The sequence below is a fragment of the Myodes glareolus genome, chromosome X (genome assembly GCF_982192425.1).
Source record: "Myodes glareolus chromosome X, mMyoGla1.1, whole genome shotgun sequence".
NCBI lineage: Eukaryota > Metazoa > Chordata > Mammalia > Rodentia > Cricetidae > Myodes > Myodes glareolus.
Window position 1 is genome coordinate 68,161,006 of NC_142053.1, and position 72,089 is coordinate 68,233,094.

General features: G+C 36.5%; 2 pseudogenes; both read left to right on the forward strand.

Annotated features, from left to right (window-relative positions):
* The first annotated feature begins 7,415 nt into the window (after window positions 1-7,415).
* LOC125389249 (elongation factor 1-alpha 1 pseudogene) lies at window positions 7,416-9,277 on the forward strand (annotated as a pseudogene).
* Window positions 9,278-33,713: 24,436 nt separating this feature from the next.
* On the forward strand, window positions 33,714-34,424 carry LOC125389248 (hsc70-interacting protein pseudogene; annotated as a pseudogene).
* Window positions 34,425-72,089: the final 37,665 nt, after the last annotated feature.

The following is a 72,089-nucleotide window of genomic DNA, read 5'->3' on the forward strand; positions in this document are numbered from 1 at the left end:
CCAGGATTTATTTCCCTGAACCAATATAGGAGCTCACTCATGTCTGTAACTTCAGTTCCAGGGTTCCTGATATCCTCACACAGATATATGTGCAGGAAAATACCAATGTACATAAAATATTAATAAATATAAAAACTTTTGCTTTAGATTAAGAATCTAGAGAAGAAACACTAAAAAAGAAAAGAATAAAAGATAAGGATCAGAAAAGTTAGATAGTTTTAACAGTTAGAGGTAAAACATTTGAGTTAGAGAAATATGTCACAGGTCTCAATGGCAGGTATGAGATGTTTTTCTTGAATGTTCTGCAATCTGTATGTTCAGGATGTGCAATGTTTAATTGGCTTCTTCAGTCTATGCCAGCAACCTATATTTGGAGTAACTCAGTCACATGATGCTGCAAATGTTCTCTACCAGTGTCTCACTGTCTCTGTCTCTGCCACTCTTTCTCTCTCATGTTTTTCTCTATTAGATTGTACTAAGGTTTTATTATATTTCTTTCATTTATATTTTTATTCTCACTGGACTGTTTGTGTTATAATCCATTGAGGATATCTATTAACGAGTGATTAGTTAAAAGAAGAACAATCATGTACAAACAGAAAAGAAAACAATGTGCACAAAGACATGGAAATACTTGAACATCAGTTACATGTAAGTAGTACTAAGGTGCAGGTGGTTTCAGGAGGAAGAAAAAAAGAAGATAAAGTAAATAAGACAGATGGAGAAAGAAAATTTGAGTAAAGAGCAGTGTGTTTTCTTAGATGCTTCACTAAGCATCAAGGATGCTTGTAAATAGAAAAAATAAGGAATAAAGAATGAAATATTAAGTAATGGAAAAATACTAACCTTATTTGGGAAGATTAAGATGAAATAAGAGGAAAAACACAGTGTTAAAATCCTTGATAATATTGTGATATGCATCCAAATTGAAAAGGAAATGAAATTGTTGATGTTTGCAAATGGCATAAATGAAAGAAAACACTAAAAATGACAGAACTGATAGAATCAATCAATTCGGTATAGTTACAGGTTGAAAAATGCAAAAAAGTAAATTCTGGAAACTTTTTCGCATTTTTCAGCCTGTAACTATACCGAATTGAAGGAGGGAGAACATGAGCAAGGAAATCAGGACCGTGAGGGGTGCGTGCACCCACTGAGACGATAGGACAGATCTAATGGGAGATCACCAAGGCCAGTTGGAATGGGACTGATGGAGCATGTGATCAAACCGGACTCTCTGAATGTGGCTGACGGTGGAGACTGACTGAAAAGCCAAGGACAATGGCGCTGGACTTTGATTCTATTGCATGGAAGGGCTTTGTGGGAGCCTTATCTGTTTGGGTGCTCACCTTCCTGGACCTGGGGGAAATGGGGAGGACCTTGGACTTCCCATAGGGTAGGGAACCCTGACTTTTCTTTGGCCTGGAGAAGAAGTGGGGGAGGAAAGGGGAGGGAAGTGAGAGGAGGTAGAAATTTTTAATAAAAAAAATTAAAATTAAAAAAATGATCTTAAAGAGAAATTAGGCAGTTAATACCAATTACAATAACATTAAGACAATACTAATAGTATATTTAACCCTGTAGGCAAAATTTGTTTGAATTGAAAACTATAAATTAATTAAAATAAAAATTCACAAATAAATGGAAAACTAATTCTTGTATATGCGTTGGAAGAATTGTTATTATTCTATCCATAGCAATTAAAATTTATTAAATAAATGAAGAACTACTTTTCAAATTTTGCACAGTACTACAATAGACCCTGACTAGTCAATACAAATTTAAGGAAAGAAAAATGCTGAAAACATTCTGCTTAATGAATTTAAAATACATTAAAAAGTTATAGTAATCAGTATAGTAGGTTAATGACATAAAGACAGATGTATAAAATGCTGATAGCAAGTAGGAAATCCAGAAATAAGTGTACTCAAGATGGTCAGAGTATCTCTGCCTAGCTTGTGGAGAATAGTCAACATAAAATTTACATAATCTCAGCAAAAAAAGGTTAGGAAAGTAAATATTTGCATAAAAGAAGAGAATATTGTGTTGGCTTATACATACATAAAAACCAACTCTAAAGGAAATAAACACATCACCATAATATAAAATAAAATCTGTCAAGCTCCTAGAAGAAAGTATGACAAGGAGATTATTTTAAGATATTTGAGAAATTAAAATTAAACATTTAATGGTCACATTTAACATTGGCTAATTATTTGATCAGGCATTTCTGCAGAGAAAAAGCATGAATTTTCAAAAGGTAAAAGAAAAAAATTGGCCTAATTATAAATTTTAATTTACATTAAAATACTGCTTATCAGTTTGTTCTTTTAAAATAAATATTTATTTACTTTTTTACTTAATTGATCATCACGACTCAATATTTTAGTAGCTATTATTAGCATGTATTTGTGGGCTTTTCTTAATCACGACCTCTTTATGCAATCACATTGTTAAGGTTTCACTGGTGAAGATTTTCCATCATTTCTAGGAGAAACAATTTCTCAGGAAATTTTCTAATCTTTTGAAACGTATACTCTTTTCTCTTATTCTTCTATAATGCTCCTTAAGCAATAGATGCATGTGTCATGTTATAGATGTATCCACTGAACGTGATCACCACATAATCAGTTGTTCTCTGAATTTATAACATTTGTGTTTTTTTGTAATAGTCTTTTCCTCTCAGAAAGAAAAATTTCTTGAGGGATTTAATGGAGGAAAAGAAAGAGAAAACTGATGTATTTATATTATAAATTTTAAAATAAAAATAGCCTTAAAGAAATTCTAGAAATTTTTGAGGATAGATACAATCAATTTAGCAACATATTATAGAGTATAAGTATTAGACTTTTGGGACTATTTGGAGTCCTGGCCTCCAGCTTCTTTCCCCCACTAGTGGCTTTTACTTGGCCTTCTGATTTGAGCTACTGAAAGCTGTGTCCAGCTCTGCTTCCTGAGCACGTGTTGCCTTGGCCTTCTTTGAGGATCAGGGAATGAGGTTTGCACCTGTTTGCCTACCTGACTGTGGTGGGCATGTAAGCCTCCATGGTGAAATTCAATAAATGGCTTCTTTTACCAGTGATTAGAGGTGTGCCTCTGTCTGTGCTGTCTGTGTGAATCTTGGTGTGTTTCAATCTCCAATCCCTTGCCCTGTTCACAAAATGTATGGTGGCTCTTAGAGAACAGATGTGCATCGTACGCCACATCAGACCACATGACATATGTTTGAATATGGTTTCTCTTAATCAGATATATTGATATATGTGATAAATATACCTAAACACTGCTGTCTATTAATGAGGAGTTTAAGTTATTTTCTTTAAAATACCTATTTGAAAGAGTAAAAAATGTTGGTAAAAGTTTTGGAAATGAAAATCTTTTCTAATATCCCATCTTAAAATATTGTTTTTTTTATTTTTGAATAAGGGCTTGAGATATAGGTCAGTCATAGAGACATTACACAGCACACATTAGATCTTTTCCTTATTTGAAATAAGAAATGCCAAATTGAGCTTTAAACTAGGATGAATTGGACTGAAAGTCACAAATACTTGCATATTCTATATTCTTCCTTAAAAAATTCATGGGTAGTTATCACAATTTATTGATTTTTATGAATCTTTATTTTAGCATATCCAATGATTTGGCAATTAAGCTGTTTATTTTTCTAAATTATGTGTCTCCATTCTATTTATTTGTTACTAATACCATTCTACCATAGAAAACAATGGAAAACAATATTTCTTTGTGTTCATAATTATCTACAATGAAAATCAAATTATGTGGTCAACCTCTGTACCATAATGATTGGTGTGAGCCAAATAAAGTATAAAGTCAGAGGTAAAACAATTTAGCTAGACTATTTTATACCTCAATTCTACTTAGTAAATAATTTTCTTGAATTCATCTACATTCTGAATTTTCCATCCTGAATTATTATACATTCATTGGAATTTTTAAATGCCACTACATATCTGTGCTATAGTCTAGAGTAGGTCAGTCACAGCCAACTGAGACAGTACAAATTCTCTCTATATATTTCTCTTTCTCTCTCTCCCCTCTCTCCTCTCTTATGTGTTTGTCTTTAAGTTGATAACATACTGTGTGAAGAAATTTATTCTATCTTAACATTCCAATGTATAATCTACTGTATAATTTTAATGACAGAGAGAATTGATATATACTTTTATGCCATTTAAAATGGAAAGATCTTTTTATGTATTTTATTTTTAGATATTAAGTTCTTATAGATTAATTATTATACCACATAAACATTCTGACAAAATTCTCTGTCGTCTTAGCATCTATTCACTCCTTGATTTAGTTATTTGAGAAAGAATCTCATTAGCCAATATTATTATAACTGGAGGGATTTAAGATTATGCAAAAATTTTGTATATATTAGTAATTTTGAGGATATAGAAATACTGAGGATGTCGAATATTCTCAATAAACTGAAAAAAAGAGACATTGATACAGGAAGATGAGGATAATATTATTACTTTTACCTATAAATATTAGTCATTCTGCTATAAAATTTAAGTCCAATTATCATTATTTCCTCTTCTTCCTCATGGGATTTCTTTAAAACTTAGTTTCAAAGAAAGGACTCTCTAGTGAAGAACCTGAGGGATGTTCCAAGCACTAGTTGATATCATTATCATTTTGTTATTTACATGTATTATTCATTCAAGGATATTTGTTGACTGGAAGAATAATTTAGCCTTTTATAGTGTACAAAACAGTATAATTTTTAAAAGTCATTTAATGAAATTGGGATGCATAAATCAATAATTTATAATTTTTTCCTCTATAACATTTCATAAATTTTCAAGAGGGGAGATAGGTACGAATACTGGTTTTGACTTAGGACCAGGTGCTAACCATCACCTTTTGTTTAGAAGATTCTAGGTGCTGCTGCTGGTCCATGTCAGATACTCACAGATGAGGCCATTTCTGCCTACTTAGGTAAAAGGAGTTAATGGCTCTAAAGCATTTTTAATGTCTCGTCTATCTTGTCCTTGCCTTCCATGCCCTGTTCTTTGTCTCCTCCCATAAAAACTTTAGTTCAGTATTTTAGAGATGGGAAAAGGAAACGTGAAGGTACAAAAGCTCAAGTTCCATGACTTTCCACTTCAAATCACAGACTGCAATGAGGTCTCCTCAGGAATCCCGGCCCTTGTCTTCCTAAACAGGATGATGGTAGCTGCTCGGCTTCATGGTTTCTTTGATCCCACATAAATTTTTATTATAAAATCTTCAACCAGCAAGTGATGGAATCAGATACAGAGATATACAGAGAAGCATTGGGCAAAGTTACTGTAGACCAACCCAAGAGAGGGAGGAACAATAATATGAGCAAAGGGATCAAGATAAATATAATGATACTCATAGAAACAGCTGAATTGAGCTAGAGAGATCTCAAAGACTCTGTATTGATAGTAGGAGAACCTGCACAGGACAAAAATAGGCCCACTAAATGTGGGGGACAGTTGTAATGCTTGTGATATCTGTGGGGCCAATGACAGTGCGACCAAGATTTATCCCTAGTGCTTTAACTGGATTCTAGGATCACATTGTTTTTGGAGGGATATATTGCTCAACCTATATATGGGAAGAAATTCTTAGTCTTGCCTCAAAGTGAAGTGGCAGACATTGCAGACTCCCCATGGGAAGCTATACACTTTCTGAGAAGTGAATGAGGGGTGGGGTAGAGGGAAAGATGAAGCAGGTGGAGTAGAGGGAATGAGAATGGAAATAGTTATATAAAATTAGAAAAAATTATATTAAAGAAATTCTTAAAATTTTTGTATGTATTAGTAATTTTGAAGATGGAGAAATTCTGAGGATATAAAATATTCTCAATAAACAGAAAAACAGACACAGAAACAGGAAAATGAAGATAATATTATTATTTTACCTATAAATATCAGTCATCCTGCTATAAAATTTAATCCCAATTATCATTATTTCCTCTTGATCGTCATTGAATTTCTTTAAAACTTAGTTGCAAAGAAAGGAAACACTAGTTAAGAACCTGAAGGATGTTTTAAGCACTAGTTGATAACATTATCATTTTGTTATTTACATATATTGTTCATTCAAGGATATTTGTTGACTGAAAGAGCTATTTAGCCTTTTATAGTGTATAAAACAGTATAATTTTTAAAAAAATGAATGGAATTTCTTTAATGGACATATAATAAACGAAAACTTTCTTCACTCTTACTTTTTGGTAATGAAGAAATATGAAAATATAGCTTTAGATTATGGAAAATCCAACTATCTCTGAAATTACTAATGTGAGAGAGCAGGGCACCAAATTGGATTTAAAGGAATATTTTGTCTCATATAACTATATCTTAAAAGCATGAATAAAATATTGCTTGTAGGTAGTCCTAAAAATTACCTTTATATATCTAAATATTTTTGAAAAGGCAATATTTATATGCAGAATCAGTAAAAATATAGGTATATTCTATGGTTATTGTAATAAACAACTATGTGCATCAACAAGTTCATTTTGCTCTCTTCTGCAACAACTACTTAAAATTGAGTTACACATATATGTGGAAAAATGGTAACCAATTATTTAGAAAGGTAATTATATAATGGTAAAAAGTAATTGTTCTAGTACTACAAGTGTCCTTTAATTAGTAGCTTGTGATAGGTCATAAAAAATAGCTTGCTGCTTGTAATCAACTATATCTTCTTCAGTTTCTTTTTAATTGAAATATGTTCGATTTCTTTCCAATAATGTTGAGTTAATATCTAGTGAGAAAGACTTCCTAACAAGTATTTGATAACTTTGTTTACATTTATCCTACAAACACAGAAAGCAGAAATCTAAGTTCTACAGCCATTTCATGTTTAATTTATATGTTCTTTAAATGCAAGTCATACTATTTTTTTCTTAAGACAACGGCAATGAGAAAACTGATTCTTCATTTATGTGTGCTTGAGTGCACAATGGGAGACTCACTAAAGATTTCATCAGATGCTTTATTTTAAGTGTTATTTCTCTTCTCCACACTTATGCCTGCAGAAAATTTATTTTATGTGTTATACTCTTGTCAAGTTCTTGACTTCTTACAAGAAAATATTTTCCCAATTTCTGTTATAACATTTTGAAACTTTTCTTGTAATTTACTTTTGAGCCTGAAATCATTGTTGTTTTAAGCGTGTACTACCTTTTTATGTGTTTTGATTTGGTCCCTCCAAATTGACCATGCAGGTTTTGAGATGTATAGAAAACTGACTGGTACAAATAGCCACCTATTTGATTTCTTCTTTCATAAGAGCAGAAATACATTGTCTTTGAAATAGAAATAATCAGCTGAATTTATTTCTCAAATTTGCCTCTTTATTTTTAAAGTAACTACCCCTCTGAAAACCACCACTAATTCAAAGCCAAAATGGGGAAGGAAAAGATTCATATCAATATCTTCATCATTAAACATATAGATTCGGACAAGTCCATCACAACTGGCCACCTGATCTACAAATGTGTTGTTATCAACAACTGAACATTTGAAAAATTTGAATAGAAGGCTGCCAAGATGGGTAAAGGCTCCTTCAAGTATATCTGGGTCTTGGACAAATTACAGCTTATAGCATGAAAGCCTGCTGTTTGGGGTTTCTGCCCTGCTTAGTTCCAACAGCCAGTAAGCCCCCAAAAAGTCAGAGAGAGATCTCCATATGTTATAAAACTGATTGTCCCATTAGCTCAGGCTTCTTCTTAAACCATTATTCTTATCTATATTAGCTACATGACTTGGTACCTTTTTCAGTGGGGCAGATCACATCCTGCTTCTTCGGTGATCTGGGCAGGAATGAGGAGAGAGCTTCCTTCTTCCCAGAATACTCCTGTTCTCATTGCCCCACTTCTTCTTCCTGTCTGGTTGACCCATCCATGCTGCCTGCCTAGCCAATCAGCATTTATTTAAACCATGATTGACAGAATACAGACAATTCTTCCACACTAAAGCTGAGTGTGAGCATGGTATCACTATTGACATCTCCCTGTGTAAATTTGAGACCAGCAAATACTATGTCACTATCATTGATGCTCGAGGACACAGAGATTTATCAAAAGCATGGTTGCAAGCACATCTCAGGTGACTATTCTGTCCTGATTGTTGCTAGGTATATTCAAAACAGGTTGACCCCTGAGCATGCCTTTCTGACTTATACCTTTGGTGTGAAACAACTAATTGTTCATGTCAACAGAATGGATTCCACTGAGGCACCCCACAACAGAAGAGATATGAGGAAATTGGTAGGAAGTTAGCACCTACATTAAGAAAATTGGCTACAGCCTGGACACTGCAGCATTTGTGACATTTTCTGTTTGCAATGATGACAACATACTGGAGCCAAGAGCTAATATGAGTTCATTCAATGGATGGAGAGTAATGAGCAGCAAAGATAGCAATGCCAGTGGGTCCACCCTGCTGGAAGTTTTGGATTGTATCCTGCCACTAATCTGTCCAACTGACAAGTCTCTGTGACTGCCCCTCCAGGGTGTCTATAAAATTGGTGGTATTGGAACTGTCTCTGTGGGCCAAATGGGGATAGGTGGTTTAAAACCTGGAATGGTGGTTACCTTTACTCCAGTCAATGTCATAAAAGAAGTAAAGTCTGTTGAAATGGACCATGAACCCTTGAGTGAAGCACTTTCTGGGGACAATGTGGGCTTCATTGTAAAGCATGTGTCTGTCAAAGATGTTAGAGGTGGCAAACTTGCTAGTGACAGCATAAATGACCCACCAATGGAAGGTGCTGACTTCAATGCTCAGGTGATTATCCTGAAAAATCCAGGCCAAATTAGTATTGGCTATGCTCCTGTACTAGATTGTCACACAGCTCACATAGCAAACAAGTTTGCTGAGCTTAAAGAAAAGATTGATTGTTATTCTGGCAAGAAGCTGAAATATGGCCCTAAATTTTGAAATCTGGTTATGCAGCCATTATTGATATTATTCCTGTCAAGCCTATGTATGTTTAGAGCTTTTTTGACTATCATCCACTGGGTCATTTTGCTGTTTGTGACAGGAGACAGACAAGTGCCATCAAAGCTGTGGACAAGAAGTCTTGTGGAGCTGGCAAAATCACCAATTCTGACCAAAAAGCTCAGAAAGTTAAATGTATAATATCCCTATTACCTGTCATGCCAGTCTTAACCAGTGGTTGGAAGAATGATCTCAGAACTGTTTCTCTCAATTGGCCATTTAAGTTTAATAGTAAAAGACTGGTTAATGATAAAAATGCATTGTAAAACATTTAAGAATAGGAGAATGTTTTTGGACCTACTTTTGTCTGTGTGTGGCAGTTTTAAGTTATTTGTTTTCAAAATCAGTACTTTTTATTGGAAACATCTTAACAAAAATTTACCACAGAATTTTGACACTCATTAAAACAAGAATAATGAGAAAAACATCTGAATTGTATTAGTTCCTATATAATAGATTTGTAATTGCACCTCAACGTGAACTATCATATTAATGCTGAATGATCTTGACAGGCAAAATGGAAATAGTGTGTGCTGTTAGTTACTTTTCTATTGCTGTGAAGATACACCATAACCAAGGCAACTCATAAAAGAAACAATTTAATTTGGGTCTTAATTGTAGTTTCTGAGAATGAGCCTCTCAAAATGGTCATGGTTATTATGGCAGCCAGCAGATAGGTGCAATGCCGAGAGCATTCTTAGCTGATTGTTCCCATCTTGTCCACAAGTTGGAGGCAGAAGGAGAGTGATAAAAGAATGGTATAAACTTTTGTCTTAAAGACCACCCTCAGTGATATACCATTTCTAAAAGGCCATACCTCCTAATCTTTCCTAAATATTTACTAATTGTCAACCAAACATTTAAATACATTAGTCGTAAAAGAAACCTTTATTTGAACAACAACAAGAATGCAATAACACTTTGAGCAAAAACAAGAATACAGAATCAAGATGATTATAAAATGCATTTATATCAAGTTCACCTATTTGTCAATGAATTTTTTAAAGTTTGTGTTATTTATTAATTTTTTAAGATTTTGTTTATTCTTATTTTATGCATATGAATGATCTTCCTGAATATATGTGCACCACATAAATTTATAGTACCCATAGCGACTTGACTATAGCATCAAATTTCATGAAATTGAATTTACAAATATTTATGTACTACCATGTTGATGCTGAGAACTGAATCTTGTTTTCTGCAAGAAAATTGGCTGCTGAGAAAGCTTTCCAACCACATTTTAAAATTTTTTTGTTCTTCATGCATATGTGTCTGTCTACATTTATTTAATTGCAAAAGGTGCATGCAGAATCTCAGTCTTCTGTAAAACAGATGACACATTAACTACTTTAATATTTCTCTAGGCCCTGACAGGCAGTATTTTATATGAGAGGTGTGCTCCAAATGAAATTAAAGTCCAATATTGAATTAATCAGTATGTATTCCCTAAAAACTTATGCAAGATTAAGGCATAACTTCCCATATTTATACAATATGGTTAAAGTTATTGGACAACAGAGACCATTTTACTGCTGCATCATATTCAGTATAATTTAAGTTGATTGTCACAAAAGCCACCTTTTACAGTTATGATTCCCATAGATCTCATTTTCATAAACTCCAAAGAAGGGAATGCCAGGATGAAAAAAAAAGATGTTTATAAGAAAAATATGTTTAGTATGAATGAAAAATTTATGTAGTGAATGAATCTACTTACAGCAATATTAAAAGCAGAGTGTATTTAGAAGTTCCAATGTTAAAATTTAAAAGTTACCAATACTGGTGGTTAAATATAAAAATAGCAGCATAGTTCTCATACTAATATTTCTTCTCTGGCATTATGTCAAAACAAAATCTGATGGGAAACATTAAGGTCTATAAAATTCGTATGGTTAATAATTCCATTAGATGATATACTGATCTGTGGTAGTGTAATTTCTTAGGCAATGTAAGATTTCATAGAATTTTCTAATAAAAGCTTCATAAAAAATATTATAGCATACTGTGATAACACAATTATAACATAAAATTTTCTCTTTCAGAAGAATTCACACATTACATTGCAAAATATCTATCTAGCAAAGTCTTTATCAGTTTTTCTAGTCATCATTATTTTGAACCAATGATTTTTGTATATGACATTATATATATATATATATATATACATACACATTATAAATATGCTGTTCTTATTTAAATGAATAATGAAGATATTTGATCCAATTTAACATATCTCAGAACAGAGAGGTGACACATTTGTTTAGAGCACATACTGCTTTTGCAGAGGACCTGAATTCAGTTTCCAAAAGCCATGATAGGTGACCTGCAACTGATTATAGGATCTACCTTCTGGCCTCTGAGGTTTTCTGAAATCATGTGAATATACTCACAAAGAGACACATGAACACATACTTATGATTAAATAAAGATATACCTTCTTTAAAAATCTAATATTTTATTCATGAAGATCATATAATATGCTGATTATATTTTGAGAATAGATTTAAGTAGGAGTATCTTATTCTTGGTGTTGCTTAAATTGAAGTATAACATAATCAATCAAATATAAATTTTAACAAAATTTACTACATAATTTAGGATTAACTGATTTTTAGTTTTCAATAAAAAAATCCTGAGAAAATTAGAGATTGTCTTTAATTTAAAAATAGAGAGGTGGAATGGTCTGAAAACACATTGTTTTCACAGCTTTAAGCTTTCTAGTAAAAGAACAGGAAACTAGAAATGGCAGTTGTTGGAGGCATAGAAAAACATATGAGTCTCTTTTTCTATCAATTCAATTGTTTACCTTTTTATCTCAGTTCTCCCCCTTCAGAGTCATATTTAGAAAATTATGTTAATAAAGAGAGACAAATGAAAGGTTTTCCTCAGTTTGCTTAATTCAATGTCCTGATAATAATATAATCTTGTATGGTAACAAATATATTTTGGTGCACACAAATAAAAATTGCCTATTACATTTAACCTCGGAGAGATGACATCCAAACAGGAAATATTTTTCTTATATTCAAGTGTCAAGTATTGTAAAAAGATTCATCAAGAACTATAAGGGAGCTAAAAGATAGGTTTCTAATTTTCAATGGAGGAAGGCTCATAAAAGATTACCATTTGAGATGCTCTTGACCAAGTAGATAAGAGTATAGGAGATGGGGAAAAATAATGACATTTCAACAAAACTAAAACTATAAAGGCAGTATATCACTAAATGTGTAGAAAAAATAATAAACAGTCTAAATTTACTTAAACCTAGATAACACATGATGATGTATTGACACAGACAGTATGGGGGTTTCATGTACTGACATATTGATTTGCAATTCATTTTATTAGTACATTGAAGATTTTTTTGGATCACATGTGTCATGTAACTTAATATGACAAAACTAATGTTCTGTGTAAAGTAAAAATCAAGGAAGGTGAGAAATGGATTTCAAACTACTATAAGTAAATATACAGCTGTAGTTTACTTTTATATACAGCGAAGTATCTTCAAAAGACCAAATTGTATTGTAGAGTTTTCTATATTTAGGAAAAAGTATTGTGTTTTTCACCATTTTCTTTTACTTCTTATATTGAATCAGAGAATTTATACAAGTAAAAATACATAATTGAAACAATTCATGTTAAATGATCAACATTCTTAGCCATCAGAGAAACACAAATCAAATCAACTCTGAAATTCCATGTCATTTAAGGTTGGCTAACTTTCTGCCTTATAATTTTGCTGAAATTGCAGATGTTATTGACTTACTCGCTTTCTTTATTTACTAAAGTATGCTTTTGTCACTGGGCCGTAAATATAAAAATCCCATCACTTGTTCATGTTGATTCTCCAGATATATTTTCAAGTCTTGTATACTTTTAGTCCATAGGAAATTTTTATAAATCCATGTCTTTTCAAAGTGAATCATTTATGTACCATGTATGAAGGTGCCCTTCTTTCTGAAGGTGAAAGAAAAATAATACTGTTACAGAGTTTATTTTTGAATTGTAGTACATCTGGCCATTGTATCTACCTCTCATATCTATCTCCTATTTTCTAGTTCTCCCAACATTTTCATTTTACTTACACACTATTAAATTTCCCTACTTCTTTAACACCAGTCTCTTTCAACATCAGTTTTGCAGCATGCTCACTTCTTTAATATATAAGTTAAGTTATAGAAGTATAATGCTTACATATTAAAAAAACAACTGGCTGGACAAATAAAGTAAAACTAAGTTGTTTTAGGAATGCCAGTGTATTTACAGAGAATTTACTGTGGCAAGCAGTTAGAGGTAAATGAAATATACCATAATACTTAATACATAATAGTAGCACTTAATAAAATGCTAAGTAATCAGGAGGAAAAATAATAAAAGGCATTTCTGTCATAATATAAATAGCCAAACAGCACATTTTAATGAAAATGGTGTTGATTATTATATTATGCTAATTTTCCTATTGTATAAAGGATATGACAATCCTAGAAAATACAAATGTACACATACTTTCATCGACTTAAATTTACATAGAGAAGAAGCAGGGATGTAAAACTAATTAAAACAGCTACATATTGCAATGTGAAATACTAAGATGGAGATGTAAAAGTAATCATAGAAAATTAGTAATCCTGCAAACAGTTCCATTATATGAGTAAAGTTGGACCATCAAAAAGAAAAATCAATGAGCAAGGGAAACACATTTACTAGCAGAAAGATTTTCTTCATCTACATATACCTTGGATATTCATGCACTTTTTCCTATGCTTTTGAACTGCTATGGACAAGGACTTTTAATCTCTCCTAATTTTTTTTTTTTTAGTTTCTGAATTAACATTTAACCACAAGCAAAACATGTACATGAACCATCTGTTCCTTTTCTTTATTGCACACATAGCATTTGGAATAAAGACTCTGGTGATGAGCTGCGCTGCTCTTTCTATGATGGTTTTGTCATTCTTGGAGGAATCTTTGTGAGCCATCTCACCACATTAAGATAGTTGCACATCAACAGAATGTCCAGTTCCTTGATGTACATACCCAGATCTTTGAAATCACTACCCAGCATGCCAAAAATGAGCATTTACCCCTGTAAGAGATGTTGAACATTGGAATTTAGCCATTGAATCCTCTCTGTAGCTGGTTGTTGATATCTCTGGGAGTCTGAAAGTTATGTTTAATTTTAATATATAATTCTGACATGTTGTTGGTGCCTTTTTTGACATTCTTTGGCTTCATCAGAGCCTAGAGGGTAGTTATTCAGAGGGCAGAAATAATGTAGGTAACTGATATAAGCCACATCTCAGGAAGCAATTAGGAAGAAGGAAGGTGCTACAACTTTTGACTAATACACGCAGAGACACAAACACACTATGTATTTATGTATATGTATATGCATATATATAAGTATATATACACATACATAGATATTCATTTATTTTTATAGATTATTTAAATTTTTCTCATTAGGGTTAAGCAAACAACAAGGATTCATGGCTTCAGTATGACAGTCATATGGCTTTATAACTTCAATGACAGTGAAAGACTGAAAGTGAGTAAGATTTCAAATATATTTATATATATATATATATGTAATATCAGATTTGTATTATGTGAATATAATGTCAATTCAAAAATTATTAAACACAATTAATAATTAATAATTTATAAACATTTTACCACCTCTTAATGGATCTTAAATTATAGAGCAAATTTTGTGGTGTTAGTCTCCAGGATTTATGAAAAATTTACTGTGTAATGTCAGATACTTAATACACTTCATCTTGCAAGTCATACAGCTCTTCAACATCAACATAAGTTTGCTTTTGTAGTATGAAATCCAGTAGGAAAATAAATGGGTGTGATTGCATTCCAATAAAATCTTATTTACAAGAAGAGAGAGCAAATCAAAACTGACCGTTAGTCTGTAATTTACTAATTTCTGTTCTCAATAGCTAACACTTTGGTGATAAGTTTTTGATACTAAATAACAGAACTTTAATGGTAAGAGATAAGAAAAATGGCCTAATTATCATCATCATTAGCAGATGGAATATAAAATCTCGGTGAAAATATTCTGAGTTACTTAATTGAATCTATTAGACACCGTTGCCATGTAAAAGAAGTGATGGAAGATGCTTTCTACATAGTCCTCATGTGTTTTAGTTTAATTTCTGTTGTTGTTATAAAATATCATCACAAAAAACAAAGTGGGAAGAGGATTTTATTTTTTTAGTTTATTATTCCAGGTTAGATAAAGTCCACTAATGTGGGGAAATCAGGCAGAAACTTTAAATATCTAGTCACATCATACCAGCAGTCAAGAGCAGAGAGAAATTGTTTTAAGATGCTGCTTGTTTGTTCCCAGCTGCTCAGCCCCAAAATATTTGCACAGAAACCATATTATTCACAATTCTTTTTGACCAATAGCTTAAACGTATATCTGGCCAACTCATACCTTAAGTTAACCCACCTCCATTAATTTGTGTATTGAAGCTTAAATGGTTGAGGCTTACAAGCTAATGTTCCGATGTCTGTCTCTTGTAGAGCTACATGGCTTCTCCTGTGTCAGCCTTCATTCTCCCAGAATTCAGTTTAGTTTTCTCTGCATAGCTAAATTCTGCCTTGCTATAGGACAAAACAGTTTCTTTATTTAATAACCAATGGTATTCACAGCATAGAGTTTAGTTTACCCCACTTCTCTGTTCTGCCATATGCAGGACAAAAAGACAGTTTCTCTACTCATTAACCAATAGAAATACTACATATACAGAAGGACTTCCTTCATCACCTCCTATTTTCTGTTTAAATAAAAAAGGTTTTAACTTTAACATAGGAGTTACATATAATAAAACAGGTATCAAGTAAGAATTAAAGTTATAATATTTATATATACATTATCTTTTATCATAACTGAGGAGGACTATAATTATACCTATTTTTTAATTCTATCAAAGACTCCAGAAGGATATAATATTCCACCAAAGACTCCAGAAGGATTAAATATTCCATCAAAGACACCAGAAGGATATAATATTACCTACATAAACAGAAAGTGCATTGTAAGCAATTTCCAAAGCTGTAGAATTGACAGAGATATTTTGCTGCCTAGACAGTCACCCAAAGTACTGTTGGGGATTCTGTAAAGCAAAGGACACAGTCAATAAGACAAAAAAGCAACCTACTAAATGGAAAAAAAAACTTCACTCATCCCACATCAAACAAAGGACTGAGCTCCAAAATATATAAAGAACTCAAGATATTAGAGATTAAAATTCTAAATAACCCAATTAAAAAGTGATGTACTGAACTAAACATAGAATTCTCAACAGAAAAATTTCAAATTGCCAAAAGATACTTAAGGACATGTTCAACTTCCCTGGCTGGATGTTGGAGGGTCACCTATCTATGTGTTACTTTCATTGGTTAATAAAGAAACTGCTTTGTCTATTGATAGGAGAGCAGTTAAGATAGGTGGAGTAGAAAGAACAGGATGCTGGGAGAAAGAAGTAGAGTAAAGCAGATGCCATACTTCTCCTGCCCAAGATGGATGTGGGTTAGAATCATCCTGGTAAGCCACGACCTGGTGGTGATATATATTGATTATTAGAAATGGGTTAATTAATATGTGAGAGTTAGCCAAGAAGTGGCTAGAAGTAATGGGCCAGACAGTGTTTAAATGAATACAGTTTCTGTGCAATTATTTCAGGCATAAACCATCCAGGTGACGGGATGGGGGCCGCTGCAACCTTTTACAATACTGGCTATCAGGGAAATGCAAATCAAAACAACTCTGAGATATCATCTTACTCCAGTAAGAATGGCTAAAATCAGAAATAACAATGATAACCTATTCTAGATAGGATGTGGATTAAGGGGAACACACATCCATTGCTGGTGGGAATGAAAACTTGTGCAACCACTTTGGAAATCAATGTGGCAGTTTCTCAGAAAATTGGGAGTCAACATACCACAGGATTCAGCAATACCACTCTTGTGAATATACCCAAGAGATGCCCAATCATACTAAAAAGCTTTTGTTCAACTATGTTGATAGCAGCATTGTTTATAATAGCCAGAACCTGGAAACAAACTATCTGCCTCTCAATGGAAGAATTGATAAAGAATATGTGGCAATATACACATTAGAGTACTACTCAGTGATAAAAATCAGTAACAATTTGACATTTGCATGCAAATGGATGGAAACAGAAAACACTATACTGAATGAGATAAACCAGAACACCCTCCCCCAAAAGCAAATATGTTATGTACTTACTCACTAGTGGACTCTAGCCATAAACAAAGAACATTGAGCCTATAGTTTACAGACCTAGAGAACCACAAAGAAAAACATAAATAGATCATCCTGGAAATTGGAAACAGACAAGATTGCTGGGCAAAAGTTGGGAGCATGGGAGTGTGGGGGTTGAGGAAGGGGAGAGGAGGAGAAAGAAGGAAGAAGGGAAGGTTTGGGGAGAGCTTGGGAGAGTGGGAGGGTTGAGATGGAGGAAGGGCATATATAGGAGCAGGGAAGAAGAGAGTTTAATTAAGGGAGCCATTTTAGGGTTTGCAAGAGACGTAGCTCTTGAAGGGATCACAAGTGTCCACGGCGATGTCCCTAGCTAGGTCCTTGGGCAGCAGAGAAAAGGGTGCCTGAACTGGCCTTGTCCCATAGTCACACTGATAAATATTTCAAGTATCACCATAGAACCTTTGTCCAGTGATGGATGGAGACAGAGACAGAGATCCACATCAGAGCTCTGGACTGAGCTCCCAATGTCCAGTTGAAGAGAAGAAGGAGGGAGAAGATGAACAAGGAAGTCAGGACGACTATGAGGTGTTGGTCCACCGATTAAGACAATGTGGCTAATCTAATAGGAACTCACCAAATCCAGATGGACTGGGAATGAACAAGCATGTGATCAAACTAAACTCTGAATGTGGCTGACAATGGGGCTGACTGAGAAACCATTGATAATGGCACTAGGACTTTTTTTTACTGCATATACTGGCTTTTTTGGACCCTAGTCTGTTTGGATGCACACCTTCCTAAACCTGGATATAGGTGGAGTGGACTTGGAATTTCCACAGGGCAGGGTACCCTGCTCTCTCTTAAGACTGGAGGAGAGAGAGTGGAGGGGGAGTGGTGGATCAGGAGGGGAGTGGAAAGAGTGAGGGAGTGGAACTTTTTGAATGAAAAAGTAAAAGAAAAATTCAAAGGAAAAACCATAATATATATAATCGAGGTTTTCTATGTATTTTCCATCTTTATGTGGTTTATTTTTCTTTATTCCTTTAATCCGACTCTCTGTACTCTGTCTATTTAAGTACTTTATTTAAAAGAAACAATTTACTTATTTTTATCTCTCTATACACCTTTTCTTCCCTCTACCAAGCTTACAAACATGTTTAAAATACATATTGTCTTGTTTAGGGGTCTTTTATGTCTGAATTTGTCCTATGTGTATCTGAAATTATTTTCTGTCCAGTAGTGCTTCTTAAAATGCTAATTATCATCGCTAGAACTAAGGCTGATTTGTGTGAGTCACAGTTTGTGCTGGCAGCATGGTCAGAAAGCCACTGTTTCAAAAAAAATCTGGCTTTTTTTCTGTTACCACTGAATCAGAAAAATTTCTCTTAATGTAGCTGCAACATGCTGCCTGAAAGTAGAGACCATCCAGGAAATAAATGCAGGTAAACTTTGTTTTTTAGTGTCCAGAATTCTTCTCAGGACGTCTTAGGTTTTATGTGGATTTAGCTAGCACACATTGGTGATGTGGGATTCCCCTCTGTATGCTTTGAATACCATTAGCGATTGAATAAAGAAACGACTTTGTCCTATACCAAGACAGTACTTAGCTAGGTGGGGAAAACAAAACTGAATGCTGGGAGAAAGAAGGAAAAGTCAGAAAAAGCCATGTAGAACTGCCAGAGACAGATGCCACAACTAGACCCAGTAAGCCATATTGCTTCATGTTGATACACAGATTAATGGAGATGGGTTAATTTAAGATATAAATGTGTGTGTGTATATCTTATATGTATAAGTTAGCCAGAAATATGCTTAAGTTACTTGCCAAACAGTACTTCAAATAACGTGGTTTCTGTGTTATTATTTCAGAGCTGAATAACCATTAACAAACAAGGGGCCTCTTAAAACAAGAAATGAATAGACAAACACTTCCTTGTGTTGGTGAAGGTCCTGCTTATTTTTCCTGACTGCCTGGCTAGCTTAGCCCTGAAATAACCACACAGAAATTGTATTAATTAAAACACTGCTTGGCCCACTAGCTCTAGATTCTTATTTTCTAAATCTTGTATCTTAATTTAACTCATTTCTATTAATCTGTGAATTGTCACGTGGCAGTGGCTTACTGACAAAGCATGTCTATGTCTGGTAGCTGATCTATGACATCCCCTGGCTCTGCTTTCTTCATCCCATAATTCGGTTCCATCTTCTCAGTCTACCTTAGTTCTGTCCAATGAGGCCAAGGCTGTTTCTTTATTCATTAGCCAATGCAAGCAACACATAGATAGAAGGACCTCCTACACCATTTTCCCTTTTCTGTTTAAACAAAAAGGAAGGCTTTAACTTAATAAAATTCTAGCAGGAATTAGAGTTGTTATATTTATATCTACTTTATCATTTATTATGACAAAGGAAGACTATAACTATAACTATAAATTCTTCAACTCCATTAAATTCTAAAAGAAGGATATAATATTACTTAAGTAATAAAGAAATACATTATAAACAATTTCCAAAATTCTGAATTGACAGAGACATCTCACTGCCTGGATAGTCACCCAAAGTTCTTCGGTACCATTGGGGCATCCATCTTCAGTCTACAGGCCCATTTTATCCAGCAGACTTTTTCATGAAGTAGGAAATTTCAGAGATGTTTCAGTCACTTTCTTTTGTATCCTGCAGAATGTCTAGCAGACTCTTTCATGAAGCAGGAACCCTGAAGGATCATCTCACCTTTAGGCAAGTTTAGTAGTTATTTCACTATAGGTCCTGCATGTCCAGTTATGCTGTCCAGGCAAGAGCAGTTTCTTCTTCAAATGGCTAACCAGCTCCATAAAGAGCCTCTTTAATGTCCATCTTCTTCTTGAAGTAGCTTGTACTGCCAGGATAAGATGTGTCTCACTGCCAGGAAAAGTCTTAAGTTCTTAAACATTTTAAATGTTATATTCTGAAGGTCTCAGAAAGATTTGAAGAATACCTAATATCCCTAAATAACTGAAATATATCTAGAAAATCTAACATGATTACAAGCTTGATAATTGTCTATTAACCTATATTTCTTAGTTATATATTACATTTAAAAATGAGCTTCACAAACACAATACCTTAATCAAGATCAGAAATACATATACATATAAAAAATAGACCTTAAATTTGTATCAATAAACCAAGATCTACACCAAAGCAAATTTTTCATCTCTATAGCATATCCCCCTTTAAATGTAAAGGAACATTTTTAAACAATATTTGGGAATATGCATGCAGCTTTGTCCATATTGCTTCTTGCTCTTTGGAGGTGCAGTTAATTATATCTTTCATGGTGTATCCTGTGTTCTAGGTTCATCTCAGTCAGCAGTTGGGTGAAGTAATTTTTTGAAGGTGCTCATGGCAAGATTTCAGGGGCAGTGGTCCATGAAATGATATTTGCCTTGATGCAATCCACAGATTCTCATCTTCTGTGAAAACAAAAGAGAAACCTCTTCCCCAAGCAACACATTTTAGACCCAAATTCTGAGGTCAAGATAACTTTATAATACACATGTTGGTCTAGCTTAGCAGCCCATACAATGGAATGCCTCTCAGTACTTAGCTCATTCGCAGCCAAAAAATTTAACAAAAACACAATAATATGTATAATCCAGACTCACTGAATATTCTCCATCTTTATGTGGCTTATTTTTTACTCCTTTTTATCTGTGATTATCTGTACTCTGTCTCTTTAATGACTTTAATGCTTTTAAGCATTGGCTTTATTTTATAACTCTCTAACCTTTTTATTCTCTCTTCCAAGCCTACATACATTTATCTAACATTATGACTCATTTAGAGTCATGGCCTGGAAATATCTCTGTGTATAGAAAGAAGAACCTCCTACACCATCCTTGCTTGATCTCAGCTTGATTTCTCCATTGATATATAGTTCAGAACAGCCTTAACTAGGAAACAGTGCTAGTCCCAGTATGTTTCATTTTTCCACATCAATTTGTTTAATTAAGACAATCTTCCATAGACAAGATCACAGGCATGCCCAGGTATTCTAAATTGTATCAAGTTATCAATTAAAAGCTGTAAGCAGAGTTTTCTGTCTAAACCACCAATCAGTTCTGACCCAGTAACTGTTCCCCAAATAATCACACAGAGTCTTAATATTATGATGGATGAGGGTTATCTGTCTATTGTGTTATTTTCATTGGTCAATAAAGAGACTGCCTTGGCCCCTTGATAGGACAGAAAATTAGGTAGGCGGAGAAAACAGAACAGAATACTGGGAAGAGGGCTATGAGGCAGACGCCATGGAGCCAGCCACCAGATCAGACATGCTGAATCTTTCCCTGTAAGCCACACCTCGTGGTGTGATACAGATTATTAGAAATGGGTTAATATCAAGATGTGAGAGTTAGTCAGTAACTAACTCTCTAGAGATAATGGGCCAGGCAGTGCTTAAATGAATACAATTTGTGTGTTGTTATTTTCGGGGCTAAGATAGCCGTGCGGAAGCCGGGCAGGATGAAAAGCAGGCCTGCCCGCAGCCCCTCACAACAATATTAGGTACAAACTAACAGCTTTTATCATAGTCTTGCTTTTAACTATCTCTTATTACTTAAATTACCCCATTTTTATTCATCTATGTTCTGACCTATGGTTCATTTGCCTCATGTTGTAAGAGCATGGCAGGCTGCATTTGGCAGCCCAGCTAGCTTATATCCGAAATAATTACAAAAAAAACTCTATTCATTTAGATACTCTCTTGCCCATTAGTTCTAACCTCTTATTGATTAACTCTTACATATTTCTTTAACCCATCTCCAATAATGTGTATCACCACTTGACTGTGGCTTACCTGCATGAGTCTAACCAGCATCCATCTCAGAGAGGAGAAGACAGCCATGGTGTCTGCCACACTGACTTATTTCTCCCAGCATTCTGTTCTGTTTATCATGCCCATCTAAGGGCTGTCCTATCAAACTTCCAAGGCAGTTTTCTTTATTCAACAAATGAAAGCAACACATAGAAATAAGACACTCCAACACCAACTTTATCTTTGTACTTTCCACCTGCCTTGCCATCAGAAATTAATTTTTATTAGCAAGGAGAGCATCATATCTTCTCACTAACAGAAGAATTATTCCATAGCATTTCCAGGTTCTTGTCTAAATAAAAAGGAAGTTAACTTTAACATAGTAAAGTTATATACAACAAAAAGAAGTATCAAGTAAGAATTACAGCTATAAAATCTAGTCCAATTGGTTTTGACAAAAATTAGAGATAATATTCTATTATCTTATTTTTGGAACCTAAAATTTATATCTAACTTACCTTTTATCATAACTAAGGAAAAATTAACTCTACTTATTTAGTCCTTAACTCCATCACAGACTCCAGAAATTTATAATATTTCCTAACAACAGTGACATCTTGCTGCTTGGAGAGTCATTCAAAGCTCTTCTTAAATATTGGATTTTCTAACTTCGGTCTATAGGCCTATTATAGCTGAGATATAATTTTGAAAATCATGGAAAATTGATGGACTATGGCAACTTGTCTTGTCAGTTTGACAGTTGCTCTCTTTTGCATCCTATTGGTCTAATTTGGGGAATATATTGATATAGTATATTATTATGTAATTAGATATTATGATAGTCAGCTATTGAGGCAAACACAGTTTCTTTGACCAAAAGACTAGCTAATACCACAAAGAAAGCAAACTCCATATAGAGGTATTTTGATGAGCATCATCAAAATTGAAGATTGGTGCTGACAGTAACAGACATGTCTCACTGTCATAATTTTTTTTGGTTATTAAACATATTAAATACCATATGATATACTACTTTGTGAAGTAACTGAAGATATAATCTGTCTACCTAGATATATATTCTTTAATCTTGAGAACTTATATGACTAAAAGTTTGTTTATTATAGATGAATATTAACCTGTGATTTTAATTATACATTACATATTTTAATGAGTTACATAAGCCCATTACCTCAAACAAGAGTAGTAACATGCATATACTATAGCAAAAATAACTTTAAACTTGCATCAATATACCAAAATCCACATCAATTTAAAATACCTTGAGATTAATAGCTGTTTTTTATTTAAGTAGATTCAATAATCTACCCTTTTATCTCATCATTTCTATATCACATTCCCCCTTTTTTCCTTTAGAAAGGGATTTTTGGTTTTAAATATTTTCTCTAGCTTTTATACCTGGCTATGACAAATAACATCTTGTAACTGACCACTTTTAGATGATAACAAACATACATAACCCATTTTGGGGGAATGTGGGAATACTTTTGTTTCTAGACTGCTTTCTGTTGACTTGGGAAACTGGTATCTTTTGGGGAACACTGAAAAAAATATAAATTGTTGTCTTGCCTGGAATATTTTGTAAGGTTGGATCATCCCTGCCTGCAGCTTTGAAGATGTTCTTAATTCTTGATCACCTGGGCCATCCATTTTTCTTGGTGTCTGGTTTTCTTGCTCTGAGAACACATAAACTTTTAAAGTTAACATACATATCTGATTTAACACAAATAGAGAGAGTGGATTGTACACAAGTCAGTCAAAGATATTTTTTTATGTTTGAACAGGTAAAATATACATCATATATCTTATAAGTTCTTTTAGGTTTATTTATTTATGTGTGTAATGAGCACTTTTAAGGTTTATTCTTCAATCAAACCTGATTATCTATACCCTTGAATGAATCCATAGCCTTTTGCTTTCTGTGACAACAAATACTCAAATTCTTCCCAAAACACAGTTATCAATAGACCTCAATTTTAAAGTCAAGACAATATATATATATATATATATATATATATATATATATATATATACACATATATGTATACACACACATATATGTGTGTGAGAGAGAGAGATATTGGTTTATTACAGCAGTCCTCATAATCCAATATGTCTTAGCAGTTATGGATAATTCACAAACAATCAAAAAATTCAAAGATAACACAGCATTCATAATCCAAACTCCCTGTGTATTTCCCATCATTATGTGGCTTATTCTATATTTTTATTATTTTATTCATTCTAAAGGCTTTACTATTTTTTTTAAAATTAGTCTATTACTGTATGTATATATCCTTTCTCATTTCACTCCCAAGTCTATGTAAATTTTTAAATACACTGTAACGTATTCAGAGGTTTTACCCCCACTGGATCGATCTTTTCTGAGCATCTATATTATTTGTTGATTGCATAAGACAAATCTTAAACTGCTGTGTCAGGTGTCATTACTGCTCAGCTTAGTGCATTGTGGTAGAATATGGGTATTGGCACCTGGCTCCATTTTTCTTCTAGCTGCTAGGTGACACATCACTGTAATGCAGCTGGTGTGAGACTGTGAGACTAGGAAGTCATATTTCACTCCAATTTTGTGTGTTTAAAACCTTTATAAAAGATTTCTCAGGTTTTATATAGAGCCACATTGACCAATCATGGACCACTGTTTGAAGTATGAGATTTCCATCTAGACTACCTATCGTATCAGTCCTGTCAGCCATTACCAAATAACCACATAGAGACTTAATATTAATTACAAGTGCTTGGCCAATATCTTAGGCTTGTTTTAGCTAGCTCTTATAATTAAAATTAATCCATTTCTTTTAATATATGTGTTGCCCTAAGGCTCATTTACCTTATCTACATACTTCCTATCCTGCTTGGTCTGTGTCTTTTGCCATTTTCCCATATACCCCTTCTTTTCTTCAGCAATTTCTATGCCCTGTAAATCCTTCCTTGTGATCGGCTAATCAACTTTTAATTCACAATGAGAGAAATATATCTTTAAGGGTACAGAACAACTTATCCAGAACAAATGATTATCTTTATATCATAAATGAAAACAGCTACATTTAGAATTAAGTCTTTACCTAAAAATATTTTTAGAATACAGTGTGCATATATGAAATTAACATATTGGCTATTAATTTAGAAACCCCCAAAATAAGGTACACTGAAGTAGGAGGTCCTTTAGTTTATGCGTTGTTTTTATTGGCTAATCAATAAAGAAATTGCTTGGTCTGATAGGGCAGAACTTAGGTAGGTGGAGAAGACAAAGCTTAATTCTGGGAGAAAGAAAGCAGAGTCAGAGAGAGAGAGCTGCCATGGAGATGCCACATCTGATATGCTTAATCATTACCGATAAGCCATGACCTCATGGTGAACACAGATTAGTTGAAATTAAATCAAGATGTGAGAGCTAGCCAACAGGAGGCTTGAGCTAATGGCCAAGCAGTGTTCTAATTAATACAGTTTCTGTGTGATTATTTTGGGTGTAAGCTAGCCAGGCAGCCAGGACAAAAAGCAGGCCCTCCCTCCATCAACAGTACACATTTTAAGAATTATTGAAATGGCATTTTGAAGACATCTGCTTTCAATCTTTCAGGTAAAAATTCAATATATAGAATTGCTACTGAGAGTTTTTGTCCAGATTGGTTGCATCCATGAATCTCATTCAAGAACTGACAAAAAAGGTTCTGGCTATTACAAATAGTGCTGTTATGAACATAGTTGAACAAATGTTTTTGTAGTATGATAGGGCATCTCTTGGGTATACTTCCAAGAGTGGAATTGCTGGTTCCTGAGGAAGGTTGACTTCCAGTTTCCTGAGAAACCGCCACACTGATTTCCACAGTGGCTGCACAAGTTTGCATTCCCACCAACAATGGGTGAGTGTTCCCCTCACTCCACATCCTCTCCAGCGTAGGCTATCATTGGTGTTTTTGACTTTAGCTAATCTGACCGGTGTAAAATGGGATCTCATAGTTGTTTTGATTTGCGTTTCCCTGATCGCTATGGATGTTGAGCATGACCTTAAGTGTCTTTTGGCCATTCGAAGTTCTTCTGTTGTGAATTCTCTGTTCAGATCAGTACCCCATTTTTAATTGGGTTAGTTAGAGTTTTAGTGTCTATTTTCTTGAGTTCTTTGTATATTTTGGAGATCAGACCTTTGTCTGATGAGGGGTTGGTGAAGATCTTCTCCCAGTCGGAAGGTAGCCTTTTTTTTAATAGCCAGAACCTGGAAACAATCTCGGTGCCCCTCAATAGAAGAATGGTTAAAGAAGGTGTGGAACATATATACATTAGAGTTTTACTCAGCAGTAAAAAACAATGTCATCTTTAATTTTGCATGCAAATGGATGGAAATAGAAAACGCTTTACTGAGTGAGGTAACCCAGACTCAAAAAGAGGAATATGGTATGTACTCACTCATAAGTGGATTCTAGCCATAATTAAAGGTCTTTGCACCTATTATTTGTGATCCTAGAGAAGCTAAATAAGAAGATGAACCTGAAGAAAAACATGTAATTTTCCTCCTGGATATTGGAAGTAGACAGGAGTGCCAGGCAACATTGGGTGCACGGGGATGGGAGTGGATGGAAGGGGAGAGGGTTAGAGAGAAGGGAGAAGGGGAGGATTGGGGAAAGCTTGGGGGATTGGGATGGGGGGAGGGAGGAAGGATGGATATGGGAGCAGGGAAGTATATATCTAAACTAAGGGAGCCATTTTAGGGTTTACAAGAGACTTGATTCTAGAGGGGTTCCCAGGTCCAAGGAGAGATCCCCAGATTGTTCCCTGGGCAGCAGAGGAGAGGGTGCCTGAACCGGCCTTGGCCCATAACCATACTGATGGATATTTTACATATCACCATAGAACCTTCATCTGGCGATGGATGGAGATAGAGACAGAGACCCACATTGGAACACTGGACTTAACTCCCTAGGTCCAAAGAGAAGCAGAAGGATGGAGAAGGTGAGCAAGGAAGGCAGGATCAGAGGGAATCTATACCCGATGATGAATGGAGAATGAGACAGAGACCCACATTGGAGCACTGGACTGAGCCCCCAAGGTCCAAATGAGGAGAAGAAGGAGGGAGAACATGAACAAGAATGGCAGGACTGTGAGGAGTGCGTTCACCCACTGATACAATGTAATGAGAGCTCACCAAGGCCAGCTGGACTGGGTCTGAAGGAGCATGTGATCAAACCGGATTCTCTGAATGTGGCCGGATTCTCTGAATGTGGCTGGCATGGGGACTGTCTTAGAGTCTTAGAAGACATTGATAATGGCACTGGGACTTGTTTCCTCTGCATGTTCTGGATTTTTGGGATCCTAGTCAGTTTGGATGATCACTTTCCTAGACCTGGAGGGAGGGGGGAAGAACTTGAACTTCCCACAGGGCAGGAAACACTGACTGTTCTTAGGGCTGGAGAGGGAGGAGGAGAGGGAGTGGGGGGTATGGGAGAGTATTGGGAGGAGGGGCGGAAGTGGAAACTTTTATAAATTATTAAAAAAAAAGAAAATAAAAAATAGAACTGAAAAAAATAACACACACACAGCGAGAGAGAGAAAGGGATGGAGAGAGAGAAGCACACACACAGAGGCACACAAACACACAGTAAAACAGAAAACAGTCAAATAACAGAGTAACAAGGCTTTCATTTTTAAATGAGAGTACAGAGTACACTGAAAATGAGTAGAATATTTAGAACAAATTGGGATTCTTGCTATAAATATTTGGCAAAGAGATTTTGTTATTAAGGATAAAGCATGAGTATTTTGTTTTGATGGGCAAGCTTGAATTATGAATGTCTTTGCAGACGGTATATCTTCTCCCATGGCAAATTTGATTTTTCCCATATGAATGACCAATAAATAAACATAGGGTAAGAAATTGGGAATTTTATCTAAAAGTTCTTTCTGAAGACAGATTTTGCCTTGTTCTGTAAATACCTAATACATTCAGGATGGGTTCACTTTTCTATGGTCAAGAATGTACTCTAGGTTGTGTTTAACTACAAATTACCAAAGAAGAACTGCAAGGATAGAGCTGTGTGGTTTTTTTTTTTATTTGAAAAGAGGTGTGTTCTTTCTGTGACTCTTGATGTGAGCATGGTCTGGGTTGCTAAACTCTAACTGCAAACTGACTGCATCAGAATCAAGGTCAGAAACATTCATCCTAACTTTTAAAAATGAATGGAATCAATGTGGAGGGAGGTGGGAAAAAGAGAGGATAGTGATTGGATAAACTTAAGAAAAGTATACTGATAAAGATAAATGAAAATTTTGTATTAAAATAAATTAATCTTTTTCATAGATTCCTTAAGCTAGAAATTGTGCTATAACTCTCATTTCCAGCACTCAAAATTTAGAAACTCTTAACGGACAGCCTGAGCAACTTTTCAAAAATTGTCTCAAAAAAGAAAAGTAGACAATATGTCTCAGACTTTAGATCAACAAAAGACAGTCTTTACCAATGATATTTATCAATAGTCACTGTTAAATGGCAATTATCAAGTTCATTAATTCTGAATTTAATAAATTTATCACAAAGTGGCAGAATGTTATTTCTTTTCTTTTCTTTTTTGGTTTTTCAAGACAGAGTTTCTCTATGCTGCTTCGAACTAACAGAGATTCTCCTGCATCTGCCTCCTGAGTGCTGGGATTAAAGGCATGTGACATCACTGTCTGGCCCAGAATGTTATTTCTAAGGGATAAGTCCATATAATAATGGTAGCTTTTTCAATGTCTAATGAGACAAAACAAATAATAGAAGCTGGTAGAATACCTAGAAGTTTTGATTTTTTTGTTTTGGTTTGTTTTTTTGAGACTGGTTTTCTCTGTATAACTTCCCTAGTTGTACTGAAAGAAACTCTGTAGACTAGGCTGGCCTCAATAGAAGAGTCTACATTTTCTTTCCAAGAGCCAGGATTAAAAGTATGTGTTAGCACTGCACAGTGATATAAAAGTGTTGATGGCAACTATTTTCTGCATAGTCTTCATGTGTTTTAGTTTAATTTCTGCAGTTATAAAATACTATGGCAAAAAGTTTTATTCTTTTCTGTATGTAAACTCTATTGCAATTTATGAATTTGAAAAAACTGCATATATCAACATGTCTATTGTTATATGCCTCTCTATCTATATCAATACAGAAATGTAGATCAAGCAGTTTAACAAAAATTTGAGGAGAACAAGTTTTTGTAGAAGATAAGAGTCACAAATTCATTTCATAATTAAAAAAGACTTTGCTTAATAAGTAATATGATTGTTTAAATTAAAATTGTTTGATTTCTAGAAAGTATTTACTATTTCTAAGATGAAACAAAGTTTATGAGTTATTCAAATGCAGAAAATACAATCCTTAGTAAGTTTCTCCCAAATGATTTCCAATATGATTGCCTGGGAAAAAATAGTTTATTAGAAACTTGCTAAAAAATTATCAGATAAGGAAAGAGGAGAAAACTTCAGAGGAAAGAGAGACCTATATGAAACTCCAAAAGCAAGAATTTCAGTACTCTAAACAGTAGAGTAAATGAAAAGCTTTCATGCTACAGTGCAATTATTGAAGGTGTGTCAATTGGCAATTTAAATATACAATACAGTAAAAGTATCAGTTATTCCTATTAATATAATGATGTTTATTACAAACCATGGATTTTATTTCATTGCTAAATGATTACTCTTTTAACCTGTGGCAGACCAAAATTTTATCAGTACTGACATAGAAGGAAATGAATTAAATGTATAGCATCTGACAAATATCAAAGAATTGAAGTGCAAAGTCTGAAAGAAAATATTTTCAATTTTTCTATATCAAAATTAGACAAAACACCATTAAAGTATATATAATATAGAAAAATGTAAATGTATAAAATCTACACAACATATGACTACAAAACTAAAGCTTTTATTTCATTCTCATATTGGAACAAGCAAATGGTATGCCTACCACTTCAATATGAATTAAATTTTCCAACATTTGCCATTGTCATTAACTTCCATTGAAAGAAGTCTCAAAACTTTATTTAAATCAGAGTAATATTATAGTGAGACAAGGTGACACAAAGTTGCAGTTACTTCATAAATGGCTGTCCTACTTCCTCATTTCACACTTAATAAAAGCATGTTTCCAGCAACCACAATATCTCATACTTCAACAGTTTCCTATGAATGAAATTTCAGATAAATGCAGTGAGTGAAAGTCCAACAACTCCTTCTTTCAAATCAGCACCCTCTAACAGTTCATACAATCTCTTTACAACACAATGAGGATATTAGAGCCCAAATGGTCTTTATTCATCTTACTCAAAGAAGAATCTTTCCTACAACTAGAGGCATACTAAAAAGATTAGTGGCAAGTTTTCAATCCTTTGATGCTGAACAAAAACTAATAAGTTCAAAAAATCAAGGGGAATATGTAGAGAAAAGTGTTATAATATATGGTTTAGAACAAGTTTTCAACAATTTTTTATGAGTTATTACCACTTTATTCTTTTTTTCCAAAGTTTATTAAATTATAAAAGTTTCAATTTCTGCCCCACCTCCCAACACCCTCCCACTCCCCCCACTCCCTCTCCTCCTCCCTCTCCATCCCTAAGAGCAGTCAGGGTTTCCTGCCCTGTTGGAAGTTCAAGTTCCTCCCCCCTCCCTCCAGGTCCAGGAAGGTGAGTATCTAGACAGACTGAATCCCCAAAATCCAGTATATGCAGAGGAAACAAGTCCCAGTGTCATTGTCAATTGCTGTTCAGAAAGACTCCAGGCCAGCCACATTCAGAGAATCTGGCCACATTCAGAGAATCTGGTTGGATCACGTGCCTGTTCAGTCCCAGTTCAACTGGCCCTGGTAAACTCTCATTAGATCAGTCCCCTTGTATCAGTGGGTGATCGCACCCCTCGCGGTCCTGATTTCCTTTTTCATGTTCTTCCTCCTTCTGCTCCTCATTTGGACCTTGCGGGGCTCAGTCTGGTGCTCCAATATGGGTCTCTGTCTGTATCGCCATCCATCGTCGAATGAAGGTTCCCTCTGGTTTTGCCTTCTTTGCTCACGTTCTCTTTCCTTCTGCTTCTCATTTGGACCTAGGGAGTTAAGTCCAGTGTTCCAATGTGGGTCTCTGTCTCTATCTCCATCCATCGCCAGATGAAGGTTCTATGGTGATAAGCAAAATATTAATCAGTATGGTTATGGGCCAAGGACGGTTTAGGCACCCTCTCCTCTCTCGAGAGAACAATCTGGGAATCTCTCTTTGGACCTGGGATCCCATTTATAAACAAGTCTCTTGCAAACCCTAAAATGACTCCCTTAGTTGAGATATATTCTTCCCTGATCCCATATCCATCCTTCCTCCCTCCCCCCAATCCCAGTCCCTCGAGCTTTTCCCATTCCTCCCCTACTCCTTACTCTCTAACCCTCTCCCCTTCCAACAACCCTCCCACCCACCCCCATGCACCCGAGGTTACTTGGGACTCTTGTCTATTTCCAATCTCCAGGAGGATAACTACATGATTTTCTTCAGGTTCACCTTCTTATTTAGCTTCTCTAGGATCACGATTAATAGGCTCAAAGACCCTTCATTATGGCTAGAATCCACTTTTGAGTGAATACATACCATATTCCTCTTTTTGGGTCTGGCTTACCTCACTTAGTAAAGCGTTTTCTATGTCCATCCATTTGCATGCACAATTCAAGATGTCATTGTTTTTTACCGCTAAGTGAAACTCTAATGTATATATGTTCCACAACTTCTTTAACCATTCTTCTATTGAGGGGCACCTAGGTTGTTTCCAGGTTCTGGCTATTACAAATAGTGCTGCTATGAACATAGTTGAACAAATGCTTTTGTGGTATGATAAGGCATCTCTTGGGTATATTCCCAAGAGTGAAATTGCTGAGTCTTGAGGGAGGTTGACTCCCCACAAACCTATGAACACTTGATTTTCGACAAGGGGGCTAAAGGTATGCAATTGAAGAAGGAAAGCATCTTTAACAAATGGTGCTGGTATAACTGGATGTCAACCTGTAGAAGAATGAAAGTAGATTCATTTCTATCACCATGCACAAAAATCAAGTCCAAATGGATTAAAGACCTCAACATTAATCTGACCACTTTGAACCAGATAGAAGAGAAAGTGGAAAGTAGTCTACAAGACATAGGCACAGGAGACCACTTCCTAGGTAGAACCCCAGTAGCACAGACAATAAGAGAATCAATGAATAAATGGGACCTCCTGAAACTGAGAAGTTTCTGTAAAGCAAAGGACACCGTGAGTAAGACAAAAAGGCTACCTTCTGACTGGGAGAAGATCTTCACCAACCCCTCATCATATAAAGGCCTGATCTCCAAAATATACAAAGAACTCAAGAAACTAGACACTAAAACTCTAATTAACCCAATTAAAAAATGGGGTGCTGATCTGAACAGAGAATTCTCAACAGAAGAACTTCGAATGGCCAAAAGACACTTAATGTCATGCTCAACATCCTTAGCGATCAGGGAAATGCAAATCAAAACAACTATGAGATACTATTTTACACCAGTCAGATTAGCTAAAGTCAAAAACACCAATGATAGCCTATGCTGGAGAGGATGTGGAGAGAGGGGAACTCTCATCCATTGTTGGTGGGAATGCAAACTTTGTGCAGCCACTGTGAAAATCAGTGTGGCGATTTCTCAAGTTTTCAACAATTTTTAAATTAATAAACAAGTGTGGGTCAAGTATAGGCAAACAATTTGCATTTTATGGCCTATGAAAACAAATAATTTTTTTAAAAAAAATGAATGTGTTTCAGAAAATGAGGGGGCATATATAAATTTACAAAGATAGGTACAATAGGACTACCAGAAAGAGAAAAGAAAAGTAACTCCTGAATGAGTATACACACACACACACACACACACACACACACACACACACACAGTTTATGTATAAAGAGAAATAGCAGTCTGAAATTTCTCAACATTGAGGAACATTCTATATTAAAATGTCTAACAACTGTAAGTGAAATAAAACAGAGTTCTGCATTACAATACATTGCAGAGTTCATCCAAACCTCACTCGAAGGGGAAATAAACTGGCATAAAATGACACAAATAGTATATATCTATTAATATCATATGTTTATAACTAACAATTCTTTTCAGTAATTAGATTACTAATTCCTTAGAGTGGGGGATATTAGAGAATTTGTATAATGACTGCTAAAGTGTATAGAATCTGTGAAGCCACTTGGTAAAACGAATATAGTCTGAAAACTCTGTGCTGAGTGCTGTACAAATCTGTGAATAAACTAATACAATTGAACGACAATTTTTCAATGGTAAATTGCCTGCTACTTGAATTATTTCTCAATAATTCTGCTTTAAAAAGAAAACTAGAATGTGAATTTAATGATTAAATGCATAAATAAGAAGGCCATTGATAAAGTACATACTTTTCATGTGTAAGGCCCTGAGTTTAACCACAAGCATTGTTAGAAATTTTAAAAAGAGGGATCACGAGGCCATTGGGGGGCGGAGAGCCAGTGATTGGTGAGGTTCTAGTCTGTTTTGCCCCAAGGCAGCTGCTCCCTTTCTCTATGCCCTGTTGAGTCACGCCCGGGCCTCCAAGGCCTTCACTAGCCTCCCGCATCCCGACCATGGATCCCCACAAAGTGAGCAAGCTTCAGGCCTTCGTGAAGATGTGTAAGCAGGATCCGAGTGTCCTGCACACTGATGAAATGCGATTCCTGAGGGAGTGGGTGGAGAGCATGGGAAGTAAAGTACCACCAGCTACTCACAAAGCTAAATCAGAAGAAAATATCAAGGAAGAAAAAAGAGATAATAAGACAGAGGAAAGCATAAAGATGGATGAACCATCAAGTGAGGAAAGTGATCTAGAAATTGACAATGAAGGTGTAATTGAGCCAGACATTGATGCCCCTCAAGAGATGGGTGTAACACGAGGGCCGGCCCTCGTGTTACAGATGGGAGATGAAAATGCAGAGATAACTGAGGAGATGATGGATCAAGCAAATGAAAAGAAGGGGGCTGCCATTGAAGTCCTAAATGATGGTGAGCTGCAGAAAGCAATTGTCTTGTTCTCTGATGTCATCAAGCTAAATCCTTTCTTGGCTATTCTGTATGCCAAGATAGCCAGTGTGTTCATCAAATTACAGAAGCCAAATGCTGCTCTCCATGACTGTGAATTCAAATACATGAGTCTATGGGGCCATTTTCATTCAAACTACCACATTCCTCATGCTAGAATGTTGACTGGGTTGGTCTTGTGCAGGGCTAATAAAGGTGACCAAAACTGCCTTGAGTTCATTGGAGGGCAAAGCCTTGTCATATCCCAGCACACTTTTTAACAGTACTCTTCCCCATATTCTGATACATTTTTCCCCCTTTCTTATAATGTTCCCTTAGTCTTATGTGGGGATATGCTCTTGATGTCTCATTTAGGTTTAAGCATTCCACAGACACTCTCAATACTCTGACCAATTAAGTCCCTCCACTAAGAACTATTCACTGCAAAAAGAAGATTCTCTAATGACAACTGAGAACTGAACTTATCTGTGGGTATAAAGGTAAGTGTTTATAAGGCAACTTTATAGTATGCCTATCTAACAAAACTGTAGCAATAGATTTTCCCATAGGGACTATAAGCTATACAGTTAATGCTTCTTGACCAGATTTACAGTACTGGACATGAATTTTCTTCCATGGAGAGGGCTTTAAATCCAGAAAGAAAGATGTTGGTAATACCCATAATATTCATGCCACTATTTTTCCCAAGGGCATATCTTGCCAGGCGGTCATTATAGAGTTTACAGAATTCACAATTGGGTAAGAATGCTACTCTCCACTACCAGTCTTAATAATCTCTTGAAATCAGTTTAGCAGGAAGAAAACTTAAATATCAATACCTGCATGATTTCTTCAAGCTCTATGTTCAAAGTGTTTGGTATTTTCAGCAGTGGGATATTACATATAATAGGCAACCAAAAGCAATGTTAATTGCCTGTAATGCTTGTGTGAGGGTTACTCACTGGGACACTTCCCTGAACTGATCTACAATAAGAAGAGGGGTATTGTATACCTGGCACCAGGCCTTTTGCGTAACACCTTATGACTCTGGTTAAATCATTACTCCCATGTGACATAACTCTATTTAAACAATTTATGTATGAGACACTGTTTTATTATGTAGGCAGACTTGCTTAAAACTCATGATTCTCCTGTCTCAACACTTCAGTACTGTAATTGTTGTCATGAGCCACTATACTCACTGTGGCTTTGATAGTTTTGAGGATCAGTGATTAGATTTATTCTCTCTATTGGAGTTTGTTTGAGTTGTTTTATCATAAGTAGAAAGGAATTATAGATTTGGAGCAGGAAGAATATTGAAATAAAGGGAAACTTTTACAACATTCTATTATGAATATATACATAATCTATAATGCTTTCTGAACTTGATAGGACAAAAGTAGAGTATATAAAAGTTGTCTGTTATCATTGCTTTTGCAATCACTATCCCTGTATCTGTATATGTTAAAAATTATGGAAAGCCATAAAAAATGGTTTAGGATCTATTTCTTTTGAGAACACTAGAATCTGCCATATCCACCATGCATAGTAGAACACACCTATAATCCCAGCATTTGTAAATGAATCAGGAGGAGTGAATGATTAAGATCAGCTTGGACTGTACATTGACACCAGTCTCAAAAGAAGAAAGAAAAAATTTAAAAGTTGCTCATATTTCTTCTTTATATTGTGGGTACTTAAACAGTGGTAGAGAAGATAAATATTTGACAGCTCCTATCTACTGAGAGTATGGCTTTCCCTATATATCTGTGCTAAAATAATCATGAAATAAATATTTGAGTATTAACTCATGAAAAATATATATTTAATTTGTCTACATTTAAATTAAACATGAATTATTGCTCATATTTTCAGTGCAAATATATTGATACACAGGCCATGTTAGGTATTTCCTTACTTATCTGTAAATTCCCACATTACAAATGAGACTCTAGGCCTCTACCATCTGCTATCCAATTCTATAGTTGTGATATTCCAGAATGTCTAAGGGCAGAAAGCATTGTTAACTTTTAACATTTGTGGACTTAACTTTTTCAAGACAGTACATTTCTTATGTACAGTTCTTTTGCCTATATTTCCACTCATTTCTAAGCTTTGCCAAAATGAGAATTATCTCTGAATCTTCCATGATATTGTTTTATGTTTTAGACAAGCTAGATTCTTTCATCATATCCACCATTTATTCTTAGAAATATTTTACTAAATTTTTAAAAAATATTTATCTATTAAATAACTTCATGTTGTGATGTTTCATACATTTTGTAAAGAACTATAATTGTGCAACATTATAAATCTTATGATTGGAAATATTTTAGTCAGGCTTTAAAAAATTACCAAAGATCCATCCATGTAGTTGCTGATTAACATTATTTTCTGTTTCTCAGTAAGTTTAGCCAGAATTGTCCAATATCCTTGATATCAAATCACTCTTGGTATTTCACAAGGCTTCATAATTTCAATCATCCTGGTGATGTCTGATCACTCTAGTTTGTCTTCATAACCATATTAGTATAGTTTCTAAAGAATATCCCTTTATCCCTAACCTTTCTTCTAATGCTTCATCAACTAACCTTCACATTGCTCCTTGTCTATAATATCTTCTTATTCATGATGTATTTGAATTTGAGGCCCTTCTCTTTTCTCATTGATTGTAAGGCCCCATTGCAGTAATCTGTGATAATCCTATTAACCTGAAAATAATATTTCCTTTCCTTGTTTAAAGAAGTGTGATTGATGTTTATAACTATCAAACTGAAAAGGTTTACCAGTATAAAACTACAAAATATTAACTGATTTATCCATTCTCTATACTTCAAAATCCTGTATGTCAGTGATATTTAAAAATATGATTGTACTTTTATTATCTGAATATAAAATAATTGGAATCCTACATTTTATCACCTTTGAAAATGAGTTTCTTTCACTTAACAGCATATGTTTAGAAGTTCTCTACATATGAACTTTAATTTAGTGAGGTAAATACAAAAGAATATGTTGAAGAATCACATAATCAGAGTAACTTAATATAACAAAAACAGTGGAAAAGCCCACATAGCCATCATAATTTGAGATTCTGAAATTTGTTTATTATTTTTATTAACAATTCTATCAAGCATACATTCATATTTTACAGAAGACTTTTTAATTTTACAAATTTGTAATTAAGTGTGTAATTTAGTGTCATGCATTTTTTTTGCATTTAAGATTTTACTATATAACCTAGACTTGCTTTAAATTTGTTTTGTAAACCAAAATTATTTGGAATTCATGGTAATCCTGCCTGAATTTTCAAATTTCTGGGTTTTAAATCTTGTGAAACTTAAAAAAAATAATTGATATATTTAATGGTACATAAAGCACATATGTTTTCTTGTGTTGCTTATGCCTTTAGTTCCCCATCTACTATTGTTAAGCAGACAAAAATGACTTATTCCAGTGCATTTCCAGAGTATTTTTGCCTTTATACATTTTATATTTAGTTTTCTATATATTTTTGAAAACAGGGCTACAATTTAAAAAAAAATAATATATTCCTTTATGTATACGTCTACTTACTTTATCTTCAAATATTAGTATGGGCCTTTTCCAGTTGTTGGGATCATGAATCAATAAGTTCCTGACTCTGGTGACCACTGATTTTCCAGGATTCAATATTATTATGTTAAACACAGAAAGAGCTTGGAAATGTCTGCTGTTCTCATATGTTCAAATATCTCACAAAGGTGAGTATATTCTTCAGGTTTTCCAACTCTAAAACACATCCTACATCCTTAAAATGCTACATAGCGATTTCCCTGAATGGAAAATATAGTGGAAAATGTTTACTTGAGATAATTTAAAAGAGGTGAGTTAGATTGTCTCAGTGACTTGAGTAGATTTCTTGTAACTCTCTGAAGAGCTCCTTCTAAATCAGGAAAAAAAAACTTTGGAAAAGTCTTCACATTCATTTAAATGAATGGAAACTAACCATAACCTACAATGCTAAGTAAGCACAAGGTATTACATATATGTACCTTCCTGGTGGTTAAATGTTTCATATACACCAAGCTGAGATAGCAGCTATGGAGGATAAAAATAAATTTAGTAGCTAAGTAGAAAATGTTGTGAACAAATCAACCTTCCAATTGTGGGTGATAGCTCAATCCAACGAGAGACTTGTGTCTTGATTCACAAAAATATTTTCCTAAGAGCCATGTGTATAAAAAAAGGAAGAAAAGAAAAATATTAATCCTTCCAACAATCTAAAAACTAGTCTCTGAGCCTGAAGAAAAAGTGTAAAACATTTCTAGTTTTGAATGATAGTATCTTCCATTAGCATCAAGTTAAGAAGTATAGACCAACAGATTTCCCCCAAATTGTAGTTTTTGGTGATTTCATTGAAGCCATTAATTAATATTCCTCCTGGAGATGGTAGAGTTCTTAGAAAAAGAGTTTTAATTTTAGTGAGTAAAAATCAGAAGCAGGAGAAAATTTTAAAATATTAGGTTGACAGGCAGAAAATAATTTAGAATTCAGTCTAAGTGCAAATAAATGATAAAATCTCCAGAAATACAAAGTAGACCAAAATCTAGTGATGGATTAATATAGTATTATTCTAAAACAAATTTCTGTTTTTTGAGAACTACTCCAATTTTAACAATTATATTTTTAGAATATCCAATTCATTTCTAAATATAAATTTCTGTCATAGTTTGAATGATTTGAATATTCCCATAAAGTACAAGTAGAAATAACCATTTAGGCACTTTGTAAATGTGGTTTTCTGCTTATAGTGCTGAAGTAAATGTCTCCCATCTTGAAAGTCCCAAATTATTCCAGGGTTTATAGATTTGACAAAGTGATTCTGTTAGCTTACCACAAGACAAGTGTTATTTTCTAAGATTGCTTAGATTCTTATGACAGACATTTTTCTTGAATTTTAGAACTGCAATTTCCATATTATATTATTTGAACAAAATGGAAATTCTCCTAGAGAATAGATATCAATTTGCCATGTTTTTTTTTTAAAAATTAAATCTTATTCAATTGTAATTCTAGTAAATGAAAAGGCTCCAAAACTATCTGGAAGCTGACAATGGGTTCATAGGCCATGTGGTTCTGTATATGGAGTTATAAAAGATACAGTAGTAAAGGGTTTTATATTCCTCTTTCTTGGTTAAGGAGAGATGCAGAGGGCCGTGTGATAGGAACTACTACCATGAAGGTCATGAAAGACCATTTCATTATACTAGAAAAGTGAACCTTAAATTGTGATGAATAGGCCAGAATGTTGAAGGTGTCACAGCTGTAGGCTATCTATCTGTCAAGAAGAATTTGTAAAAGAATGTACAGTCCATTGCAGTCAGCAAAACTGACAGGATAGAGCAATCTAAATCTTTGGACATCAGACATGCAGTTACAGAATTTGGAATTTGCCCTCCTTGATATCAATTTTGTTTGGTCCAATATTTCTTCAATACTTAGAATCTTTCATCTCCTTTGGAATGGTAATGTATATTTTGTGCTATTATACAATAGAAATAAGCAATTTTCTCTTGCTTTTGGTTTTAGGGAGGATGCAGTTGAGAGATTGATTTGAGTCTCAGAAACAACTTGATTTTTGACTTGTAAACTGTGCTGAGACTATGAAACATTATGGGGACTTTTGAAGTAGGACTCAACGCAGTTTGCATTATTTTTAGGCCTCAAGCCTAGAGAAACAGGAAGAAGAATGTGGTGGTTTGAATGAAAATGGCCTCCATAGCTTCATATGCCTCAATACTCAGTCTCAAGTTGGTAAAACTGGCAGATTTAGGAGATGTTGATTTGGAAGAGGGATCACTGGTGATAAACTTTCAGGTATCCAAAACCTACACCATTATCAGTTAGCTCATTCTGTCTTGTAATTGTGGAACAAGATCATGTGGTCATATGACATGGCCAGAGTGCTACACTTTACTGTATGCAGGTACCAAAATCTAAAGACTAGAGAGTTAGAAAAAATTCCACAGGAATGGGACTGAACCAGTCACCTTGGCCACAGTGGGCCTGAGGAAGAAAGATACATGGGAGGGTGAGCTGGGAGCCAATAGAGTCCTGGGATACTGGGAGACCAGGACTGAGCCACTGACCTGGTACAGAGCAGACCTGAGATAAAAGAAACTCCTCCAGAACAGGCACAGTGGAGTAACCACTGAGCCAGTGAGCCAGAACAAGAGACTACTGAGGGTACTTATGTGAATCTGGGACCTTCAAGGGAGTAGATATAAGTCAGGACCCCTGAGGGTCTGGGCGTGATCCTAGGACCTCCTAGGAACTAGGCTTGAGTCAGGATCTCTGCCAGTCTGGACATGAATCTGGGACATCCAAAGGAGTAGGCAGGAACCAGAGATCTCTGTGTGGCCAGGCATGAGTCTGGGACCCCAGAGGGAGTAGGCCTAAGAAGGAACCACTGTGGGGCCGGCCATTGGTCTGGGACATCAAAGGGAATATGCAGGAACCTGAAACTTCTGCGGGTCAGAGCATGAGTCTGTGACCTCTGATGGAATAAGCCTGAGCCAGGTCCTCTGCAGTTCTGGGTACACCTGAACCTAAGAACTCCAAGGCAGTTGACTGGAACCAGAGACTTTTGCAGGACCAACTCCAATCCAGGGAATTCTGCAGGAGGGGATCTAGACCATGATTTAAAATAAACAGGTCAAAGCTAGTAACCTAGGCCAAAGTAGGCCTGAGTCACCAAATTTTCAAGGGAGCAGAACAAAGGCCAGGAGAGCTGAGCTATCTCCAGGAATGCAGAGTAAACCAATGGGGTAATTAGAACTTTGGCACTGACTCTACCAGAAAGAACAAGCATCTTAGCTTGAAATTCACTGGCACCTAGAAGATTAATCAACAGAATCTTAGACAGCACCAACCACACCTATTAGAGGAAAAGATGAGTAGAAAAGGTAAGAACACATGCAACACCATGAAGAGCAACACAATACCAGTAAAACCTAAAGACCCTACAACAGCAAGACTTGAACAACCAAATATAGATGAAGCAGAAGAAAAGGACCTAAAAATAACTTCAAGAGAATGTTTGAAACTCTTAAAGAGGGAATGATAAATCTCTCAAATATATGGAGGAAAAGACAAACAAAAAATTGGAAGAAATCAGCAAATTCCTTGAAAATGCAAACATATGAAAGAAAGTATTCAAGAGGGGAGGGGAGAAACTTTAAGTTATAAACGGGTAGCCATATAGGCATTTCCCCTCTGTTTGGGAGGATACATCCATATCCTTGGCCCTGTATCAAGAAGGGATCAGGGCCCCTCCACTGGTGAGTGAGAGGATCTTTCACCTAAGCTTTAGGCAGGGCTTCATTGGTAGGGATACCAAATGTTTCTGGAATATATTCCATTCATCTTATTTTTGAAAATTTAAAATATTGATGGTTAACAACACCTTTTGTGGTTGTAGATTGTGGGAGACTCCTCTCCCTTTTTTTTATCAGGACAACTTTGAGATATTGGTGATATCTTTCAACAACTGGCTGACCCTGAGGATTGTGTGAGATCATGGTCGAATAAGATATATTCCATCCCTGGAAGAATTCTTTTAATGTTCTACTTATAAAACAGGGGTCATTACCAGTTGTGGTAGTCCTAACATAGTGAAATATTTAAAAAGTGTCTTTTGGAATAGGTTCCCTTTTCCCCTGAGTGGTTGGTAGCCCAGGATGCCTTAGAGTACATGTCTATGGTCACAAACATATATTTTAATTTGCCAAATGGAGGGTAATGTTACATCAATTTGGCAGATGATATTGAGTCCTAACCCTCTTGGGTTCACCTCTGGCCCTTATAATAAGTGGGTATGAAGAAATTGTTGGTAGGTCTTACATGTATGGACAATTATCTTTAATTCTGTTGCAGCAATCTGAGGGTATAGGTATTTGAGTACTCTCCAGTTGACATGAGTTAAGTCATGCATTTGGGTAGCATTCTGTATTGACATATTTGAGACCTCTATGAGATAGGCCCCTAAAGCTACAGCATCTGCAGCATCATTTCCTTGGGAAATGAGGCCAGGAAGGTTTGTGTGTCTTTTGAGATGTTGAATATATATGGTTTTTTCTACCTTCTAAGAGCAATCCATGTTCTATCAAGGCAGAAATAGAATTAGCATTTAGTCTGATATAGGCGTAGGGTAAGTGTGGCAGTAGGTTCACCACATAAGAGCTGTCTGAATTAAAGTTGCAGGGATCTGGGACCTCTTGTAGGACAATATATATGGCCATCATCTTCTTATATTGAGTGGATCTCCCACAAGGGAGAATTTTGTTAATCTTTGTCTTGGTTACCCTGCAGGGAAAACTACAAAGGCAGTCTCATTTTTCCCACCATCTGTGCAAACAGTGAAAGTTTGGGCCAGGGTCCTAGAAGAAAAGACTAAGGGAACTCACCAGTTAGTTTCACTAACCAGGATTCCTCATAGTGGGTGTCCAGAGTCCACAGAAATCCCTCCACAGGAATGCTCAGTTAAGAACAATTCTGGCCGCCCATTCTATGTCCTTAATTTTGAATGGAATTATTAATTTAGAGGGATCTTTTCCATAATGTTGGAGGGACATGTACCTGATTTTTATAATCATATCAATTGTTTGATCGATTACAGAATAAACTCTGGCAATGCCCCCAAATTTGGTGTGTACCCATTCTAGTGTTTGTGACTGCTGAACAAAGTCAGTCAGCAAGGTCTTTTTCCTAATAATATCCAGCCTAGGATTGGAATGTTAGGATTATATAGTGCCAAAGGAGCCTGATGGAGCTCATTGATTAATTCAGTGAGTGCCTGATCGCCCTCAGGGGACATGGGAATGATCCCATAAGGTTGCCTCCCTTTTAGGAAATCAAATAACATGTCTAGTCTCCCAGGCTCTACAGGCAACCAAGGTCAAACCCACCCAGTTCATTTCTCCCAATATCTTTTGAAACCCCAATAAAGTGAGAAGTTCACCAGTATTAACTGGGGCCCATTCACTTTACCTTGAGAGAGTGTTAACTGGAATCCCAACTTATGAAGTGGGAGTAACCTCTATATTTTGTTTGGGGCTATTTTAAAGCCATGTTGTTGGAGGATATCAATAATATTGCTTACCCAGAGAGCTAGCCCTGATTTCTCCAAATGCCCAATTATTAGATCATTCATGTAAACATATAGGAAGGTAGTATCTGTGTCAAAATAAGGAGAGAGAATACCAGAAAAATATTGTTGGCAAAAGGTCAGATTATTGGCCATCCCCTGTGGGTATATAGTCCATTCATTTCTCTCGTCAGATCAAGAGGCAGTAACTGTAGGAATGGAGAAGGCAAACTTTACATAATCCTCCTCATTAAGACAAATTGAGAAGTAGCAGTCCTTTAGATCAATTACAGTGAGGTAAAACTGGGAAGAGATTGCTGGGGCCCAGGGTAAGTCCCTTAAAGGGGCCCCTACTAGCTTCATATGAGCATTGCCTGCCTGTTGGTCCTCTAACATTCTCCAGGCTGACATATCACAAACACAGGACTGTTCTAGGGACTCATAGAAGGTCTTATCCAGCCTTCTTTAAGCAGAGTTCTAGTGATTTCTTTAAACATCTTAATTTTAAGTTCAGGTAATAACCACAGTTCCACCCACACCAGCTTACCAGGTGCCTACCTAATGGGGAGGACCCTGAGGCCTGTGACCTCTACTTTTGGGGGACAATGCAGGTGTCAGGGGTCTGCCTGATGACATCTTGCTCAGTTTTATCATCATAAAAGGCTAAGTGGTCAGTGGTAATAATGCCATCCATTTGTCCTAATAAGTCTTATCCCAGAAGGTTTGCAAACAACCTCAGGAGGATCAAAAGCCTGAGCTTTTCTTTGTTACCGTCCGGCCCTACCCAAGTGTATATTCATTTTTCCCTGGCAATGGTGGAGCCCCCTTATTTGTCCCATTTCCTTCTCCCATTTTATCCTTGTCAGGGTGGCTGGGTATATAAGGAGGCAGCCACCCTTCGTCACAGACAAAATCTAATTTACTTTAAATCGTTGCCTCTGCCTGCCTTATTACTTCTGCCAGGGATTGTTTTTCAGTAAATTGCTCCTATTTTTGATCTTTCCTTTTGTCTGTCTCCTTTTCTTCCATTCTTTTGGTTAATTGGTTACTTTTGGATTCTTCAGACCTCTCCTGATCTTTGACATTTTCCTGCTCCTTGCCTGTCTCCTCCCCTGATCTCCTAGCCAGTTGATTATTTTCAGATTCTTTATACCTCTGCCAGCTTTTGACCTTTTCCTTACATGACATTGGAGGAGGCAGAGCAGTGGGGTGAAAACATGCTTTAAGGGCCCTAATACTTGGATACTTAAAGTGCTGCATCATTTTTATGTGAAGTCATTACCCATTGTAGGATTCCATGAAGACCACTTTGCCTTTGGATTAGTTGCCCCGTGTTGGGCACCAGTTGCTAGGCCTCCTTAGCCTCCTTATTCCCAAGGGAAATGTGAGTTGTATCAGCCCGTGATGCAGCCCCATTATGCTGGATAGGTAGTCAAGTCAAAACAGTAATTCAGTTTATTATTGTAAGTATCAACTTATATAGGTTAAGTGGCATAGTGTGATGTGGGTGTACCTGTAGTCAATGAGAGACAGTCAAGCCCTCCCTCTGCCTGGAGGAGTGTCTACCTTGATTTTGCTTTCTCATCCTCACTCAGTTCCCTCAAACTTGAGTCAGGCTTTTCTCTGTCCTACAGGCCTCAAGGTACAGGCCCTGAGATAATTTTGGCCCAACAATTATATCCTATAAATATGTGTTTATCATTTATTAGTTCTTTTACTATCTAGGGTATAATAATGCTTTCATCTACTTTGTATCTATAATGCCCAAGTCTTACAATTATTCCTTTTTACTGATGTTTTCCAGCTGCTTATACTGAACAATGGCATTATAGTCAAAACATGAGAGTTATAAATTTTATTTCAACAGTGATATTTTCACTTTTTCAACTGTTCATCTTTTCAGTATGTTTGACCAAGAAAGAAACATAATTGGATAAGTAAGCATTATGTTGGTCATCCAAGAAGAGTTTAGAAGATTAAAAATTCAGATTTTCTTTGAAAGGTATTGGGATAGTTGGATATTTGCAAATATACATTTAGTTCAAATTACTCGTGACATTAGGAGGTGATCTTTAAAACATAGAATTGGAATAAACTTTTAAAAACTATAGCACTAAAGTATTGCATAAACATACAGAAGAAAATTCAATTTCATGAAAATTCAGAATAAACAAATTTCAAAATTCACCATTAAGAAAATGAAAACATAAAGAATCATAAGTGATGAAATATTGACAAAGCATATAAACTGTGAAAAGTTTTATATACATAGTATGCCAAAACACCACAAATATTTTTCAGAAGATAACTGGTGATGGAGAGATGGGTCAGTGGTTAAAAGTCATTGCTTCTATTACAGAGAATCTATAACTTGTTCACAGCTCCCACATGTTCACAGCTCACAAACATCTGCAGCTCTATTCCCAAGGAATACAGTGTCCTCTTTCTTCTACAGTTCACATGCTCACACACAAATACCGATACATATAAAATAAAAATAGATATGTTTAAACTACAACCTATTGTGAATGTATGGGCAGATACTACACAAAACGTACAATAATCCCATATAAAGATACCTAAGATAACTAGTGACTAAATAAATGAAATTGCAAACCAAAAAAGGACTGTGTTTCTTACCTCCTAGAGAGAATAAAACAAAAAAACATAAAAAAATCAGAGGGTAATTGTCCCGCGCTACTGTCTCGCCAGCAAGAACGACGCAGGGCACGTAGTATCCTTCTGCAGAATAGCCTTTTAATGCATCTTGAGAGCGAGAGCATAAGTCGACATGGCGGAGACCCAGAGCGAGGTGAACCCAGCCCTTTTATAGGAAACAGTCCCCGCCTCGGACGTGTCACTCTCAGATTGGTCAGCTGCCCATCATCCCAGATGACGCCTCGGGAGAGGCAGGGACTACAGTGTTGGAAATTTGCCAACACATGCGCATTATCCTGTTCACCGGGCGGGGGAACCGGATGTCAGTGCCATCTTGCAATGGCGAATGTGGTTGCGGTCCTCTACATCTCCCCCTTTTTTTACTTCTTTGCAGAAAGGCAACTCCCTCAGAAGGCAGAGATAGAGGTCGCACTTCCCAAAGTGGAAAACATTATAATGGGCTTGCATGGAATCTGCCCCTAGGTTCATGACACCTGGAACTTATCCGGCCTGCCCTCTGCCATCTTTCTGGGAAAGGGAATATACGGCAGGAAACCCTTATGCAGGGCGACATATCTCCCAGAGAGGGCCATTCTCTGTGAGATGCTCTTTAGCTCGACAACCTTCAGGGCTAGCTAAGCCAAGCACTCCACCCTGTACAATGGACAGAGGTGTCCTAGGGGTGCAGGAGCTGGTAGGCATAAACATTACTGCTTCAGCATAGATAACCACATCAGTAGAGGTTCCCTGTTCCAGGGCAGCCAGCGCTTGTGCAATAACCACACTTTGTCCCTACAACTTTGGGATTTGAGTCAGCAGACCATCCAGAGGAGAAACACTGATCCTCAGCATAGGGCTGTTCCAAACATTCCCACCCCCACCCAATAAGCTTATAAATAGAAGGTAGGGGAGCCCCAGAGTCTTATTGGTTGTAAAATAAAAAAAAAAAGACGAGGAAACACTGACACTCTATGGCTGACTGGTGTCGGCTTCAGGAAGGCTGAGAGTATCCCCCATCGCTGCTCCTTTGTAACCGTTGTCATCCATACGCAAAATGGTAGGAGGAACAGAAGCCAAATCTTCAGGCGAGTCCGCGTGTTGTGGGTCACCCCTCACCGTTCGGGTCAGTCTTTCTGGCACCCAGAATGGATTTTCCTGGTCCTGTGGGAACACACAAACAGCTCCCCTGGATCTCAATAGGATGGGATCCGGGCCTTTCCATCCATTAGAAAACACATCTTTCCATATAACCAAATTCTTGGGCCGCTGTGGATCCGAACTATGTCGTGTTGCAGCATTCTGGCCATTATCGTACAGATTTAAAAAATTTATAGTGAACAGAGCCATGGCAATGGCTACTCTTGGTGTCGGGGGTAATTCCTTCAATATTCCCCCTTTTTGTTTAAGTAGATAAGATTTGAGTGTGCGATGTGCTCGCTCTACAATATCTTGCCCCTGGGGGTTATAAGGCAGGCCTGTAATGTGTGTGACTTGCATCTGTGCACATAATTGTTTAAACTTTTGAGAAGTATAGGCAGGCCCATTATCCGTCTTTAAAGATGTGGGCTTGCCCCAAGCACTGCATGCCTCAAGACAATGCTGAATGACATAAGAGGTTTTTTCTCCTGTAAGTGGTGTGGCATGAATAACGCCAGAGCATGTGTCAATTGACACATGCACATACTGAAGTTTTCCAAAGGCAGTGATATGAGTCACATCCATCTGCCATATTTGCAAAGGCGCAATCCCTCTGGGGTTTACGCCAGTGTGTCTGACAGGGAGAAACTGGCAACAATTGTGACATTGGGTTGCACTATCACGAGCCTCCTTTCTGGTAAGAGAAAAACGTTTACGCAGGGTTTCAGCTGTAACATGAAAATTATCATGAAAGGTTTTAGCGGTCTGTAACGGGGAGGCAAGAGCTACCGCAGCAAGCTGCGTAGCACGATCAGCCAGATCATTACCTAAACTCATGGGGCCCGGGAGCCCCGAATGTGCTCTTATGTGTGTGATAAAAAATGGAGCTCTCCTATTTAGTAAACAGTCCTGTATCCTCTGGAAAAGAGCTACCACTGTACTAGTAGGTTTTATAATTCCAGCGGTCTCTAATAATTTAACAGCATTAACCACATAGGCAGAATCAGAAACAATATTAAGAGGACAATGAAATTTTTGAAGAACCTCTAAAACCACCATACATTCCACCACCTGGGGTGAGGTGGCAGAAAAGTTCTTTGTATATATTTTAGAATCCACAACATAGGCTCCCACACCATTTTTGGAGCCATCTGTATACACCATCACCCCGTCTTTTAGTGGGGCAGAAGACGTAACTCAGGGAAACACAATGGGATGACATGCAGCAAACTGCAGCAGAGGGTGTTTGGGATAATGATTATCAATTTTTCCTGAAAAGGTGGTAACCAAAATTGCCCAATCGTCAGAGGTGGCGGCCAAAGTTTGTATCTGAAAGGAGGTATAGGGAACTATCATAACCGCTGGATGCTTACCAAAATGACTAACAGACATTTTAAGGCCTTTAAGGGCAATTTGAGCTATAGCAGCTGGATACCAATCAATACTTTTGTTAGGAGAAGCATGCGGATGGATCCACAGTAACGGTCCATCCTGCCATAACACAGCAGTGGGTAGCTTTCTTGTTTTAAACACACATAGAACAAATGGTTGAGTTTCATCAATACGGCACAGCTGTGCCTCCTTGATGGATTCCTCCACTAGTAATAAGGCTGCTTCTGCTGCCGGCGTCAAGGCCCGAGGGGAGGTAATATGAGTATCCCCTTCCAAGATATCAAACAATGGCTTCAAATCAGCAGAGGGGATTTTTAAAAACGGTCGCAGCCAATTAATATCTCCTAACAACTTTTGGAAATCATTTAATGTTCGCAAATCGTCCCTATAAATTTTTATTTTTTGTGGTAGAATCTTTTCAGGAAGAATAACAGAACCTAAGAATTGGCCAGTGTCTGTAATCTGGACCTTCTCAGCAGCTATTTGAAGACCCCATAGCTGTAAACTCTTAATGAGCAATGGGTAGGCTTCTCTTAGAACCTGTAAGTCCTCATGACACATGAGTACATCATTCATGTAATGAATCACAAGCAAACGTGGTAAACGTTCACGAAGCGGGTCAAGAGCCTCCTGCACAAACATCTGACAAATTGTTGGACTATTGGCCATACTCTGAGGCAAAACTCTCCATTGAAAGCGTTTATCAGGCTCTATATGATTAATTGAAGGAACAGTAAAAGCAAAGCGAGGCCTATCAGCAGGATGCAATGGAATAGAAAAAAAACAATCCTTAATATCTATTATTACCAGACTCCAATTTTTGGGTAAAGCTGAAAGCACTGGGAGTCCTCGCTGCACAGGCCCAAAAAGATGCATTTGTTCATTAATGGCTCTCAAGTCATGCAACAAGCGCCATCTTCCTGATTTTTTTTTAATGACAAAAGTGGGTGTATTCCACGGAGAGGTGGATGGTTCTATGTGCCCCAAAACGAATTGCTCATTAACTAGCTGATTCACTGCTTCCAGTTTTTCAGAGGTAAGTGGCCACTGAGGAACCCATACTGGGGTCTCTGTTTTCCATGGTATGGGCCGTGCTGCCCCAGTGGCGCCTAGGAAAAACCCAGACCCTGTTTATTGATATTAGGTTTAGGATTTACTGACTCCCGTATTCCTTGCTCGGAGCGACCCAAGCCCTTTCCTGGCCTATGGCCCATTCTTAACATTATATCTTGGGCCTGAGATGAATATGCATTAGATAAGGTCAATCCCACACCCTGCATTACATCTCTACCCCATAAGTTGACTGGCAGGGGAAGGACATATGGTGTAAAATATCCTGACTGCCCTTCATCTGTTTCCCAGGTTAATCTGGTGGAGCTAATGGTGGGGTTTGCACTATAGCCCAAGCCCTGTAGGGCATGAGACGACTCAGTAACAGGCCAGGACTGTGGCCACCAGCGCGATGAGATAATACTTTTGTCCGCGCCAGTGTCCAAAATGCCTTCGAAGCATTTACCATTCACCCAAAGGGGCAGTTTGGGTCGATCTTGAAGGCTAACAACCAGGTAGGCCGAATCCTGTTCTGTTGACCCCATTAATTTACTCCCCGGCCTCTGGTGAGTGTCTGCAGGAAGAAACAGTAACTGAGCTATCCTGTCTCCTTTACTGATGGAAAAAACTCCACTAGGACAAGAGCACAGGGCTTGTATCTCAGCAGTGTGCTGACTATCAACAAGACCTGGGTGGACAATCAGTCCCTGCAGGGTAAGCGAGCCACGCCCTAAAAGCAGGCCCACGCTTCCAGGGGGTAGAGGCTCAGGCAGCTGCACAGGGACAGGCTGCACCCCCATTTGGGGCATCAATAGGAAGTCGGTGGAGGCACACAAGTCCATTCTTGTTCTGCCTCCGAAGGTTCCTCGGTCGTTGCCCTGACGAACTTGTTCCCATATTTCTGAGGGCCCTGGGACCGAGGGCCCATCACCCCGTTTTTTGGATCAGTCTGTGGGTTTCCTAATGGTGGGAGGATCTTGCCATGGACATCCCTAACGGAGCGGCAGAGCTCAGCCCTATGATAACCTTTGCCACAGCGTGAGCAGAGGGTAGGGGGCGCTCTCTCCTTTTCTGATGACCTACAATCCTTTTTTAAATGTCCTGGCTTCCCACATTTAAAGCAAACTCTTCTGTCTGGCCCTTTAAAAGGGTGTTTTTGTGACTGCATGATGGCTGCAGCCAAACCCGTATTCGTCAGGGGTCCTCCTAGTTCTCTACAGACCCTGAGCCAGTCCTGTAACCCTTTATTTTTCCTGGGGGCTATGGCCGCACGGCACTCCTGCGTAGCTTGCTCAAAAATGAGCTGCTCTATGAGTGGCGTGGCCATATCAGTGTCGCCAAAAATGCGTCCTGCTGCCTCAGTCATTCTAGCCACAAAATCTGAAAAAGGCTCCTGAGTCCCTTGTATAATCTTGGTGAGCGGGGTGCTTCCTTCTCCCTTTTTAGACAAAGCTTTCCATGCTCTTATAGCTGTATTGGCTATCTGGCGGTAGGTGTCATAAGGGTAGTCTATCTGGGCAGCGGTGAAGCGCCCTTGCCCGGTCAGGAGGTCAAAAGTCCATTGTTGTTGTTCTGGAATTAAGGCTTGAGCGTTAGCTCTGGCCTGTTCCTGGGCCACCTCATGTCACAGAGCTTTCCACTCCAAATATTGACCCATGCTGACAAGCGACGCTTTTGCAACTGTCTCCCAGTCTGCCGGAGTCATGGCACTCAAGGCTAATCTGTCCAATTGGGCTAATGTGAAATTAGCGGTCACTCCATATTTTCTAACTGACTCTGCTAATTCTTTTATTTGGTTGTACTCCACAGGCGCATACACCCGTCCATTTTCCCCTTCGTAAACGGGGAAGGCCAGGTGCAGCTTTCTCTTGACCTTGTCAGGGATAAATGAAAAAGTCTTTGGCCCAAGGTGTTCCTCATAAGGAGGCGCCGAAGGGGCAGTCGGGTGAGGGCGCAGCTCGTAAGGAGGCGGATGGGCCCTTTGGGATGACCTCATGGCCCTACCACTGGTTAATTCTGCCTCCTCCTCTGTACCTAGTTCTTCTGCCTCTTCTCCTGAGCCAGAACTTCCATGCTCACTTTCATGGTCACTTTCAATTTGCAGAGCTTCAAGCTCCTGCAGAGGATATAAACTACTGTCCTTTCCTTTTTTCTTATTGTTGGTTCCAGAAATCTTTCGACCTTGTAAGTCAGTCCTCTCCCCCATTCTTATTTTCTTAAAACCACTGGAGGGTCCTTTTTCCTTATTTGAGACTGTGCGCGCACCTAACCTCTCACTGTACTCAGTTTCTGAAATGCTATCCTGGACTTCCTCTGTTGCAGCAACCGCCTGGCAGGATTCGTCTTTTAAGCAGTCTTTGGCGAAAAATAAGAGGACTACTAAAAGAGGTAGCAAGGCCCCTACGAAACCTTCCCAATGTGGAAACAAGTCAAGCCCCAAACCGAAAAATCCAGGAAAAGCCATATCTCTCTGAGTATACAGACCTGCAGTTCTGAATCCTCCTTGTGTCCAAGGGGTCTCCGGCGGTGCGAGCAGTTGTCAGGGTCCCTCAGCGTCCCAAGGGATTCGGCACCAGATGTCCCGCGCTACTGTCTCGCCAGCAAGAACGACGCAGGGCACGTAGGATCCTTCTGCAGAACAGCCTTTTAATGCATCTTGAGAGCGAGAGCATAAGCCGACATGGCGGAGACCCAGAGCGAGGCGAACCCAGCCCTTTTATAGGAAACAGTCCCCGCCTCGGACGTGCAACTCTCAGATTGGTCAGCTGCCCATCATCCCAGATGACGCCTCGGGAGAGGCAGGGACTACATCGTTGGAAATTTGCCAACACATGCGCATTATCCTGTTCACCGGGCAGGGGAACCGGATGTCAGTGCCATCTTGCAATGGCGAATGTGGTTGCGGTCCTCTACAGGTAATGAAAGCAGTAGAAAAAGGTTTTTTTAAATTTTTTTATTATGAAGAAAGAGGAGAGAGAGAGAGTGAGAGGGAGAGAGAGAGAGAGAGAGAGAGAGAGAGAGAGAGAGAGAGATATTTGAGATTGAGCATATGCAGGCAATTTTGAGAAGACTGATCTGGGAGTTGAGTTCCCAACTTTGTATTCTAGAATAATATGATGATGCATTTTTAATTGCTGAGCTATCTCAATAGCCTGAGGAAAAACACCTATCTTACATCATGTCATAAAAGAGAACAGCCACTAGACTGTGCATTAAAATCTCCAAAGATATATCATTTCATATATTGTTGCTATCTCTCCATTTTACTCATTATTCTCTGTTTCTGATACCTGTAGGGATATGAAATAGATTGTTGATCTTGCGGATTATTTCAGTAGGCCTTAAGCTCATGAGTGGCTGTCTAAAACAAATTGAACTCCATTTTATTTTGTCTTAGTTTAGAATATGAAGTTGGGAAAATGAGAACACAGGAGGAGTTGTGGGAAGTGAAATAATGTAAACAAATATATTTTATAACATTCTCAAAACATAAATAAAAGCATAAAAATCTACTATGAATTTTATTGACATTAATATAACTCACATATAATATCAAAGACAATCATTCTAAGGAAAGTTAAAACTATCCTCAAATTTTATTCAGAACTTCAATTAATGCTGTATCATATTATAGGAAATTAATATCCACATTATTATTTTCATTCAAAGTAGAAAAATGAAATTAATTGGGCATATATTTTTACCTTCTCACTTCAATGAAATGATATAAACTTCTTTAAAATAATTTAATACACATTTTGGCTATGTCTCCTATTGTAGAACATGACTATCTCCAAAAATATTTAATTTTGTACAAATTAAAGTACATATTTTCTACCTGTGAGTTTTATAAGTTTTGTTATTCATGTGTCCACCATTTCAGCAGTAGAATGAACAATATCTTTACATTAAATATATTTTTTATTTTGTATATTTTTTAGTCTTTAATTTATTTGAAACACTTCTTCGTTTTTCTATGCCCTCCTAATGCTCCCATATACCCCGCCCCATTCTTTTTCAAATTCATGACCATATCTTTCATTAATTTGCATATATCTGTACACATACACACATACAAACCTACATGTTCATGTATATTCATAAACATTCCTAAATATAACCTGTTGAGCACATATGTTACATATATTCCTATTTTAGGGTTGATCATTTGGCTCTGGACTGCCAGTTGTTATGCTCTGGGGAAGACCAACTTTTTCATTTTCATTTGTGTAGGGTTGAGGCCTTGTTGACTTTTCCCCTTTCACTTTGTTTTTATCTTCTTTAGTCAGCTCACATTTGGGCTGTTGTGTTGTTGTGTTGAGAAGACTTTACAGGTGTAACTACTGATGATACTAGCAGACACAATCTCACAGAAAACTCCCTGATTCTCTGCCTCTCATAGCCAGTGAGTCTGAGTGTTCCCTATGGCTGCAGTGTGGAAGTATGTGATAGATATGTATCCACTTTGACTAGGCATGACAACTCTGCATTTTGATGGATTTTGCTTTTCTAAAGCAGTCTCTGTGTGTTGCTGAGAAAAAGTTCCTTCATGAGGGATAAAGACAACTCTGCATAAGAACTCAAAAGTGTACTTTTTTTTTGATCTGGTATTTGGGCTTTGTTATGTGATCTTTGGCTTTTGGAGGGAACAATGTCAGTACAGATGAGAAAAGTTCATTAAAAATGTTTATGTATATTTATATCCTGTATTATGTGCATTATATGTTTTAGGTAAATAGTTAATTATGTTATTCCTTGTAGATTTTTTCAGATATCCAAAGTGTAATTTTATCCATCTTTCTGATTCTCCTTATTTAACTTCCTCCCCCTTCCATAAACAACCTCCTGATTTCTCCCATGTTCTCTATAAGATCACTTGTATCCTGCCATTCCCTTTTACTCTCTTGTCCCTTCTTCCATATTTACCTCCCTTTCCCTTCTAAAGGAGAACTCCAAATCCCATTTTTCTGACAGAGAGAATAGCAGAGCACATTAAATTTAAGACCCTATGCAATCAGTCAGATTTCAAAGCCACCAGAACTAATAATTATCTACTTCACTCACCAATGTTTCCTTAATTTTGCCTTTTCCTTGGGTTTATAAGAAAGTAAAGAGACAATAATATGCCTTTTACAATGTATTTTTATTTTACATACATGAATAATTTTCCAAAATGTTATTTTGAAATTTTATGGTCCTTTGGACTTTCAACATTGTCTTTCTTTAATTTTCTTAAATACAATATGTTACTGTTTCCTTTTCTCATTTCTAGTTTTGAAAAACTTACAATATAACTATGCTTTTTAAGTTTCATCAACATTCTACATAAATGGTCTGAGTACTTCTTGTTTATTAACCATTAAAGGATCTTCAGTTTTGCTTTGTTTTTTCAAATATACCACATAGTAAATCACATTGAATCAGTCTTGGGGATGTTATACAGAGAGCCTTTGTATGTTCAGTTCTGCTTTACATGAAGACAAATTCAACTATAAATATTTTAAATTATATTATTTTCTCTTTAATAAAATAGATTTTTGTCTCACATAATATATCCTAATTATGGTTTCTTCTCCCTATACTTCTCCTAGTTCCTCCTCCCTTTCCTTAATTCTGTTCTATCTCTCATTAGAAAATAAAACAGCGAGGATTGTTTCACAGAGGAAACCTGTCTTCAAAACAAAACAAAGCAAAAAATGGAAAAAGAAAAGTAAAGAAAAGAAACAGGCTTCTAAAGAATAAGGATAATAATGATATCAAATCAAACCAAACAAAAGTAGGACAATGGACTTTAACAACACAAACAGCAAGAAAAGAACCAAGGAGAAGGCACAAGAAACAAAGACGCTCTATTTCACACACTTCAGAATCTTATGAAAACTCTAAATTGGAAGCCATAATATATACATATTCTCAGAGAACCATGTACAGAACTATGCAGGTCCTGTGAATTTCTCTTCTGTCTCTTTGAGTTGATATGAAATTAGATCCCACTTGTTCAGAGATTTTTATTTACATGGTGTCTTCTATCCTCTCTGTCTCTTTCACTATTTTTACCTTCTCCTCTGTATGGTTCCCTGAGTCCTTTGAGGGGAGAAATTTAATAGAGACATCCCATTTAGTTCTGAGTGTTCCAAGGTCTCTTTCTCTCTGTGTCTGTATAATTTTTGGCTGTGGATGCCTGTATTTTTCCCATCCGCTGTAGTAGGAAGCATCTCTGATGGTTGTTTGATAAGGTAAGCATTCTGTGAGTATAGCAGAATATCATTAAGTATCATTTTATTCCTACATTATTTTCTGAAGGATAGTGATACTTTTTTTTCCGTAGGTCCCTGGTCACACATGAGGTGTATGTCAGGTATGGGTTCAATCTCATAGAGTGTACCTTAAGTCTCATCGTGTACCAGTTGGTTACTCCCACAAGCTTTGGCCACCATTGCCCTAGCATATCTTGCAGGCAGGTCACCATTGCCAACCAAAAGATTTTTGTATGGATTCATGTTTGCGTTTTTGTGTTTTCTTGTTTTTGTTTGTTTGTTTGTTTTGTAGCAAGCAGAGAAAGAGTATTTTCCTGTACCAAAGATGTTAGAACATAAGGGTGAAGGTACCACATAGGCACCAATTTTACTTTTCCACATTGATGAGTTGTGTAGGTGTTATCTTCCATAAAGGAGATTATGGTTATTTGTGAGGAGCAGTCTATAATCTTAGAAACAACTTGGTTTGTTTGAGTTTTCCCATGGGAACCCTATGGCCAGTAACTCAAATAGATGTAACCATATCCCAGGATTGAAATCTTGATTTGTTGATAGGGGGTGCACAATTGGGTGCTCTGTCTCCCCCATTAACTGGTATTTTTATTTAGAACACCGTCATACACACACACAGATATATATATATATATATATATATACATATATATATATATATGTATGTATATATAAAATTTTCTATTATATTAGGCTTCCTTACTACTCCTCAATTGGCCTTTAATTGATTTTTCTCCTTCAGTGAAATAAATAACATAAATATTTGACTTTCTTTCCTTTGACTTTCTTTTCTTTTATGATTTTGAATTTACCAATTTTTCTCTGACTTTTATTTCTCTAATAGCATTACAATCTCAGTAACTTTCTTCCTTTTCAAAAGTACTTTTATAAACTACTTGTTTAATAAATTACCATTCATTTCTAATGAGTATATTAAATGTGTTTTTAACTCAGCAAATATTGATTGATTTTTAACTAAATTCCAGTTTCAGTCTGTCTATTTTTCATAATTTTCTTACCATAAAATATTTGTTTTATGAAATTTAATACAGTTAAAATGGCACTGTTGTACTCTTGTTATTTGAGGGGAGAACTTTCATGAATTCATATATTTTCTTTACATGTTGAAGTGTTGTACAATCACCTTTATTTTAAAATTATTCCTTCTGTAGAATTCCTGTCATTTTAAAAATAGATTTATTAATTCTTTGAAATTTTCATAAAATATATTTTGATTTTAATTAAACCCCACTCCTCACTCTAGCTTCTTTAAGTTCTATACCTACCTCCTTTTTTCCTCAACTAGTGTCTTTTGCATCCCAGCCTGACCTCAGACTCACTATGTAGCCAAGGATGATCTGGTCCTCCTGCTTCCTCCTGTGTTCTAAGATTACAAATATGGATTGTCATATCTGATTTATGTAGTATTAGAGAGAGTGTCAGCACTTTGTGTGATGTCAACTGAGATTTATCTATAGAAGTTTTATTAATTATTTTTATACCATATATTTGCATACTTTTTCTATGTTTATAAGCACAGAACTGAATTTCATGCTATAATTGGCTATAGTATTTAGTGTACAGTAATGGATAAGTGTGTATCCAAGGTACAGTGAGGCATTTACACTGTATCTTAGGTATACAGAACACATACATTTGGGGTTTGTGCAAGTGCACATTATGGTGGTTAAATAATGATGACACTGCATAGTTACTTCTCAGAACATACCTCCATCAAAAGACATAAATATGCTTTAGGAAAGCTTATATTTATATAACTTTATTGTTTTATACTGTTATTTTTTTCTAACTTACTATTAGTTATTATTGCTAATAGTTAATTATTTTGTCAAGTATATAAAATACACACACACACACACACACACACACACACACACACACATATATATATATATATATATATATATATATATATATATATATAAACTTATGGGCCCATGTTATCTGTAGTTTCTTTCAAATGCTGAAGTGTTTCGGAACAAATTGACTGAAGGTCAGGAAACTACTGCATCTTATGTTTAAGCTATTCTTGCTCTCTGCTGCCTTCACCTTTAAGTACTGGTCATGTCTATACAAATGGTTTTCCTCCAGATAAAGTACTTCCATGGATTTACACATGTGACCACACACAGTTTTATCCCCCTTTCTATAGCAAAGTCTAAAAATAATCAAGTCATGACTGGTACTTAGAATTTTGGGTTTAATGTTTTGGTTTCTTTTTCTGGGAGTGATTTAATACTGACTGCCTGAAGAACTCAACTGCCCTCTGCTATTTTCTTTGGCATCCTTTCAACCTCTCTTCCTTCTGCATTGTGACTACAGGTTTTCAGAAAAATTTAAGAGGAAGATAACAGGAGATTCACTGCAGTATTTTATTAAGGAATTTCAAGTGGTGCAGACAGCCCTATCTACTTCTACAAGTTTTGGTACTTTTGAGACTTTATTATTTATAGAGTTTGAATTTGTAATTATTTTTGAAAAACAAAGAGAAGATTCAGAAATTTGTGACAATAGTTTTCAAAAGCCTTTTTTCTCCTTTCTATCTTTTAGTTTTAATGAACAAATACATGATTTTAAAATAAAAATTTCTTAAATGTTCTCATTCTTTTTAAAGCATTCTGACTTTAGCATACAGTAAGAAATCATTAGGCATGCTTATGAGTACTCAGATTAAAATGACCTGAGATAGGAAGATTCAGATGAGCAATAATATTATTAGACAGTGTAATTTCTGTAAGACATTTAAAGCAAAGTATAAGGTTACATAGTTTGGCATGAAACAATACAGGGATAATTGGAAGTACAAAGGTGAAAGATTAAATATATCTTGATTTCAGTTATAATGATTCTTTTATAGAAAGCAGAAAAATGAAGAGCAATGCAGAATAATGAATGTCATATAGACAATTGAGGGCAAAGATAATATGATAGTTTATTATTCAATAAAAAACCACTCATTTTATGAGGTTCTACTAGTACTTTGTCTCAGTAATTTCAAAGCTATGAAATTTTACACTTATTTTATGCTTAAAATTTCGATGTTTGTGATAAATTTTACAAATGCTTAGCTTGTCAATGTACAATTCAGTTGTATCTAAAATGATTATATATTAAACAAATACAAGAATCCTCCAAGAAAAAATATACACAAATATGTGATAATGGTAATTCATTTGTGTCTATCCAGAGTGGTGATGATTTCAAAGCACTAAGCATATGGTTAGTTAGAAAAGGAAGCATATAAAGTAAATAATGTACATGGTACAATAAAATAATATTGACTTTAAAAATTAACTAATTCATTCACCTACTAAATATGAAATTCAATGTCCATGTTCTATATCCTGGAAATGTCAAACAACTCTGCTGTTTTGATAAATACAGGAATCCTCTATGAATCTATGAGAGATATGGACAGAAAGATAAATTTCTTGAAAATATTTTATATAAAAATGTTAAATTCCCTTTTATGCTTCTTATGATTAATTTTATAGGTATGTAAAAAAGAAAGTCATATTACAAATATACAATAATTGTTGTATAAAATATTTTTGAAAGATGCTAATACTGACAAATTTAATAATGAAATTTGAAATTATAAAATGCTTGTAATTATCTTTCTCAATTCTATTCAGTCCTAACAATAACATGAATTTACCAATGAAGTTCATCAATGAAGTAGTATTTTAATGAAATAGTTCATGTAAATGAAGATAAACATGTTGTAATTCTTGTCATTTTTATCAGTTAAATTACATGTACTATTCATTATTATACTATGAGATATATCTATGATAACTGGGCTTCCTAATTCTGAACTAGAGAAAATCGCAAATTCATGTGCCACCAACTGCCTGGCACATTTTCTATTTTTGAAATGTCAGTTTTTCTGAGTCTAGAATTCTATCTTAGTAAAAACCAAAAATTATCAACATTATGAGTAAAGACTCAAAAAGTATCTAAACATAACTAGTGGAACAATTACTTAGTTAAAGCTGGATAATTAAATACTGTATGAGATATATACAAATCTATCAATAGTCATTGTTGAAATGTTAATATACTAGTCTAAATTAAACTACTTCAGTATACCAATTTAATACACAAATTTTAATATTTGTCATCATTAATATCTCCAAATCATTGGTTTATGCTCCGACAAATAAATATTGTAATCAAATATGTTTTTAAGTACACATTGTTTATGTCCTATTCGCTAGTGAATTCACTTTAGTGGCAGAGTCTTGCTTTGATTTAAGCATTGATATGCAGTAAGGAAAAAGTTATATTAAGGAGAGAAGTTGATACATGCATGCCAATGCATAAGAAAAATGCCCTTTTACATTACTTTTAGAAAAAATAGAAAAAAGAAGAATGTCTCTATCTCTACAAGAGGACTGCACCTGGCAAAGGATAGTATCTGTCTTTTCCTCTTTTTTTATTGACATGGTTCTCGCTCCTGCAATAAATAATCTACACATTTGTATTTAATTCCATCCCTTTTTGTCCCTATACTTTGACACATTTTGGATTCACCAAACATTTGTCTTGACTTCTTCCTTCAACACTTTATCAAAAATGGCAGTGTGAAGCAAACAGGAATGTAAATTGTGTTTTTATTTTTTAATAACTGTAAAAATTGCTTTTCTGTCAAATCTAAAAAATGCTTATTAGTGTGCTGACCTTGAATTTGTTCATCTGTACAATTCTAAAAAACCTAAATAAATGGATGTATGTCAAAGTGAAAGGTATTCTAGAAATCCACATTCAGAAAATGCAAACCATAAGATTAAAGGCTGTATTCTAGATATTTAAAAAATTATCCTTATAGTCTCACAGGATTATACTAAAGTTTATCTATTTGAAAGAAAGGTTTTAATAGCTCTTGTTCTGTTGTACAGATTTTGAATTGAAGAATAGTTTGAGAATTAAATAATGGACATTATTTTTAACATTATTTTATGTTAATAAAAACATACAAACCTATGCTTTGAAGATATTCTGTCTTTCACTATTAATAAAAGCCTTTGGATAGGACGATGATGCATAATCTCTATTTCTATTTTTATTTTTGAAGATCAAAAAGCACATCACTTGATGCCTTAAGCATGAGTACCTCACCCTTTCTTTATCCCTTTGTTATACAAATCGTATTCCATTACTTCTGACTCTTTAAATCTCACCTTAAATCCTGAATTTATCTATAATTTAGACTGTAGAGTATGTTATGTTTGTCTGTTGGAATGTGTATGTTCCTACCTATATTTAGTATTGGAGGTTTGTGTTTGTTCTTTTTTTTAAGACGTGTTATTTAATTGAAATGCTATAATCAACTTTATCAATAGAGGAGAGTTTCAAAATCCCTCAATATCACCATTTACTATATCTTAGTCACTTTTAAAGTCATAGCACAGAAAGTCACATGCTTTGAATTCTATAGTAAACATTTTTAGTTTTACCACAATGTATAAAATATCTAGAGAATAGCCCTGTACAAGTGAGGAATTGTTGAAAATGGAATACTAAAATTGTAACACTAAGAGCATTCCAAATGTTATTTTTTATCATTTTTTTTAAATTTTTTATAATTTTTATAATTTTGACTTGAGGAGAAATCATTTCCATAACTATCTGATTAAAGCAAGTTACAACGTTGATTAAAAAAAACAGCTGGGCCTCCCGGGTTCTGGGAAGACCAGCTAGCCCTGTTGCACTCCTGAGGCGCTCTTCCCAGAGAGCTGAGTGGGTGCTAGCCTGGGCAGCCTGCCTGCCTGTCCGGGAAGGGAGCACAGCCCTTCCCCCCTCAGCTTCTTCGGCAGGGTCTTCGGTGTTCCAAGGGACCCCTCCCCTCCCCAAACTGCTGCAGGCCCTTTGTCTCCTGGGTCCTGGGAAGACCAGCTAGCCCTGTTGCACTGCTTAGGAGTTCTTCCCAGAGAGGTGAGTGGGTGCTCACCTGGGCAGCCTGCCTGCCCGAGAAGAGAGCACAGCCCCCCCTCCAGCTTCTGCAGCAGGGTCTTTGGTGTTCCAAGGGACCCCTCCCTTCCCCCCCACTGCTGCGGGCCCTTTGCCTCCCAGGTCCTGGGAAGACCAGCTAGCCCTGTTGCACTGCTGAGGCGCTCTTCCCAGAGAGCTGAGTGGGTGCTAGCCTGGGCAGCCTGCCTGCCTGTCCGGGAAGGGAGCACAGCCCTTCCCCCCTCAGCTTCTTCGGCAGGGTCTTCGGTGTTCCAAGGGACCCCTCCCCTCCCCCCACTGCTGCGGGCCCTTTGTCTCCCGGGTCCTGGGAAGACCAGCTAGCCCTGTTGCACTGCTGAGGAGTTCTTCCCAGAGAGGGCTGAGGAGCTCTATCCAGAGAGTGCTGTGAAGTCCTACCCAGAGAGTGCTGAGGAGTTCTACCCAGAAAGTGCTGAGGAGTTTCATCCAGAGTGGAGGAGATGGGCAGGCGCCAATGCAAGAATTCCTCCAACAACCTGAAAGGCAACATGACATCGCCAGAATCCAGGAAGCTCGAAACTAGAAGAATTGAACACCCTACTCCAGAAGAAATAGAAGAAATCGACTCTAAGCGCTTCTTTATGAAAATAATAGAGGAAATTAAACAGGAGGTGAAAATCTGCTGTAAAGAACTGGAAGATAAGTATAACAAAAAAAATTAAGGAAATGAGTAAAGAAATGGAAGAGAAATATACCAAAAAGTTTGAAGAAATGAGTAAATCCGTAAATGAAATTCTGGGAAACCAAGAAAAAACAATCAAAAAGGTAATAGAAACAGTTCAAGACTTGAAAACTGAAATGGAGTCAATGAAGAAATCACAAACCGAGGGCTGGTTGGCTATGGAAAATCTGGGTAAACAAACAGAGACTTCAGAAACAAGCTTAACCAATAGAATACAAGAGATAGAAGAAAGAATCTCAGACTCTGAGGACACCATAGAGAAATTAAACACTCTGAACAAAGAAAACAGCAAATCCAACAAATTCTCATCACAAAACATTCAGGAACTGTGGGACACAATAAAAAAAAAAACAAATCTAAGAATAATAGGAGTAGAAGAAGGAGAAGAATTGCATTTCAAAGGTCCAGAAAATATACTCAACAAAATTATAGAAGAAAACTTTCCCATCCTAAAGAACGATATTCCTATGAAGGTTCAAGAAGCATACAGAACATCGAATAGACTGGATCAGAAAAAAACATCCCCTCGTCATATAATAATCAAAACACAAAGCATTCAGACTAAAGAAAGGATATTGAGAGCTGCAAAGGAAAAAGGTCAAGTAAATTATAAAGGTAAACCTATCAGACTTACACCAGACTTCTCGATGGAAACCATGAAAGCCAGAAGGTCCTGAATAGAGGTACTGCAGAAACTAAGAGACAATGGATGCAAGCCCAGACTACTTTACCCAGCCAAGCTATTGTTCACTATCAACGGAGAAAACAAAATATTCCAGGATAAAAACAAATTTAAACAATACGTAGCTACTAATCCAGCCTTACAGAGAATACTAGAAGGAAAATCACAACCCAAGGAATCCAACATTCCCAACACTGCCTACATTAACTCAGATATCTAGCGACCCTTCACAAGCACAACTCAAAGAAGGAAAACACATACACTCTACTACCCAAAAAAATGACCGGAGTCATCGATCATTGGTCATTAATATCACTTAATATCAATGGACTCAACTCACCTATAAAGAGGCACAGACTTAGAGATTGGATACGAAAACAGGATCCAACATTCTGCTGTTTACAAGAAACACACCTCAACCACAAAGACAGACACCTACTCAGAGTAAAGGGTTGGGAAAAGGTTTTCCAAGCAAATTGACCTAAGAAACAAGCGGGTATGGACATTCTAATATCTAACAAAATCGACTTTAAACTAAAATCAATCAGAAGAGATGGAGATGGACATTTCATACTCATAACAGGAACAATTCATCAGGAAGAAGTCTCAATCTTGAATATCTATGCCCCTAATATAAAGGCACCCACATATGTAAAAGAAACTCTTCTAGAACTCAAGGCAGTCATCAAACCACACACACTAATAGTAGGAGACTTCAACAATCCTCTCTCACCAATGGACAGGTCAATCAGACAGAAACCTAACAGAGAAATAAGAGATTTATTGGAGGTATTGAATCAAATGGACTGAACAGACATCTATAGAACACTCCACCCAAATAGGAAAAAGTATACCTTCTTCTCTGCAGCTCATGGAACCTTCTCGAAAATTGACCACATACTTGGTAACAAAGCAAACTTCCACAGATACAAAAAAGTATTAGTAACCACCTGTGTCTTGTCAGATCACCATGGATTAAAATTAGAATTCAACAACAATGGTACCCCCAGGAAGCCAACAAACTCATGGAAGTTGAACAGTCAACTACTAAATCACCCCTGGGTCAAGGAAGAAATAAAGAAAGAAATTGAAGTCTTCCTTGAATATAGTGAAAACAAAGACACAACGTATTCAAACCTATGGGACACAATGAAAGCAGTGCTAAGAGGAAAGTTCATAGCACTAAGTGCCCACCTAAAGAAAACGGAGAAAGCACACATTGGAGACTTAACAACACACTTGAAATCTCTAGAAAAAAAAGAAGCTGATTTACAGAGGAGAAGTAGAAGACTGGAAATAATCAAACTTAGGGCTGAAATCAACAAAATAGAAATACAGAAAACAATTCAAAGAATCAATGAAGCAAAAAGCTGGTTCTTGGAGAAAATTAACAAGATTGACAAACCCCTATCCAAACTAATCAAATGGCGGAGAGAGAACTTGCAAATTAATAGGATCAGAAATGAAAAGGGGGACATAACCACAGACACAGAGGAAATTCAGAGAATCATTAGATCTTACTATGAAAGTTTATATGCCACAAAGTTGGAAAATGTAAAAGAAATGGACATTTTTTTAGATAAGTACCATATACCAAAGTTGAACCAAGACCAGGTGAACAATCTAAATAGACCTGTTAGTCGTGAAGAACTAGAAGCTGTTATCAAAAATCTCCCTACCAAAAAAAGCCCAGGACCAGATGGTTTCAATGCAGAATTCTACCAGAACTTCCAGGAAGAGCTAATACCTATACTCCTTAATGTATTCCACAATATAGAAAAAGAAAAGTCACTGCCAAACTCCTTTTATGAAGCTACAGTCACCCTAATACCAAAACCACACAAAGACACAACCAAGAAAGAGAATTACAGGCCAATCTAACTCATGAACATCGATGCGAAAATTCTCAATAAAATACTGGCAAACCGAATCCAAGAACACATTAGAAAAATTATCCATTATGATCAAGTAGGCTTCATCCCAGAGATGCAGGGATGGTTCAACATACGCAAATCTATCAATGTAATCCATCATATAAATAAACTGAAAGAAAAAAAAAACATATGATCATTTCATTGGATGCTGAAAAAGCATTTGACAAAATTCAACACCCATTTATGATAAAGGTGTTGGAGAGACTGGGGATACAAGGATCATACCTAAATATAATAAAAGCAATATACAGCAAGCCGACAGCTAACATCAAATTGAATGGAGAGAAACTCAAAGCCTTTCCACTAAAATCAGGAACACGACAAGGCTGTCCACTCTCTCCATACCTCTTCAATATAGTGCTTGAAGTTCTAGCAATAGCAATAAGACAACATAAGGGGATCAAGGGGATTTAAATTGGAAAGGATGAAGTTAAACTTTCGTTATTTGCTGACGATATGATAGTGTACATAAGAGACCCCAAAAACTCTACCAAAGAACTCCTACAGCTGATAAACACCTTTAGTAACATGGCAGGATACAAGATCAACTCCAAAAAATCAGTGGCACTCCTATACACAAAGGATAAAGAAACGGAGAGGGAAATCAGAGAAACATCACCTTTCACAATAGCCACAAACAGCATAAAATATCTTGGGGTTACTCTAACCAAGGATGTGAAAGACCTATTTGACAAGAACTTTAAACCTTTGAAAAGAGAAATTGAGGAGGATACTAGAAAATGGAAAGACCTCCCGTGCTCTTCGATTGGGAGAATCAACATAGTACAAACCCACTTGTTTTGGTGAGGTTCTATAGAAAACAATGCCCAAAGCTACATGTCAGTGCTCTGTGGAGAGATGTACTAGTGGAGAAAACAAAATGAGGCAGAAAAGTGGAAAATCAAAGCATAGCCAGGTCCTGATTATATAAAAGATATATAGAGTATCTCTGCTTTAAAAGATTATAATAGTGGGTCTGTGAATTATTAATTTCCATTTTTTCATATTAAGGAATATTGGATTATTCCTTGCCCCAATTATTTTTATGGCCAAATCACCTAATGGCTTCACCATGGATTCTTGCCTTATTTCATCGCTGGTTATGAGGCTTTCTTCCCTTTAGGCTGTATGGAAGCAGTTCTGGCCAAACTGAAGGAATGGGGAGAACACAAACAATATTTGAATATCTGCAAGCTTGTCCTCTCTGTCTTTCTTACTTTTCTCTCTCTCTCTCTCTCTCTCTCTCTCTCTCTCTCTCTCTCTCTCTCTCTCTCACACACACACACACACACACACACACACTTGCTCACATTCGCACTCTGCCTCTCGTTCTGTCTCTTGCTCTTGTCTCTCACTAGTCAAAGTTTGCCCCTTATTTCCAGGATGTGCTGACTACTCGGAGCTGAGTCTGGAAAATTCAGCTTTCATCTCCCAACCTTTCTTATTTACCTAAGACTAGAAGTGACAGAAAAGACTGTCTCTTCAGTGGATATGATCAATTTGTCTGAGGATACAAGGCGTAAGAGAGACTACGTTGGAGCTAAGTTCTCACCTAGAAGAATAGAAGATAATTAGTGAATCTGGAAGAGGAGGTAGGACAGCAGTGGCAGCCAGGATCTGTGGCTAACAAGTACTCCAGGGTTATAGGGACAAAAACAGAGGCTGAGAAAATATGTAGACAAAAATAGCCCCGACTATTATTGCAGATGCTTTCTCACTCAACAAAACCCAGCATATGTGCTTCTTTATTTCTTTTAGGTAGTAGGTTCTTCACTGTACACAAGTCAAAATACCAAATGAAAGAAAGACCCAGTTGAAAAACTGTAAACAGCTAATACAAAAACCAAATTCATCATTAACTAAACTCCTTTTAAATGTTTCTTTTGGATGCCTATTTGAATGCCCATTATTCAAAAAACAAAACACAAGAGTCACTGGACACAAAGGCAACTGGAAAACTTCTCAAAATATGTATACTCTATAATGTGACCACTATGTGTACATACATAAATGCAAAACCTCCAATGAAAATATAGAGTTGTTATCATTACTTCCCAGAGCAGAATGGCAGTTATCACCAACTTAAGACAGGACATTTCCTTCTAAGCTACCATGGGCCACGAGTGTCAAAGAACAGTAAAGAGGCTCTCAGGGACTCGGGAAGCCCTGGACACTCAGGAAGTTCTCAATTACACCAACCTTTCTAGCCTGCAGCTGAGATGCCTTTAATAATGACAGTGGGTTTTTAAAGCAGCTCTGTCCAGGTGGCAGAGACAGATGCGGAAGGCACAATAAGCCAGAGCAATTCATTCGGCTGCCACTGTTGTCCACATTACGTGCTTCTCTGTGGACAAGTAATGCGAACTGAGAGGCACCTGGGGCTCTCTGCTTAGACTTCTGACTTCAAAATAGAAAGCAAAGCCCTGAGCCCCAGATCTCCTCGCACTGTTACTCAGCAGGGTTAGCTGTGATTAGCTGTGCTTTCTGAGTCGTAGCTTTCTACAGTCCTTACTGGCCATTTTTCATATTCATGTCTGGAGCCTAGCTACGAGATAATAACTGTATGCCATATGGGAGCCTTTGCAAGGTCTGAGGTCTTAGCAAGCTCAAGTGTATGGGACATGGTGTGACTTCAGCTTGGAGAGGCAACTAGTTGGTAGTAATTTGCGTTTTGGTGTATTTCACTCCAACATTCGGCCCTCAGTCACACAATATGTGTTGTAATGACATAAATAAGAGATGTTGATTGTTCCATGACAAGCTGGGGCTGAGAGAGCACAAATATATGTCCATGAAGACTTTGCTTTCCTAAGGATATTACTTCAGAAATCAGCTATTCCCATGAAATCAGAAATAAATCACTGCTTCAGGGTGTTTGAGGAAAATGTGTTGGAAATGATTTGGTTGAGTTACTCAATGTCTCCATAATTTTAATTTCTTCATCTGTAAAATATGCATAATAATTTCTTTTCATGTGGCACATGTATATTAAAGTAGATATGTATGTTACAAAAAAAAAACAGCTGTTGAGATAATAGCACCTAAACAGAAGAGTGGGGAAATTAAGCCTCAAGCCCTAGTGTACATGTTGGCGTATTCGGTCGGTACAATAAATAACCAGACCAGGTCAAGAACAACAGATATAATCTAATAATTGAAAAAAGGGGGGAACTTATGCTACAAGGGTGGGAGGTCCGAAATTCAATATGTTCCAGTGAGCACCACATTGAGAGAGTGTACACCTACATACCCTAGTTTTTCTACCTGGGATCCAGGCAGCCACACCCTAACCAGATGTGATTGGTTGAGCGTCCCCATCATCTCCCCCTTTTGTCTAAACAAGATTGATCCAAACCTAATACAACTATGTACAATAGGAACAGATGCCAAATATAAAATTACAAGCAATGAAAAATATTAAGCAAGAAACACATAACAAAAGTTTTACTAAGTATACTATTTCAAGGAGTCTAAATAATATATTGAAATTAAGTTTAGTGAAATTCTGAGGAGGGTAACTACAATTATCTAATCTTCAAGTCCATCAAAGATCTGAGAAGGGAAGTACTATTACTTGAGTAAACAGGAAGTGCAATCGAGAAACTTCCAAAATGTGCAAAAAAATGACACAGACAACTGACTACCTGGGCAATCATCCAAAGTCTCATTTACAATTTTGAGGCAACCAACTTTGGCTAAGGCCTGATGTAACTGACATACCATTTTCAAAGGCAAGAAACTTTTCAAAACGATTTTACCCTGTCTTGGCAGGATATGGCAGTCCTGTTTTCCTCATTTATAGATACTCTGTATCTCTGTCAGTGGTTGAGGTATGGGCATTTCTTTGCCCAAAGGCCAGTTCTGCCACGAAGAAAGGCTCCAGGTGGAGTGTCTTTGGTGCTCAGCATTCTCTTGGGAATAGGTTGGTGTTGCCAGAAGTGATTGTGTCTCATTACCACGAAACTCTACGTAAGATTAAAGGCCATTTTCTACAGCTCTTTGAAGAGTTTGAAGATTATACTATCTATACTGAATTTAATTTCTATGTATCTAAAGAACCTGATTATCCTTATTATAAATATGACAAACATAGATGACTATTGATCTATAAATCTCAATACCTATCTAACTTAAAGACTAAGAAAATAAACAACTGTGCCATAAATAAGAACAGTGACCTTCAAATGTAAACAATGTATAATTATCTTGATCAGAGGTAGTAGTGTTCACTGCAATATGGTAAATATATATATATGTGTCAATACATAAACAATGTTTCAAACAGAGGTAGAAGCATACATACATACAATATTCAATATAATTTAACTTTGTATCAATATACAAGAATTGATACCTATATAATTGTCTAAAAACAATAACCCACGAACACCAATCTATTATCCCATCACCAATTATCCCTCTTTGTTTTCAGGAACACCCCTGAACCTATAAAATTTCTCCCCATCCTTCAACCATATACCAATTATAACCAACCCCTAAATGATGTACCTAAACCTAAGGGCAAACTTTGCTGGGAGAGGGAATGTTGTCCTCTAAAATTGCTTCCAGCTGTAATGGGGGTAACGTTCTTTCTGTGAAAGTAGATGATAGTTAAATTCCAAGATTTATATTTGGTCTGTTAAAATTGCAAATAGTCTCTGAGCATTTTTTGTTGTTGCTGTTTGTTTGTTTGTTTGTTTGAAGTCCAGCCAGAATGTTATAAAAGATGTGCACCATTTAAGCTAACCAATGTTTCCTAATTTGTGCCTTTTGTGTCTTAATTTTTTGTAAACCTATTTTATAACCTAGACAATTAACAGAATCTCCACTCTGTATTTTTTCAGGAGCAATCTGCAATCCCCATTTAGATGAAATTATCTTTACTTTTTTCAATCAGTCTTTCTAAGTTATTTATGTCTGAACCAGATAGCAAAATATCATTAATGTAATGGTAAATTATAGACTCAAGAAATCACTTACGTAATACTTCCAATGGTTGATTTTCAAAATATTGACACAAGGTGGGACTATTGAGCATTCCCTGTGGGAGAATAGTCCAGTGGTACCTACTAGTATGCTGAGAATTATTATAAGTTGGCACTGTGAAGGCAAACTTTTCTCTATCTTTTTCTTGTAAACGTATAGTAAAGAAACAATCCTTTAAATCAATAACGATGAGAGGCCATCCCTTTGTTAACAGAGAGGGCAAAGGAATTAAAGATTGCAGAGGGCCCCATGGGCTAAAATAACCTTGTTTTTAGCTCTAAGATCTGTCACCATTCTCCATTTTCCAAATTTTTCTTAACAACAAATACAGGAGAATTTCAAGGGCTTATAGATTCTTCTATATGTTGAGCATCTAATTGTTCTTGTACCAGCTGTTCTAAAGCCTGCAACTTTTCCTAAGCTAAAAGCCATTGCTTGATCCATATTGGCTTATTAGTCAACCATTTTAGAGGCAGGGCTCTTGGTACATCTGAAGGGTCATCAATTGCTTTATGTTCTTGTACAGCCCAAATGTCCGGTTTTCGTCGTCTATAATATCTTCTAATATTTATCTCAGAAATATAAGCTTTAGAGGCAGCAGGAATGTTAATCTGGGTATTCCACTGCTGCACTAGGTTACAACCCCATAAATTCACTGTAATATTGGATATATATGGCCTAAGATTTCCTATTTGCCCTTCTGGCCCTATACATTCAACCCATCTCAGGCTCTGTCTTACCCAAGATAGGGTTCCAGTTCCCATGAACTGAATATATACCTCCTGAAGAGGCCAATTTGGATGCCAAGATTCTGGAGTAATGATACTTACATCTGCACCTGTGTTCAATAAGCCTTCAATAAAAATGCCATTTATACACTCTTAGCTTTGGTCTTTGTTCATTTATAGATGTCTGCCAGAATATATGTTTCCTCTGTCCCATCAGATTTCTTGACTCATTATCCACATTTATCTCATCATTAAGACCATTATTGCTTTTGACAGCTGGCATAGGACCTTCTAATTTTCCAGATGAGACACATTATCCATAGTAACTGGAAATGAGTGGACTACATTCATCATGGGAGCTTGTGAGAGATCCCTCACGGCATTTCCCAATGTTATCAGGCTGTCTTGTCTATCTCTTATTGACCTACATTCATTGGTCCAGTGCTGGTCTTTTCCACACCTCCTACATAAACCTGAGGGCTAAGTCCTCCTGCTCCTTTTATTCTTAGAAGAGGCATTGTACCTGGAAATCCATTCTCTACAAACACTTCTCATATGTTCCATTCTACCACACTTAAAACATTTGGTGTCTTGATGTCTCCTCTTACCTTTGGAAATTGCTTCTCCTACCCACGCTTCAGTGCCATAGTCAAATGTCTCGACATTCATTGTATGCAAGACCCATTACTCCAAGGGTGCTGATCTGATCTTTAAATGCCCCAGAATCCTTTTGCACTCTATGTTGACATTCTCAAAAGCTAAAGATTCAATTATTATATGTCTAGCTTCTGGGTTGGTTATCCCTATTTGTATGGCTCTAGTTTGTCTTTGCAAAAAGTCACTAAAGGGTTCTCTCTGACCCTATTTAACCCTGAGATATAATCCCACTCTCTGTCCTGGGTCCTGAATTCTATCCCAAGTCATTAAAACTGCTGTGGCATAAATGGATAGGGTGTAGTCATCATAAATGGCTTGATCCTGAGGATCAGAGTAAAGTCCATCACCTAGAATTGATCTAGGAAAATCTTAGTTCCTTTTGCTCTCTCCTGTTGCTCTAAAATTCAAGCCTCCCCGTTAAGAAGGCATCTCCAATGTAATTTTGGTCCACTTTCTAAGACAGCTGAGGTTAACTGAGCCCAATCATGAGGTATGGCTTTGTTACTGAAAGCCCAGATTTTGACCATCTCTCTAACAAAGGATGAGTGTAGTCCATAATTCACAATCACTTGTTTAATTTCTTTCAAATCACTCATATGTACCAGCTCCCATGTATATTCCTTGATAACCTT